At 42.9% G+C, this 72,089-nt stretch overlaps 1 protein-coding gene and 1 long non-coding RNA gene across 2 annotated transcripts; one reads left to right on the top strand and one right to left on the bottom strand.

The window, feature by feature from the left end:
- Positions 1-24,192: 24,192 nt before the first annotated feature.
- On the bottom strand, positions 24,193-44,834 carry KCNA3 (potassium voltage-gated channel subfamily A member 3). The gene is given in 3 exon segments (XM_047726916.1): positions 24,193-29,854; positions 41,391-43,219; positions 43,221-44,834. Coding segments are annotated over 2 exon segments (1,734 nt in total). The 5' UTR covers positions 44,715-44,834; the 3' UTR covers positions 24,193-29,854; positions 41,391-42,979.
- Positions 44,835-45,128: 294 nt separating this feature from the next.
- Positions 45,129-47,197, top strand: LOC125098232 (uncharacterized). Its single transcript, XR_007126767.1, has 3 exons — positions 45,129-45,233; positions 46,578-46,749; positions 46,848-47,197. It is a non-coding gene; the product is annotated as an uncharacterized LOC125098232 (long non-coding RNA).
- Positions 47,198-72,089: the final 24,892 nt, after the last annotated feature.

Below are 72,089 nucleotides of genomic sequence, written 5' to 3'. Positions count from 1 at the left end.
AGGAGAAGGCAGTGTGCTGCGGGAATGTTAGCGGGCATGGGTTGTGCCAGGCCAAGAAGCAATCCCTAGCTCTGTCCTCCACCCTGGGCATGTCCTGAATCTAGCAAAATAGGCGAGGAGAAGTGAATTGCTTTCCACTTCTTCCATGTTCACCCTCAGAAATCCCACCCATTTTTAAAAAAAGATTTTATTTATTTATTTGACAGAGAGAGATCACAAGTAGGCAGAGAGGCAGGCAGAGAGAGAGGAGAAAGCAGACTCCCCGTGGAGCAGAGACCTCGATGTGGGGCTCCATCCCAGGACCTTGGAATCATGACCTGAGCTGAAGGCAGAGGCTTTAACTCACTGAGCCACCCAGGCGTCCCCGGCCCCACCCATCTTTTAAAGTTTGCCGCAAAGGATCCTTCAAGATGTCGGAGCTGACCTGGCCATCCTCCGTGTTCCACAGCATGTTTTTCTACTCTGTGACCGGGTTTACCCCAAACTGTTTCCTGTGAGAGGAATGAGAGAGAAAGACTTTTTTCTCTCTCGTCTGTGAACACTTTGAGGGGAGGAATCTATCTTCTTCATCCTTGTACTGCCTCAGGGACCTCATCCCCTGCCTGGCATCCCCTGTATATTTGTATGGGCCAAGTTCTCTCTGTAGAGGGCTGGAAAATAGCAGATGATGTAAAGGACAGGGAGCCCAGATTAGATGTCCCACCATAGTATCCCTGTGGCACCCTGGACATCTTTTCAGCAATCATACAAGATTCTCTTGTTTGTTTTAGACCCATGTCCCCACACCAGATCCTTGAGAGCAGAGATGGACTGGCTTGGGCTCAAAGCAGGCACCAAGTGAGTGCAGAATGACCGTTCAATGATTGTTCAATGGTGGACATCCAATGACTTAGAGCCCAGCAGAGCCATTTCCTCTGGGAGTCATGGTCTTGCCCTTCAAACCCAGGAGCGAGTCCCTGGCGCAGGACCTCACTTGCTCTCCTCAAACTCCCATCTCATTTCATCCACCTTCCAGGCCAGATCCATGTCGACCTGCAAGAGTGGTTCCCAAACTTGTGCACTAGAACCTCCTGGGGGAGTTTTAAAAATTCCTGGTATTCCAGCCGCATTTCAGATCAACTAAATAAGAATGTTTGGGATGGGGATGCCTGGGTGGCTCAGTGGGTTAAGCCTCTGCCTTTGGCTCAGATCATGATCTCAGGGTCCTGGGATCAAGCCCCACGTTGGGCTCTCTGCTCAACAGGATGCCTGCTTCCTCCTCTCTCTGCCTGCCTCTCTGCCTACTTGGGATCTCTGTCAAATAAATAAATAAAATCTTAAAAAAAAAAAAGAATGTTTGGGATGGGTAAGAGCCTGGCATGAGTGATTTTTAAAGATTCCAGGTGATCGCAAGTGCCTCTCAATTTTGGAACCACTTGTTTGGGAGGTATTCCAATAAAGTAGAAAGTTAAATTAAGAAGGACACCCAGATCTCTGGCACAACATAAATGGGGTAACCATCCTAGGACATTTATCAAAGAGCAAAGCATCTGCTGTGACAGGCAGAAATTACAGATCACTGGAGAAGGCTCAGGCACCTCGGCTGCTCTCTTTTTCCTGCGTTCTTATTTAGTCCTGTGATTGATTGTTTCTTGCCATGTTTTTGCCTTCACTCGATCATGAACAACTCAAGAGCAGTACCCATGTCTTTATAAGCACACCAGGCGCCTGACCCATGTTGGACGAGTGAAACGTGTTTGTGCAATCATCATGTCCTTGAGTTCATTCATTAATTCATTGACTAATTCATTCATTTATGCAGGCACGCCGTCACCAAATGGTAATAATGGCAGACAGAAGGTAAAGCATGCGCAGAGAAGTGGATTTAATTAGGAAGGGAGAGAGAAAAAACAATACAGATTCCACGAGGAGTAGGGGAGTAAGAGCCAAAGAGGAAAAGAGAAAAGAGCATTCATTCATGCAGTGCAGCAGCATGCAAGCCAGGCGGGAAGAAACTTACATTTTTTAATCAAATAGACTCAAAAGTTAGTTACCATCTGAAAGTACTCTGTACTTTTTCTCCTTTTTAGTCTATTAATCACAGTAACATCTATTAATTACTACGGTGCTATTTGCATAATGTCTTTTTCCTCCTCCACGCTGTTAACTTCAGGAAGGCAGACCTTACACATGGCATTCAACCCCGTGTCCCCAGTGCCTGGCTCAGTATGACATACGGCGGTGCTCAGTAAATATTTACCAAGTGACTCAGCAGATTGGTCATGGCTTCAGTTCTTTCTTGTATTAAAAAAATCATAATATACTCATCTCAGGGTTGTTAAAAGGAATAATTAAGATCATAATATATCTAAGTCCCTGGTGCATGGTAGCATTCCATAATTGTTCATTCATAATTATTATTAAGAAATAGGAAATGCCTACTCTGCGCCAGCCACTGTGCTAAATAATGGCCAGAAAGAGACAACTCAAAGAGCAAAGCAATTGCACCTTTTAGAAAGAGTAAGGATTTCAGGACCCCTATGTCACCACCTTCACAGCTCAAAGAACCTCAGCAAACTGCAGCATCAACACCCTCCCTGGCCACCACCCCTCCCTGCCCCACCCCGCCCCAGCAGTGACTCCAGGAACCACGGAGACTGTTCTTCCACTCCACCACCACCAGATGGCAGCACAAAGCCCACTGACTGCTGGGCCCAAGACAGGCCAGGGATGGGTCCACGCCTGCACGTGGTCTCCTTCTGAAACCCGGGAGAAGGAAGGGACTAACCCTTGCCCCTCTGTTCTTGATGTGCTGTTTGGAAGTTACAATCGAGGCTGTGGTATTGGCCTCTTCCTTTCAATTTTCAATCTCCAGATCCCAGCCTATTGCCCTGAGGTCACCTTGTATCTGTAGGATCTTTATTCAGAATTCTCCCCAGAAGGCATTCCTTTCACCTTCATTCCACTACAGGCCCACATAGTGATTTTCATGAAGGCTCAGAAAACCCTTTTTGGCCCTTAAGATGTGTCCCTGTCAAAGTTCACCATCTTATGCCTATCGCTCCTCAATATGGCTCGTGAGGCCTCTCCCATCCTCTCTGTACTTAGCTCACATCGTTCCTTGTCTGTTAATACGCACCCGTCATGCTCATATTTGCTGCCCCTCTTTTTCTCTCACCTCCTTGAAGACCCAGCCAAAAGCTCTGAGTCCTTTTCTCTGCCTTCTCATAGCCTGGCCCACGGCCGAGGCCTCTGCCCCACACAGTCCCACTGAAACCACCACCTCTGTGTTGCTGTCTCCAAATGACTTAGCTCTCTTAGCTAACTCTTAGTTCACTCCTCTAGGAAGTCCTCCAGTCTGATACCAGATGAAGGCCTACTCTGTTGACTTTCCCATCATCATTTCCTTTCTTGGTAAGTGCCCTCTGGGTTTCAGGTTTCGTGGTTTGACCTGGTTGCATGATATTTTACCAACAATTTCCAGGTGTTTCCTGTCACCCCAGTAGGGGAGGGTAAGAATAAGTCGTTCCCCTCAAAGGAAAACAAGTCCTTTTCCCCTCCTCTGGCCTGTGCCCTGCATTCATCAAGCCCTTAATCATCACAGATGAGCTGATGAGAGAAAGAAGGAGGTCTGTGAATGATGTGTGGGGGATGAGAGCAGAGGGTACCCTGGAAAGAAGCTTTGGGGAAACCATCTGGATCCCCATGGGAGCCCAAGGGTCCTTAGTGAACAGGATGGGAAGGACACTATAGAAGCCAAAAGTCCCAGGGAAACTGGATTTTTATTCTTCTTGGAAATCTAGTGCCTTCTGAGGCTCACTGAGAAAATGCCATCTCCTCGTTCATTGATTCATTTATTCAGAGCAACGTGTTGCACACTGACTGGGCTGTAGGTACTAGGAACACAGGGATAAGACCCAGTGACTGTCCTCAAAACCCTCAAAGCCTAAGGGGAACACAGGTTAGTGAACAGCCAATTATTGTGGAGCAGAAGTGCCATGAGGGAAGGAAGTGCAGGGTGCTGTGGAAGCACAGAAAGGGAGGGGCTGGGTGAGGCCATGGAAGGTTCAGTGACTAGGAGTTGAGCACCAAAGGGCCAGTAAGAGCTAGTTAGCCATGGGAAGAATCAGGAAGAGGAATCAGCACTTGGGAAACCATGAGGGGAGACAATACGGAAGGGCCAGGGATCTATAAGCAATTCATTATGACCAGAGTATCCTACGCAGGAAATCACAGAGAGGCGCATGGAGAGGGTAGCAGGAGCCAGATCTCACTGTGTCTGTCCAGAAGGCTCTGCAAAGGCCATTTGGACTTTTTGTTGGAGGTAGATAGCCTGGAGGGATTTTAAGCGGAGGGGCGACATGGTTGGATTTTCCTGTTAAGGACATTCACTCTGGCTGCAGAGAGACAGACGGGAAGGAGTGGTGCAGGGGTGGGGAGGTCAGTGGGGAAGCTACTGCTTGTCCCCGCAGACACCATGTGGGCATGAACTGACAGGTGCAGAGGTGGGTCATAGGCTCAGTGACCTGGGTGGACCTTGCAGAGTCTGAGGGGTCCATGGCAGGCCTGAGTGGGGTATGCAGTGGGATTTAGAGGTTGGCTGGAGCTCAGGGGCCGGATCCCCAGGGAGATCTGGAGTCTTCACGGATGAGGCCTCCAATATGGATGAGATAACACTAGGAGCAGTGGTGCCCTAGAGAGGGAAGAAGGGACATTCAGAGACCTAGAAGAAGAGCTGCCAGGGGAATGGAGAAGGCAGGTCCAGAGGTTAGGAAGGTAAGTTGGGAGCAGTGATGATGGAGAAGTCCCAATAGGGGCAGACGGCAAAGTCAAAAGTGGCTGAGCTAAGTCATTTGGAGACAGCAACACAGAGGTGGTGGTTTCAGTGGGACTGTGTGGGGCAGAGGCCTCGGCCGTGGGCCAGGCTATGAGGAGGCAGAGAAAAGGACTCAGAGCTACCCTTGCAAGAAATCTGAATATAAAAGAAAAAATTTAAATGGCAGTGGTAGAAGGGGATGTCAGAGTCAAGAGGAGTCTTGTTTGTTTGAGGTTTTTTGGTTTGGGATGGAAGAAATGTATGGAGGGAAATGGCTACAGAATGAGCAGTTAGGGGTGCAGGAGAATAAGGAGGTAGAATTCCCAGGGGGAGGACAAGGGGAGGGAGAGCCATCAGGTGAGGCCGGGGGCACTTGTTGAGAGAGAGAGGGTGGTGGGCTTTGTTGAGAGCCGGGCTGGGTGGAGTCTGGGTCTGGAGCCTGGAGCAGAAAGCTGTTCACTGAGGCAGACTGAGCTCTGTCCAGAGCGAAGTGGGAGGGAAGTCCTCTACCCTCATGACTCTGCCATCTTTTAGTTTGGAGAAAGGAGTCAGGAAGCCACCATGGCCTCCATTCAGTTCCAGCGTGTGATTTGCTGGGGAGGGAGGGTGAGAGCAGTACAGTGAGGGTTCTTAGAGTTGACAGTTCAGCAGGAAAGTACTTAAAGCAATGATCAAGGGCTCTGGGTCACCTCTTGGTGGGAGTGAAGACAGGAGGAGGTGGGTAGGATGGGGGAAAAGAGAGTGATCAAAGGTGGGAGGTGTGGATAAGGTGTCCAAGCCAAGCAGAGGGAGTCGGGAGAGCTTGAGGCCAGGGTGAGATGGGGTGTGAGAGTTTAAAATTCCCAAGAAGTAGCAGGTCTCATCAAAGTCCTGGATGTGACCCTGGGTGGGAACCCAAGTGGAATCAGGATGTGGGATCTTGGACTGGAAGAGGGAGAGGAGCTGGATGGACAGAGCACAGAAGCCTGATGTCAATGTGATGCTGGACTTAAGGGGCAGCCTTCAGGCCAGGAGCCAAGGCCTTCCATGCCTGGAGAGGGGCTGGGTTCTTGACAGACACCAATGAGGAGGGGAAGCTGGTGCTACAGCCAGGTCCTAGGATCTTCATAGAGCAGGGATTTTATAGAAGGGCAGGGGGTAGTGGCTTTAAGAAGAGGGGCATGGGGGACAATGAACCATTGCTATCTGAAAGGGCTGCAGACTACGTGGCCACAGGGAAGAGTGAGGTTTCCTTCAGGTGAGGAGTGCAGGCAGTGCTGGATCTAGCTGCAGCCTCAGGCCAGCTGAGATGCAGTGGCTTGCCTGAGGACAGACAGCTAGAAAGTGGCAGAGACAAAATTAAAATGAACCTAATGTGTGTATTCGCTTACTTTTCCCACCCGCATGAGCGGTCCATTTGTACAGCTGTTTTGATTCACTGAAAGCGTGGTCTGGCTGAATTTGTAACATGGATCTACCATGTGACCTTGGGAAATGCATGATATGCTCTGTGGACCTCTGTACAATGAGGGCTTGAACCACAGGTTCTCAGCTATGTCATGTGGAGCCCTAGGGACTCAGTGGAGGAGGCTGAGGGGCCCCCAGGGACAGGATTACAGGGAGTTTGAGTGGGGATGGGCTCTACCCTGGTGTCCACCCACGAAGTTACCCTTGGATCTGCCTGAATACTGTGGTTCTGCATGAGATTTTGTTCAGAGTGAGGATTCAGCTGTCCAAAATCATGTTAAAATCCGGGGTCTCACTTGGGCCTTACCCTGCAGGAACCTTTCACAGTCTGGTGCCGTAGGGCGTGTCCTTGGTCACGTGCCCTTATCTTGGGGCCATTGTCAGTTTGAGTGGTGGGCAACTGGGCAGCTCCTGGACCTCTGCACCGAGCTCACTGAAAAACCAGTGCTCTTCTTCGGTGGTCGTGATACCCTTCCAGAAATCTGGTTTTACTAAAGTATTTGTGTTGGCCTGAGGGCTTGAGAGCTTCACAGTAAGCTCGATGATGAATTACATCCTGAGTCGAGCAAGTGGGACAGACAGGTCCTGTAGCCAAGGGACAAAGCCTGGACCTGTTCTTCGTCACCTAGCACCAGCTGGGATCCCTTGTCGCCAAGCTGGCAGCTGTGAGGGATCACTTGGCCACCAGGAAACCTTCCCAGCTGGGACCTTTGCGAGAGTCTGTGCCAGAGAAACGACATCTGTGAGTCATTGCTCGGGGGAGAGGGGGGAAACCCAGCTGCTCTATTCAGTTCCGGCCCCAGTGACCACGGGGAAGGGCCAGCAGGCAGAGCAAGAGTAGAAGATGGGCCCCTTTGTTGTCCTCAGTTTTCTCAGCAGATTGCCGGATTTGCATTTCCCTATCTCAGAAGGGAAGTTGGGAGGTGGGACTAGAAGCAAAGAGGCCCCCCACCCTGTGGCCGATGGGAAAGCCCACAGCTATTGAGGGAGGAGGGTTTGGGCAGAGCCATTGGAATTACTCCTCGGACCCACGGGCTTCTCACCGTGGACTCACCCGCTTTGTTTCAGACTGCATGTGGAATGTTCCGGACAGTGTCAGGAAATAGGGGTGCATCTTAGGGTGGGCATGCTGAGTCATGGAAAAGTCCCCCCAGATATCAGGGGAGAGGAACTGGGAAGGAGGAGGAGGTTTGCATCACAACACAGAGGGATGGATCCTTGGTGCCGTGCACAGATTTCTCTGAAAGGAAAGTCAGCCTGGTGTGGACCCGACAGCCAGAGGTGTTAGCTTGGCAACCCTGGAGCAGACCCTACAAAGACTGGGGTCTTGTTTAAGACTCGGTGGGAAGCGCTGCTGACAGGGGCTGTCACTCCCCGCAACAGTGACAATCACCTATCACTTGGGAGACTGAGAAGCCCTTCACAGGCGTGAAGACCTGAGTCTCTTCACTTGAGGCAAATCCTTAGCTCCCGACAAGCCGAGGGGCCTTGGGTTCCATTCTTGGACTTCGTGGGGTAGGGAGCCTGCCTTGCTCTACAGGGCACACGTAGACCTCAAACAGAGGGCTCGGTTCCAAGCAGTGGATCTGGGGAGTCGTGTGAGCGGGTGGGAATAGGCCTGGGGCATGCCTGGAGAAGCAGCCAGTGTGCAAAGATCCTGCAAACCGACCTGGAGGGGAATGCTTGAAGATTTGGGGGACGATTAGTCTAGAGAAGAGGACAGGAGAAGAGTGTTTTGGAACTCCTGTTGCTTCAGATGGCAGAACTGAGGCCAGCAGATGGAAATAACAGGAAGAAATGCTGTGAATCACCAGGAATAGACCAATTTAATCACTTTAACACAGTAAAGCCCAGGGGTTAAGACCCTGGGCTCAATGGGTATGGTCATGAACCTGCTCACAAATGTGGTTACAGGATCCATCCAGTGTTGACCTGCACCATGATTTTTTAAAAAGTTGCATTGGTAACCAATACAAAGTGGGAACTTATGCTTATATATCTACATTTGTAACCTCTCTTGAAAAAGCTGAAGGGCTAATCCCCCAGGTGCGTATTCTGTCCTGGAACAATAAACCTGAATAAGGCAGTTGCAACCCAGTGCCACCTGCTCCCACCTTCCTTACACCTGTACAGCTTCACTGATCCACAGGGGCCCAGCCCCTTGGAGGGACTTAACCCTGCTCTAGTTAAGAGCTCAGGGTTTGAATCCTGCCTTTGCCACTTTCAAGCATTCGTGATCTTAAACAAGTGAGCCGACCTCTCCAAGCCACCATTTCCTTTTCTGAATATGGGAGTCATAGAGATACTGACCTGGCAGAGTTAGAGACATGGACAGTGGCTAACACAGTGGGACCCTTGGTGAGAGCTCACCAACACTTAGCTGCCTGGGACCTCTCCAGCTGTGGAGGGGACAGTCTCATAAAGCCTTGGGGCTCCATCCCCAACACCAGGCCTGCAGAAACCAAGGACTGTGGGAGGGGAAAGCCACCAAAGATCTCTGGAATAAATGGGTCATGCGTCAGTTCTCTCCTTCGGCCCTCCCCAAAGACTGACTCAGAGGTATTGGTTTAAGGCTGCCTTTGATGCTCATTAAAATCAGATTTTGTCTGAAAGGAACTTCGAGGAGCAGGAAAGAATGTGTTACCTTGGGACGCCTGGGTGACTCAGTCGGTTAAGCGTCTGCCTTCGGCTCAGATCATGGTCCCAGGGTCCTGGGATCGGTCTCCTTGCTCGGCGGGGAGCCTGCTTCTCCCTCTGCCTGCCACTGCTCCTGCTCTTTCTCTCTCTCTCTGACAAATAAATAAATAAATTCTTAAAAAAAAAAATAGAATGTGCTACCTTGAGAAACTTGCACCTGCTTGGGCGGCTGCGGAATGCTCCGAGTGAGGCGGGGTTCCGGCCCTGGCGGCCACTTCCTTTTCTGCTGCAGAACGACTTTGTATTCACTGGCAGTATTTCCTCCTTCAGTAGCTGGCACAGGCTCACCAGTCAGCTCTGCAGACTGAGCGGTCCCAGGACAGCCAAACCCATCCATATCCCTTAGCTCTGTCACGGAGCCTTCAGGACATCAGGAACTGCCTGGGATCTGGGTCTCCCCCTGGGTGGGGCCTAAACACTACAGTTGAGGAGCACAGAAGTACAAGGGAGACATCCCACGTGTAACCCATATGTCTGGGCAGAAGCTTGGGAGAGATGGGGAGGGACCTCCAGGTCTGGAGGACACAGGAAGTCAGCCTGTCAGGATTAGAAGATGGCGGCTGTAGACATGGGTGCCAAGGATGGCAGGTGAAGTGGGCTGAGTTGAAGGAGTGGGGCATTCAGTCTCTGAATCTCTTTCCTCCGTTGCTTCTCTGTTCTTCCATTCTTCTTCCCCTCTCCTCTTTGGCACTCACGGTGGCCCCAAAACCTACAGATGGTTACAGCCAGAGGGCAGCCATCAGGAACCTGCCAACTTGCCTCAGCCCTTGGGGGCACTTCCTGTGCTTGGATCTCCCTTCTGGCTGGCCTGAAGGGCAGGAAGCAGCAGGAGGCTAATGCTGGTCCAGAGCCTGGCCACCTGCAGAATCTTTAGGCCAAGCCCTGACCTGCAGCCTGACTTATCCCGATGTCAGGATTCAGGCTCTGGTTCCTGTGCTTGAGCTAATCCATCTGGTTGGAGAAACATTTCAGACTCTGCCCTCTGGGCACGCAGGGAAGCTGCCCCTCATTCCACCTTGGCCTTTGGCTGGGCCTCCATAGCTGCTGAGTTATGATTCTAAGTCACATCTGATGGCCTCTGGCTTGACTCTGGAAAGCTGAAAATTTGTTCAGACAGTAGAGTCTAAATTAAGTATTAGATCTGAGAGGGTTTCACATATTTCATAGCATGACCTCATTGGGGTATTCGTTTGCTGTTCTCCTGGTTCTCCCAAAGTAATAATTGTGTAAACTCCTGTTTGGACATTCAGAGCTGGTTTGGTTGCATTCTGCTGAACGGCACCTGCTCTGTTGAGAGGGTGTGTGTCAGGAGGCTGGGAGAAATGAGGGCAGACAACAGAAGCTTTAACAGAAATGCATGGCATGAGCATTTGATATCTAAAAATAAAATTTGATCCTAAAATTGTGGGTCACCTACTATATGACAAACCCTGGATTAGACTCCAGTGGCAGAATAAAGTCACAGATGGGACTGTCTTCTCTTAGAAAGTTTGTGCTGGACATATAATAGCAAATACACAGGCATCAGCTGAAAGCAGAATACGAGGACAAACATAGCCCTCCTTCCAGTGCACACACACTCACAATCAGCTACACATCTGTACATACTGGGCCACACATGGGAAGACCTCCCCAGGCTGTGGATTTTGAGATTTTGACCATCAAAACCTACAAGCAAAATCTACCCTTTTTGAAACTGCATTTCATTATAGGGTTGTGGTCTGAGATGGGCTCTGGAGACAGAGGGTCTGGGTGAGAATCTGGCTCCCTCCATGCTAGCTGTTTGAATTTAGACACACCACACAACCTCTCTGTGCTTCAGGTTCCTCGTCTGTAAAATAGAGATTCCAGTGTCTACTTCACAGGGCTGCTCAGAGGTTTAAAGGAGGGAAAACAGGCGCATGCTTAGAAAAGCACGAGACACATGAGCAGTGCTCAGGCCATGGTGGGGAAAAGGAGGTTCATTTCTAGGATGGGGACAACGCAGAGGATATTTGCCTCGTTTTAGGAGAGTTCTGGCAACTTGGTGCTTTCCACATAGCCACTGAGTCCCAACTCAGTTCCACTCATCCAACCTATATGGGAACCTCCCATGCATACGTTATGTAGGGTTGTGGGAACACAGAGATAGTTGAGGCGTGGACTCCACAGTCTACTTTAGGAGGTGAAACAGACAGGTTAAAACAAAGAGTGGGCCATGAAAAATGCCACAAAAACTTAGGAAGACTCCTTAAGTGGTGGGGAGGGAGGTCAGGAAAGACTTGTATGTATTGGAGAAAGCTGCTGCAGGTGTTAAGAACAGCAGAGATCAGAGGAGGCAGGGAAGTTTGACATGTATTTGAGAACAGGGCAGAATTGAATTTAGTTCTGGAATAAGAAGGGTTGGTTTGGGCTACCCATGGAGAGAGGAAATGCAAAGCCAAGGTTGAGACTTGGCACTTTGTCAACAGGCAACAGAGGGCCATTCGACGGGGCAGTAATAAGAGATATTGGAGGTCGAGTCTTTCTATATTTTGAAACTAATAGCATATAGTGGGTCAGGAAGATGAAAGAATCAAAGATTACAACATAATTTTCTACCCGGGTGACTGAGGGCATGGCGATATATGCTAGAAATGGGGAAGTCAGAAGAAGGCTCTGGTTCAGTAAAAGGCAGAAATGGCTCTGCTTAGACAGTTTAGGTTGAAAGTGCTGGTGAGTCATCCCAGTGGCAGTGACCTCCAGACCCCTGGAAACGGAGGCACTGAAGAGAGAGCCTAAGGATAGGGAGACGGATTTGGGAGCTAGCTCCAAAGAGAGTCACACCATGGGAATGAATTATGGCCCAGGAAGGGACTATAGGACAAGGAAAGAGGACTAAGGCTGGACGTTGGTGACAGAACACTGACGGGACAGGAGGATGAAGAGGAGCCATGAGGAAGACTGCAGAGGAATAATACTAATGAGGAGGAGCAAAGCGGTTCAGTGTCATGGAAACAAACAAACAAACAAAAATGGAGAAGTCAAGGGGGTAAGATGGGAGAAAAGGCTCATTGGAGGCTGCTGCTGACCTCTGAGAGCCATCTACATACAGTTCTGGGATGGGGCCATATAGACAGGGTCCAAATAATTGTTGGTTATTGAAAAAGAACAGACTCTGTGAGGACCAAACGTTTAAGAGTAAGGGAAAGTGAGGAGTGAGAGAATAAGGTAGTGCAAGGAAGAGTCAGTTCAGAGCGTTGTGGGAAACCCGAGAGGCTTTGTAGACTCAAGGAAGAAATGCACTGCTGCGCTCACCCTGTCCCGCCTACCTTCCTAATGCAGGAAATTAAGATTAGGAAAGAGAAAAAGAGAAGATGGCTGTATGGTTGCTGGACACCAGACTATGAAGAAATTGATGTGACTGGCAGAAATGGAGAGTGGGAGACTGCATTTACAAACTCATCATTGTGAAAACAGAGATTACTTACAAAATAGAATTGCCCAATTATGAACTGAATATTGAATCAGTTAGAATACTTTAATGTAAACACTTATTCTTAAGGAACACAACTTAGATGATATCAAATATATTTAGAATGCTGGACAGGCAAAGGGGAAGCATTTCATGTTTCTCCAACGCTGTCCTTGACCAGCAGTTGTGATTTTGGGCTACCTATGGAGAGAGGAAATGCAAAGCCAAGGTTGAAACAGATTTTCATCTGTATAATAGGGAAGGTAACATTCCCCAAGGTCGTTGCATTGTTGTAAGGATTGGATGAGATATTCAGGAATCCGAATGTGTGAGAGCTATTACCCCCGTGCTTTCCATGATGTGAGCAGGTGCTCCATAAATACCGGTTATCATTACTGTAAGCTTTCCTTGGCAGTCTTGTAGGGAATAGTTGGGCAGTCAGGATCCTGGGGTTTAGCTGGGCAGATGCTAACACTTGCCCTGGGTAGATAATTGCAGCTGATGTAGAGGGGAAAGATTGCGTGTGACTTCACAAAAGGAAGAGAAGGGGGAGATTGGGGAAATAACAGAAGTACACGTGTGTGTGTGTGTGTGTGTGTGTGTGTGTGTGTGTGTTTAGGGAGAGATGACAAAACTAGGGGCAGGCAGCATTTCATGACTGGTAGAAATGGATTCCACTGCACCACTGCATGGCTGACTTTAGTACAGGAAGCCCCACCGAGTGGGGCTTCCCAGTTAGCACTTGTGAATATTGGTGCCCCTTTTCAACTCCCCAGCCAAGCCTGCAAATTTATGGTCCAGAGCCACAGGGTTCTCTCATTTTGACTTTTTAGCAATGCTGTTCTTATCAATGATTATCTATTCCCCTCCTCCCCAGTCCCTACCTTAAGAAATGAAAGGACTACTGAGAGTATCAGACCCAAAGATTTGGGTTTCCTCTCTGATGATGACCTACTCTGCACCATTTTGAATGTCTATGGACTTAACAACACTTAAGTCTCCAAGTATTTGGTACTGGTGGGTGCTCTTCTAAGATATGGTGCTCAAGTGTGTATTGATGTCACCTAGAACCTTCACTCTCGTGCATCATTTTTTCCAGTCCGAGGACCCCTTACTCTGCCTGGGGAGACAGCTTTACCGTCCGGCAACCTTCCTCCCTTCAGTCACAATATTGGAGTTCCTGAGCCCTGGCCCATGTGTGCGCGGGCTGACCAGTGAGAAGGCGGTAGAATGAATACTGTACCCCAGCGGTATGTGGCATGGCTCGCTGCTCTGTAAGGCAATCTGTGGGTACCCAGCTTTTAATCCCAGACTACCCTCCCCTTAACCAGCTTCCTCTTGCGATCTCTTTCAGAGTGCCTGAAACGGGGGTGGGGCGGAATGCAATCTCACAAATTAACTCAAACATCTGCAGTGGCCTCCACTACAATATATTTCAAGCGTTTTGAAGTCTTAAAAACGACTTTTGGACAATCTTTTGTTTACCTCCAGCATTGCTCCTCTCCAGGAGCTGCTTGTATGTATCTACATGGACATCTCTCTCTCTCTCCGCTGACCCATTCCAGCCCCAACCCCACCATCCTCCAAAGCGGAAGTGTTAATTAGTGGGGATAGTGCATGGTTCAAGCTGTCACAATGTGAGATGAAGATAGATGATGATGTAAGCCATCAGCATTAATGCCATTCTCCTGGAGAGATGGGAAATTCTTGCATGCAAGAGAGTGTAACCACTTTACTTCAGCCTGTGCTGCACACCGAATTCCATGAGCTACTGTAGGGTTGAGGAATCCCAGATTGCTGGGGTTGCTCTCCCATGCATCAAACGAATGTGGGAGTACTTGATAACTTGTGCAGTGCTGAATCAAAGTTATTCTTTTATTCTAGTCTCCTGCAATAATATATTTTGGATGCATTATAAGTGAATTTATCCAATGTCTAATGAATGTGTGGAATCCTGGGCAGTCCTGATCTGCCTGGAGTTGATCAGTGATCTAGGACTAAGTGGTGGGGATGAGGCATGGTGGTTCCAGAGCCAGTATCTGAAAGTATGCACAGAATTCATGGGGGATAGTTCTCTGAAGGATGGCAGGAGAATTCCTGCTTCTTTGGGAGATCTATTCGCTTATCCATAAACCATCTATCTAGGGCTATGTTGCTTGCTGACCTGTGTGGCTGAGCCGTGTGGTAAAGCTAATAACACAGATATACCTCTGCTAGCCTCCTTGTACATCAAGGAAGGGGATCCCCTTGTGAGGCTCACCCTTTGCTTCCCAGCTCACCTCTCAGTCTGAAACTCGTCTTTGTCTCTCCCGATCTGTCTCATTCCATTTGTGATCACGTGCCCCCCAGACTTCCTCTAGCTCCTTTTCTCTATTTACTATTTCTTAGTCTTCCCTGCTCGTTGAAAACTGAGGGAGGGTTGAGTTGCCGTGGCAACCCCTTACCCCCACCTCTTTTCTGTTTCTCAACAACTTTGCCACATTTTAATAAAGTCACTATTTATAGTGCGCAAATCTTCATTCCCCTCCACTGCTGCTCTGCAAGTGAGGTCTCCTGTCTGAACAGAATACTAATGACTAAAACATGGCTTTCTAGTGAGGCAGCGAAGGGGCCCTCCAGGGCAAGCACTTTGGTAGATATAAGCGTTCTGGACCAGGGTTTGACCTGTATACAGGAAGAACCACAGGTGGGACAGGGCTGAACACCCAGGCTTGTGAAATATACCATGCTAGATGCATATAAAATATACACATTGTTACACTGACAGAGGGAACTGAAGTCTTGGGGTCTGATTGCACCAAGCTGACACAGAGCCAGCCTGTTTAGGAATGCTTGGGATTTGCAGAATGAAAGGTGGTTCAAAGCTAGCGTGGAAACATGAGGGAGGGGAACACAGAGACTTTATCATTTACCAGCTCTAAAACCTCAGTGTTCTCAACTGCATACTATCTACCTTGTAGGACAGCTATGAGGGGCAGAGATATCATACCCCAGGCATTTGGTGATTATAGGGCTGTGTGGTTAAGCATCAGGGCTCTGGAGTGGGCTTCAGATTCCAGCTCTGCCAATCTCTCACTTTATGACATGAGGCAAGTTACTTACCCTGTCCATCAATCAACTTCCTTATCTCTCATATAGGGACACTAATCATAGAATCTGTCTTTTAGGGTTGTTTTGAGAATTCACTAAGTTAATACGGTAAAGACTTGGAATGCTGCCTGGTAAAGTGTCTACCGTTGATTATAGGCATTTGATACACAAGAACTACTGTTTTACCAGTTTATCAACACTCATGAAACACAGGACTTTACCAAGGGTAAACCCTTTACCTATCTGTTGAGGGATAGGTTTGGCAGAGGGCCATTTCGTTATGAAATGAAACATGTAGACTGCATTAAGAAGTAGAATCTGATCGTAAGTGGAAAAATATGGTAGCTTTTCTACTCCTAGTATTCACAAATGAAAATATCATTCTTCACCCTGGTGTTTCTGGACTTGATAAAAACAAATTTATATAGAAGCAAGGTGGATTATTTTAGCTTAAATCTGATTTGAATTTAGGATATTGTTCAGCCTCTCTGATGGCTCACAGGTGGAAAGTCTCCGAGCGAGGTGTTGTAGAAGCACTCTGAGAACAGTGCTTCTTAAACTCTCAGGTGCCTATGATTTTATTAAAATTCTAATTCTAATTCAGTAGGTTTGGGGTGGAGTCTGAGATTCTGCATTTCCAACAAGCTCTTCGATGATGCTGATGCCACTGGTCCTCAGGGACCATCTAGTACCGAGATGATGAGGTTTTTGAGTCCAGCTCTTCCCAAAGATGACTTTTTAAAAAAATTTTTTCCCAAAGATGACTTTAAACAGAGGTGTAGGTTTAAAGGAAGGGATTCCTCCCATTTCTTATCTAACATACAAAGCTGAAATCATCCCATATTACTAGGGCTGGGTCCTCATGAAGGGATGAGATTAAGAATGACCAGTAGAAGCTAGAAGTCTCTTTTTAAACTGAGATCTTTTTGACAAAAGAGGTCAAGTAAAGCTGTATTCAATTATCTGGTTTTTGGCCAGAAAGCTCAGAGGTGCCCTGGACTGCATTCTTTAAGTGCTTTCCTCTTGCTTTACAAGTGTGATGAGTCCCTTTGTTTTGTTCTTGAAGTCTTTTCAGAATCCAATAAAGCCCATCATTTTTAGGGTGACATTTTAGGAGGGAGGGGGGCATTGCTTGATTTTTTAGATTTTATTTTATTTTTTATTTTTTTCTATTTCTTTTCAGTGTTCCAGAATTCATTAAGCACCATACCCAGTGCTCCATGCAATACGTGCTCTCCATAATACCCACCACCAGCTTGATTCAGAATATTTTGAAGAGATGATTGTTGGACTGGAACCCAAGTGAAATTGAGCCAAATAAAAACATAATTATCAAAACATTAGCTTGAAATTTCAACTCCTGCTTAAAAGCACGGCTTTCCTACTATAAATCTCTAGCAATCTGTTATTTCAGTTTAAGCTTCATTTAAAAAAAACACCTCAAAACAAAACTCTTGACATGCTTGTAACAAGTGAAAATAATGGTGATATATAACAGCTGCAGGCTGGCTTCTGAATTACCAGTGGAGGATTTAAAGGTCCGTGGTATAAGATGAGAGGTTTAGCTACTTTATAAGATGAATCAGCCAGTGACTCACAATTACCAGTTGTGTGATTTAAAAATCCCAGTAGCTGTGAGCTTCACTTTGGAGATGGGCAATCTTTGAAGAGATACGTGACATTAGGGAAAGAAATGTGAAGTATACTTTAAATTCAAGATTGACCATAATTCAAAAGATCATGGTAAGACTACATATGCTCCTTTCATTAAAAAGTTCATCTCAACTGGATGTAGGCTTTTAGCCATGTTATCTACCCCTACTAGGTTATTAAACAAGATCTGCCTCATCTCTCCAAAGAGCCCACAGATTGGGGCACCTGGTGATGCAGTTGGTTGAGTGCCAGACTCTTGGTTTTGGCTCAGGTCATGATCTCAGGGTGGTGAGATTGAGCCCTGCATCAGGCTCTGCACTCAGCAGGGAGTCTGCTTGAGTTTCTCTCTCCCTCTTCCTCTGCCTCTCTCCACTTAACTATCCCTCTCTAAGACAAATAAATAAATCTTAAAAAAAAAATCACACAGATCAAGAGATGTTGATGCCAACCAAGGACGAATTGTTCCTTTAATGTCAGATGTAACCCTTGCAAGTGCCAACCTGGTCAGGAGATGGGCAAATATGGCAGAGATGGACCATAATATATATTTCAAAATACAAAGGGTTTTATTTTTTCAGCATTAGATGTTAAAAGTCTTTTCAAATGGAAACCACACAAATAGGGATTCCAGATTAAAGTCTCCTCAGTTCGCATATAACCACCGGTAAAAATGAAATGAGATTTATCTGAGAATTGCTATTATGACCCATCTTTAAAACAGAAGAGCTTTGTTCCTTCTGAGCTAGAGGGAACCTGTTACTGTAGCAGCCTTATAATTTGTCAGTGAATAAATCACCAACACCAAGTAACATTAATTATATCTTACTCTTTGGTTTCCTAAATTCCTCTTTAATAGGCCTGAAGGAGTTGCAATGAATAATATGGATTGCGACCCATTTGTAACATTTAGAGTTAGTTTTTCCTTTCCAGTAAATCTATAGCCTTTCTCTTTTATTGCAAGCAGGAAAATCCATATTTAAAGTTTTGTTAAGAAGTTTGTTTGGGATTATCAGTAACTAAACTCTTGCTTTAAGTGAATGGTGCTTAGTGATTGTAATGATCTGAAGTTTGGTGCCTTCTGTAGGCTTGTTTCCAGCAGATTCCACATGAATAAGAGAATGTGTATATATTTTTGAACTGGGAATCATTCTGACTGAGGGTTTATAGAGATATCAACAGGCAAATTCTGTACAGTTTAAACACAAGAGCTCTTGTCCAAGTGGAATACTTCAAAGGCTCGGAGATTGAAGTAGCCCTCTCATGAAGTCTAGAAACTACTGGAAATATTTAAGTGTTAAGGTTAAAATTAGAGATACTAGAGATAACTAGAAAACTAGAGATAAAATCTGATTTCCTGTTTCTTAGTCTAAAAGCTTACAATAAGGACCTTGAAGGTTCCTGGAATAATAAACAGATCTTCTAAAACAGCAACGGGATGAGGTAAGTGTGGCTGACTTGAAAGTACAGATTAAGTTCCTCAACACGACTCATGTGTTTCAAAATTAAGAGGGAAAATTTCCAAGAGAGAGACATATTTGGAGTTACATTGAATCCAAAATATTTTTAAGTACTGAAAAAGTTTGACATGTTTTTTAAAGTTTTTTTTTCACTGCTAAGACAACGATCTCGTTTCCTCGGAGTGCATTTGTCTTACAAATCTAGAGTTGAGAGCCTCTCAACAGCGGTCTATAGATGTGTAGCAGCTTTTGCAATATGCACAGGACAAGTAGCCTGGCCAGGGCTGCAAGGAGCTGAACACACTTCCCCCTCTTCATTTGCTTCACTCAGTTCTTTCTACTTATTTATCACCCCCGAACTTCTGTTTACCAGAAAGCCTGGGAGCTGAGTTAATGGTCCTTTTCTTCTTTCTCCTAGTACCCAGAGCCTACCTGGTATAGAACTTGTCACCATGCCTTAATCGTAGGCTTTCTCATTTCCCACTAATACTGTGAGGTCTTTGAGGACAAAAATTCCATCTTCTCAACAAATGTTTATTAAGCAGTCACTGGATATACAGTGATGACTGGGACACAGAGTTGTCTTTCCAGCTGCTTGCAGTTTTGAGAAGGAGACAGAAGAGAGGACAGTTATAGTTTGTGTTAGGTTCTTTGATAGGGGTCAGTTGAAGGTACATCAGAAAGACACTTGCCCCAGGTCTTCCAGAGGAGATATCACTTAAAGTCAGCCTTGAAATGTAAGTAGCGTTAGCCCTGCTGAGGAAAACAGCATGGATGGGTGGCGTGGGGCAGAAAAGCATGTGGGCAGAGGGAGCAGCAGATATGAAGGTATATAAAAGAGAGGGCATATCGCACACAAGAAATTCACAGTAACTTGGGGTGACTGAAGCAGAGAGCACCTGTTACATAGTGAGAAAGGATGAGGTGAGAAAGGTCAACAGCAGCTAGATGATGAAGGGTCTTGGATACATACTAAAATGTTTGGGCTTTCTCCTGAGAAGCTAAAGGACAAGTCACTGCGTTTTAGCCAAGAGAGCTATCAGCATATTTTTGGTTTCCAGAGATCACTTAGGCTATAGTATGAAAAATTTACAAGGCTACGGGAACAAAATAAGAAGAAGAAGAAGAAATTACAAGACACAGAAGCAACTCAGAGATGGAGGGGTGGAGAAAGTTGTGGCAAGAATTTAGTGGCTGTAAAGAGTGAGTGAGAAGGAGAAGTCTGAGATTAGATGATCTCAGAGTTCTAAATAATAGCATTAAGGAGAAGTGGTTCCATTCCCTGGATTATGAAATGCAGTTAGGGTACAATGAGGTGCTGAGTGTGGGAAGTGAGTCACTCTGGGTTGGGCATGTTGACAGTGAGGTACCTTGGATAGCCTGGAGACCACCCAATAAGATATTTCTAGCAAAGAGATTGGTGTACAAAAGATAAATTGTGTGGGTCAGAAAACCCCATAAGGCTGGCAAACAAAATATTGTCTGTGGGAAGGTTGTAGACGAGTCTCATTGAACCCAGGGGCAGTGGCTAGAGTCGGGGCTCCCATAGACTGGAAATTTGTCTGTAGCTACTATGTATCTTTCCCTGAGACTGTCCAATCATTCTGCTTTATCTCCATTTCATTCTCTTTGCTTCTCTACTAGGCTTAGTACTGCTTCACTAGAACGTGGATTACATGGCTTTAGGGTTGTCAAGAGACTGACCTTGGCTCAACTTCACAAGACCTAGATCTCTGCTTAATTGTTTCTAAGTCTTTAAGACTCAATTACAAATTCCAGGGAGAGAAAATCTAGTGGCTCAGTGTGGGTTAGGTGACCACTGGTGGACAGAGAATGGGTTTAAGTGGGTTCCAGGGCTGTCCCTTGTAGACTGTGGGTGGTGGGTTCTCAAAGAAGGGAATTTGGACAGGGAGGAAATGACTGGGTGGGAAAGCAACCAATACCTGGATACAGTAGGGATAGGACTCGGGAGCTAGATCTGGGCTGGAGAGAAGGATTTGGGGAAGCAGTTAAAACTAAGGGATTGGTTGATATATCCTGGGGGAGAGTTTAGACTCTGATAGGTCAGGGCTGAGATCAGAACTTTGGGGAGTAGCAGGATTTAAGAAGTGACAAGATAAAGACTGGTCAGTGAACGTGACTAGGAAGAGATGGAAAGAGAAGTAAGGAGGAAGCCGGTGTCACAAAACTGAAGGAGGGAGGGGTCAAAGGCATCAAATTCTACAGGGATCCGGTAGGATGAGAACTAAACGGCGTCAAGGAAACTGGAGAGAGGGGCTATCCAGCGAGGAGGTGGAGACAGAAGCCAGATGACAGGGGATGACGTGCTAGTAGAATGTCAAAGAAATGAGGGGTGGGGAGCAGAGGCAAGTTCTGTCTAAAAAGATTGACTTTGAATGGAAAGGGGGCAAATAGAGCTGAGGATGGACACATGGCTGAGGAAGCATTTTCATAGTAATCCCACATCCCAGCGTGTGGAGATACTGAGTCCACGGCCAAGCCAGACAATATTTGATGCAGTCAAGTCTAGGACAAGGTTGAACGGGGGATAAGCCAGAGCTCCAGAGGTCGAGACACCATTTTCAATGAAGTGAGAGGGGAAAATGGCATAGAAGAGGCACTGAATAAACATGTCTGCATCATAAATGAACAGACTCATGGAGTGGTGGTCTAGCTGGTTTGCAAAGCTTAGGGTTCTCATTCCCTTGGGGGGTCTCACTTTTCAGGCAAGAGGACTGGGTCTGGAGAGCACGCTGGGCAGCATGAGGCTTGCCAGCTGGAATGCGTGTAGGACAAATATGGTGGAAAGCCTTCCTTCAGATACCCTGACGATGACTCCCTCAGCTGCCTCACTCTCAGGGAAGCCAGAATCTGAGCCAGGAGGGGTGACGAGGGATGGGGAATGTGGCTGTGCACGAAAACCCCTTGGATCAGGAGTCGGAAAACTTGAGATTCTAGTCACTTTCTGAAATGTACTGATCATGTGACTTTAGACAAATCGCATAACCATGCATCTAGTTTCCTCATTTGTAAGAAGTGCGATAGTACCTTCTCTCCTTATTTTACGGACTACGGATTTTATAGATTGCTTTTAAACATAAATCGACCTATATCTTCTTAAGATACTGTGAATATTGTAAAGCCCAGGACAGCAGGAAGGCCCCATTACTTTATACTCTAGGCACGCAGATGTGGGTTGCCTGTGCAGCGAGCTGTCTGACGGTAACTACACATACATGTGGAGCATGGCCTCGGAGTACATTTGCCATGTTCCTTCCGGGAGACTACACGTGTTGAGAGCTCGGCCAGAGTGCAGTGCCTTCCTCTCTATGGGTGTAGAGAGGCCTGGAGGGAGAAGCATATTAAAATCACAAACTCATTACTTTCTCAAGAGCAGACATAAAGTTCAAACAGCTCTATAAATTGCCTCCAGAGATTCTAAGGCAAAAATTAACACGGCCTCAAAAATTTGCATCTGCGTTATGAACGTCACTTTCTCCTCTCTCCTAATGATGTCCATCTCCATCACCAGAAACCAAAAGGCAGTACAAGCATTGTCCTCTGAGGAGCTCCTCAGCATCTCTGGAGAGACACATGAAAGCTAAAGACATTAGGTATGCTTATCATCGAGCGGGCTTCCAGATTCCTATTGGGCCCTCGGATTAACTTCCCTCTCACAGTCCCTGATTGCTTTCAGATTCAGGTCATGTGGAAATGATTGTTTTTGTAGCAGGCATAATAGGTATAAATTAAACCAGTAGTACCTGGCATCTATTTCTCACCAACATTGTAAAGGTTAATGAGATGTGCCTAGGAATCAACTCGTATTCTTCTTCATCGAAAAGCATTTATTTTGGCAAATTGGACCAGACATGGGTGAGAGACTATCTACATACACTCATTTCCTTGTCAGTGGTATGCTTTGAAATCAGATTTCTGGGTTACCTGCCTTGTTTCTCCTCTTGTGTCTTCATTTCCAAAACAGTGATTTCACTGACCTTAAATTTTAAAAGACAGTGTCGTTCCCAGAAGGTTTAGTTCTTCATTTGGCTTTTTCTCTTCTGCCATGACTCAGGTCATCAGGTACCAGTTAGAGAAAATGAAGGATTGAAAAAAAAAATAATGTGACCCATTTGGCTATGATGAATGAATTTATAAGTGCCTGATAAATGGGCCTAAGGGAGAGAAAGGCACAATATTGATAAAGATTATAATACAAAAGAAATACAGGAAGGGGAACCGAGAACTGAGTGGGCCCTAACCCATAGAAGGTACGCAGCCATAATAATTATGTAGTAATTTGCTCCTGCTAAGTCCAATAGAAAAGTGAGAATTCTCTTGGAGGAAGGCATAGTTCAAAGAGGGTATTTGTAATCCTGCATCTCTTAATTCACTCCGTAAATGTTGGCAAAGGATTTAAAGATTTAGTTCCTTAAGGGGCGCCTCGGTGGCTCAGTGGGTTAAAGCTGCTGCCTTCGGCCCAGGTCATGATCCCAGGGTCCTGGGATCAAGCCCCACATCGGGCTGTCTGCTCCGCAGGGAGCCTGCTTCATCTTCTCTCTCTCTCTCTCTCTCTCTCTCTCTCTCTCTCTCTCTCTCTGCCTGCCTCTCTGCCTACTTGTGATCTCTGTCTGTCAAATAAATAAATAAAATCTTTAAAAAAAAAAAAAAAAAAAAAAAAAAAAAAAAAAAAAGATTTAGTTCCTTAACATGAAATACAAATTATGGCTCATGGAGTCCACCACCAAAACTGCACGACCAGAAAGCTTAAAAACAGTTCTTTCTTGTATTAACCAGAGGCTTAGAAAAATATGCTTTGCTCTTTAATAGCTAATTACTACATGTGTAAGGCAGCCTAAATCTGCACTCTTTTCTTTTTTTTTTTTTTAAGACAAAGTAAGATTCCAGATGGAAACAAGAGGGCCTCTGTTTTGGTGATGTAGCATGTGTTGACATTCCGAAAGCACAAATACGTTTGAGTAACTAGCTGCTATTAGGAAAAAGAATTAAGATCCACATTGCTAAGCACAAAATAAGAACAATGGGTATGCACAGGCTGATTAGTAGAAATTATAGTCTGTCACGGTGCAAAAAAATACTGGACATAATAGTGAATGCACATCGCAAACAACATGTCCTTATTTAACACTTGACTGTTCTGGATCTAATAGTGAGAATCCTAATCTACAGGCTTAGAAATATGTCTGTATGTCACCTATTAGACTCGAAGCTGTCTGAGAGCAAGGGCACTGGTATATCTACCTTCATACATTTGCTTTGCTTCAATTTTCTCATATAACAGACACAAAGTATGAAGGTACAGGCTTATTACAAATACTTTTTTTCTTCCGTGAGATTCCTTTGGGCCCTCAACAATGTATATGATAGGAAGCAAGGGAAGAAACCCAGACAATGTTGGCATCCCCAAGACTCCGTAGGTGTAATGCCCAGAAGTCCTCCCAAGACTCACGTGGGAAGACAAAGAACAGTCCGCAGAGATTGGTGATGCTTACGCTACTGACAATAGTCCCCATTTTGATGTTTCCTCTTTTGCAAAAGTAAAACGGGAAAAGGCAGATAGGCAGACAGAGAGAGAAAAAAAAGAGTTTGGGACTAATTCATATGAGTGATGGGATTTTTTTTATTTTATTGAATTCTGCACATAATATTTGCAATGAAAACACTTTAAAGCCAATGACAAGTTTTTAAAATGGATCAGATAAAAATATCACATAATCAACTCACAGATATTTACTGTATTTACTTAACAGAAGGCTCAAATTTATTATGACAAGAACATTAGAGAATACGGCATAAGAACTTAAGCTTTACATTAATAAGTGATAAACTAACATAATTCAATATCGAAAGAATATAGAAAAAAGTGTTTGATTTTACATTTTATTCAGAATTCCATTATTTATTATGCCATTATTTGAAAATGACTATTATTTCATTCCATACAAAATAATACTTGTTTGACTTAGCTGTTTGATAAAGAGAACTAAATTTAAGGTGAGAAAATTGTAAATTCCGACATCATATAGCATATGCTCCACTTAATTATGCACAGTAACACTGCATTGCTAATCAGTAAGGGTACAGAACGTATCACAGACTGTTGATTTACAAGGGAAAGCAGTAACAGTGCCTCTCTGTTGTTTAAAAAAAAGAATTAAAGTGTGGTATTCTGTCACGACTTAACACATGAACCTTCTCCACGTTCAAACTGAGCAGTCATCAGATTTTAATTTTATCTGGGAAATTACCTAATTTTTAAATATGTGGATGAACTTTCCCGCATATTCGAATTATGGCTAAATGGTACTAATACAGTTATCTAATATTTGATAACCAATTCTTTTTTAATAGTTTTAAGAAATAAGGAGTTTATTTAAAATGAGGACAGTTTTTCTGCCCGCTCCCCCCACCTGTCCTCTGCTCACTACAGAACACATGGGATGGGCAACAACAAGCTGAGAGTCGGAGCCACTGGTCGGTCTGATAGTGTGTTTTCCCTGAATCAGAATGTCTGCTGTTTCTTGGGTTATTGCTTCTTTCAACTGTTCCATCATTAGGGTAGGTGACGAAGATAACTTTTCAGTCTAGCATTTGACATCACATGGCTTTGGTGTCTGTGGTCAGGGTATGCGGACTTAATATGTTCTAGATGGAAAATGTTTGGCTCTCACCCTGTCTTCTGGAAGTATCTAAGAAGGGCTGATAAGAGCAAAAAATACCTTGTCCTCCAAACCTGAAATTTCCCAAAATGTCATTTAGAATAGATTTTAATTAAAGTTTTAAAGATATGGCAGTTATGGGGGCAAAAGAATATGACAGAAGGAGAACAGGGTAAAAAAATGAGATTTGGAGCCATTTGTTGGCCATATGATCTTGGGCAGGTCACTTGATCTTTCTATCTGTTGTTTAATCTCTAAACTTCAGATTATATTATCACTTTATATGCATATTTAAAGATTAAATAAGATATGGAGGATTTTTACAAAGTCTGACATAATAAACAAATGTAAGACACGGCTATGAAAAAAACTGTATTTGGATATCTGCATAATTACTATCTAAGATTTCAAAAACGGACTACTGTTATTATTACATTAACATACGACCTAGAGATACTACATACACTGTTTGCTTTCCCTTGTAGGAGCTTATAACTGAAATTATACCATATCATGGGGTAGTTCCAAAAATGGCCTATACTGAAAAAAAAGAAGAGTATATTACTATTTGGTTTATAATCATACAATTTTATGGCATATAGGAAAAACACTTTGACAATTAGTTTTAAATAAACTAAATACTTAACCTTCCCACCCCAAACCCAGTATTAAGAGATCACATCATGGATACAATTTACTGGAAGAGATACTACTGTGGTTTGTTTCTGTATGGTCAGTTCACAAACTGTTGCAAGATACAATATTAACACAATTTGCTAGAATCACCGTTAAGCAAATTTCAACTTTAAAAAAATAGATAAAACTACTTTTCACAAATATCACTAACACGAATATATAAGAGACTCAATTACACCTAAACTGAATTCACAAAACCAAAAATCATCAGATTAAATGTTTTAATGAACTGCTCGGCTAGTTAAAATATACATTTCCTATTATGATAGAGGCCTTTAAAAACTGCCCCCTTTTCTGAATGGAAGGATATAAGACTAAAACCTCTGGACAAATAATCTCATTATGACAAAATATTTCTGTATTACTCAAATGGACTATCATTTTAACAATTTCCCTAGTGTCCATATTTTAGCATCTTTCTATCCTTATCTCTTTTTACCATAAAACCAGCAACCAGAATATACTCTTGTTTTTCAATGGGTATAGTTATCTCTTATCTATGTTGTACAAAAACTATAACCGTTCTTTTCCCAACTGTCCACAAAAGCCAAACAGAAGTGTTTGGGTTATCCCTGAATTTTGTTTCTCACTCCTGAGCAAAATTAATTACAATATGGCTCTATCAGGCCTCTTTTGTATTCATGAAAATTTACAAAATTTTGTGAATGTTATTTCAAATTATAGCCATTGATTCTGGGACTAAAACAGCATTACCTTCTTAATGCGACAAAAATGCACCTTGCAATCGGCTACAGTTCATTGGCAAGCCTAATATACTTAATTCTGGTTTGCTAAGTGTTTATTAAGCTACAAAAATTTAAACGGAAGTTTCACTGGAACAGAAATTTTGTTTCAATTAACTCAACATTCAAAGATGAAATGGTAAGTCATAATAGGTAAGCCACGGTCAAAATTAAAAGTTACTTTTTTTTATGTCTTGCTGAGGGTCCATTAGAAATAGGAACAGCTGGATTTGCAGTCTGTTCGGTCATGTGAGCAGAGATCTGTGGCATCTTAGTGCCAGGAGAGGAGCAACATGTCCACGTATATGTGTATCAGGACATTCTGAAAATGTAACAGAATTTTCAAAGATGTAGAGAAACAGACAAATTACTAAAGTCTTCATTGTACAGATAAAGAAACTGGGGATCAGAGATGTCAAAGGTACTTTCCCTAGGACACCTGAGTTATCAGCAGAGTGAGCACTAAGGCACAGGCACCTGCTTAAACTCTACCAAACTGCCTCTTGTGAAAAAAAAAAAAAATCAATCATAAGGTAAACACTCCCATCCCTCTAACCTTTCCCCATGCTTCTGCTCTGGGGTTATAATGTTGAGTGTGTAGTAAAGCTCTGGCACTGTTTTTAGTATTTCACATACAATTTCAAATCATATTGACATCTAATTAAAATCAACAAATAATCTCCCCTCCTTTCCAGCAATTTCATTAATCTGTTTCCATTCTGCAGAGTGGTCTTTCTACTTTTTCATGATCCCATTAGAGGCCAGTGACAATTCTCGGAGGAGGAAAAAAAAATCCTATTTCCCCTTCTCACACTCAATTTGAAGAATGGTGTATTTATGACATTTTCAAGGTTTAAATCTTATTTCAATGTAGTCTTTCCTTCTGAGATGCATAAGAAAATCTGAGTAAGTATTCTTCAAAGCCTTTTCAAATGTATATAAATGAGGATTTGGAGGCTGGGAACGGGCTTTGGGGATTATTTAACCCAGCACACCCACCTTGCAATTCAGGAAACTGTAGCCTAGCAAAGGTGAGTGACTTATCTAGCGTCCCACAGGTAGAAAGTGGGTAAGTACTCTGGTCTCATAATATCTAGACCAATGCTATATTTTTGCTACACATTCGGGTGAACCGTATTGGATATGACAGTCTACTCATCTGGTGCCATTCTGTGCTTTTATTGCAAAGTCCGGGCTTTGTCTTTGTTTGAAACTGTGGCCTGTAATAATAACAATGCAGACATGATATGAAGTATACATAATGCTTAAAGTTGTGTCATTGGTGTTTCCTGAAGGTGGTACTTATGTCTATATTTGTAATGCCTACTGATCCTTACTGAAACCTCTGTATGTCAAAGACCTCTATGGGACAGTTAATTGGTTTGTTTCAATCATGCCAATAGCTGATGTGAATTACTTTACTGTGGACCAGTCTGGGATCATCAGTTATGAGTATTAGGTGGCTAGAATGGATTGACAATTCCCTGGGCCAGTGTCTCTCGTTTGTGGGCTAACACAGAACAAAAACATGGTGGTGGCTTTGGCTATGTTTTCACTTGAATCACAAATCACCCAGATGGGAGGTTCACATAGCTCAAATCTGAGATACTTACCACTCTTTTACTTCACTTTTTCCTAGAGAGATCTGGTCTCAAAATTTTGACCACAGAAAAAATACCAGCAGATTTTACAGAATTCATTGTAGACATTGCCTCAAAGAAAGTTACCTGGATTATATCTCCTACCCATCTGTTGCTGCTAATAGCTATAAGACTGTTTCAGTTACCTATTCTTATGTATTAACAATGTAATTCATCACCGTATTTCCTTCTACATGGCATCAGAAAGTTTATAATCTTGGCTTTGCTACTGGAATACTTCAATAGTAATGGAAATTCTATAAGCCTTCTTATTATAACTTAGCATCGTTATGTACTTGAATAACAGGAAATTGGTTATTTATGCATTTGTTCAGGTATGTTTCAAAAATAAAATATGAAAATGAAAAAAAATCTTCAGTATACCAAATGTTCACAGTTTGACTTTCCATAAGGCTTATTAAATAATATACAAATAGCTACCATTCTGCTGAAATGTCACAGTAAATACATTAATAATGGCACAGAAGTGAAATATCCCCAAATGGGAAATCATCTTCATGACCTCCTAAATCTCTTTTCCAACTAAAACTTTGCTTTTTTTATTGAAAAAGTTCCATTTCTAAAGGAATAAAATACAAAAATAGAAAATGAGTCAAGAAACCTTTTACAGATATAATCTGAAGGAAATTCTATAAACATTAGATGAAATATTCTATCTTTAAGAATGTGCTTTGTCTCACCACACCAAACATCACATGAAAACTAACCTGAATGAGTATATTATACATGAACTGCTGAAAACTATAACTAAATATTAAAATTTCAGTTAAAATAGATAACTTAAAACATATAAGTACTAATGTATCTTTAAATTATGTTCAAGCTAAAAGCTACCTATGAGACTAATTGCAAATCTATCATTTTAAATCAAAAAATAAAAGGATGTTTAATCAAGCAAGGCACATTTCTTTTAGGCCAGTCTGTTTAATACCATTCATCTGGGCACAGTGTAGACTTCACTTATTTATGTGTAAAATGGGCCAGTCTATGTAGGAGAGCCTTTGGTACAAAACACACCTTCACAAATAAGGTTGCACATCACCCAGAACACAGAAGATAACATTGCTATATCTCAGGATTCAACACAGTCCAGTGATTAACTGAAAGAGGGAAACAGTACCAGTTGGCTTGTTACAAACAGACATTTAGGTTTTCTTTATCGGCAGTACTGATTAGTTTTTGAGTGATCTGATTTCATCAAGATGTCAAAAGGTTGAAATGATCCCTTCATATTTTTTGATGTTCTTCTTTATCTCTTTATCACTATCTTTAATACTGCATACAAGTTGAAGAGAATCCTCGAGCTTTAGAGCTGTTTCCTTTATATAAAGCATTTATCAGAGACAGGTTTAATGTCAGCTAAAACAAAACACGTGCGGGCAGACAGATCACTGCTCATCAGCAATAGAACCAACACTGCATTCTTGATGGAGGCAATCTAAAAATGAGAATCCTACTGGTCAGTGCAGCTCTATGGTTCTCTATGTGGGACTCCTCAGGTATCTGTTGGGCAAAGCACAGTAATTTACTATATATTTAGCATTTTAAAAAACTGTAGACTTCATGTCAATATAAAATATTCTAGTCACTATACTTTTCATAACTTTGTGTTGTTTTTTTTGTTTTTGTTTTTGTTTTTTTTTTACTGGTACCCTGAAAGTTCAACCAATTTAATTTTCTGAGCTTATCAACCACATATCAAAGCTCTTGTTTTATAAATTAGAAAAAGTTTCTGAGTATGCTTAAAGTATGAACTTTTTGTCCTTATTAATACCCACTTCCAAAGTTAGTCCAAACCAATGTCATTGTTTGCTTTTTGAACATAAAACTTTATCTTTACCTTTAGAACCATCTGAAACATTCTGAGTGTGTATTGTCTTTTAGATAAATATGTGTGTTAATTTTCTCAATGTATTTCCAAGGATTGGTTTCTTTCCTGGCAGTACATCTCACTGTGGTGACCTAAGATGAGAACTCTTGAAGTGAACAGAAATCCTATGCTCAGATAAGTGTAATGGAGAAGTGGAGAGGGAAGGAGTGGTGGGTGGGGCACCGGGGGGACGGGGAGTGAAGGAGAGGGGCAAAGAGAGAGAGATTGAGAAAGAGGGAGAAACAGTCTCACAATGAATATGGTGAAAACTGTGTTCTAGTTGTCATGCCTGTACTTTATCTTGTCATTACACAAATAACATTCAATTGGTTGGTCCTTTAAAATATAAACTCTGCATAGTTATGCACCACTTCAAGAAATCACAAATTAAGACAGTAACTGCTTAACCAGGGTCTGTGGAGAACCAAGAAATAAAAGTTCAAGGCTTGGTGCTTTCCTCTGCCAACTATGAGTATCTTGTTCACTACTATGTCTAGAGTCTAGAATGGTGGCTGGACAGAGTAGACAATCTGTACATTGAATGAACGAATACATCCCTGTCACTGTGCATAGTGCCTGACACATAGCAAGTACTCAGTAAATATCCACTGAGTGAATAAGGGGATATGTAAAAATCAGATTCATGTATTCTAGAGATTTACTAACAGTAGTAGAAAGGAGACTTCTAAATACACAAATAGAAAATGCTAAACTCAGTTCCAGGTTTCAAGATTGGAATACTATCCATCATAATACATAGAGAAGACTGATTCCTATATAGTTCTGGTTTTGGCAGGTATCTGAAATTCAGTGGTAAATGCCTACTGGTGGTGATCTGGAACTTGAATGTGCTTTTTGCAGAAGAATCATCCACTTACTAAAACTAAAATGTTGTATCCCTACTGTGTGCTGGGCAATCATGTAATAAAAAGTTTTCCTTATTGGCCTGGAGGATACTTGATCGTCCTTTATGAAAGATACAACTTCTTAACACTAATACAGCAGGGGTGTACTTTCGCATCACAGCGTTCTGAATTTTCATTATGAGAATTTGAAAGTTACAGTGGTCGAGTAGCTAGTAATGACTACTGATTACAAGAAATTACAAGTAACATGAATGATCTGGCACCCATTTCATTTCCTAAGTGCCTAGCTGCTGCTCAATGCTACTGTAGCTTTGGTTATCTTGAGATGGTTTTATTAAGCTGTCCTTCTCTTGCTACTATTACATCCTTCTTCTATAATAAGCTGAGCCTTTTTTTTAAACCTCGGTGTGTCAGTCCCTGCCTCAAGGCTCTTGGGACTATTAAATAAGTATGGTAGAGCTCAGCATCCTAATGGACTGTGGGTGTGGAGGGAGTTGCAGTTTAACAAAACAAGAAATCAAAGTGACATTTGAATGGTAATCATGTTTATATTAGCGGTTAGGAAAGAGCTGAAGGGCTTAGAAGAATGGACACTGACTTAAGTATGGAAATCAACTCTACAAAAACAGAGGGGTAAGTGTAATAGAAAATGGTGAGACCTAAAATGGAAGATATTTGACCAAATAAATTTTCTAACATATGAAGCAAGAAAAGAGCGCAAGAACGGTCAAATTTCTGTAATTATGAAGCTTGTGAAGAAGTAAGTGGCACCTCCACCAAGGCCTAAACAAAAGAGGTATAGACACCCAGCTTACTTAACTTCCTATTTGGTGAGGGAAGGGGTTACAATCATTCCACAACATGGAGTTTTATGGGAACTTTGTTTTGATGTGTCTGTACTTCGACATCTATTAAACAACTTAGAGTTGGCTGCACACCAACAACCTCTATCATTTCTGCCAACAAAATGGTAATGCATTAACCAAAGGACTAGAAAAATTTCTCACTCAATTATATACACTTTCCTGATTGGCCTCTTGGAAATTATATACTCTTGGCACCCCCCCAAAAAAAGTTTAAATTCACTCAGTAATTAAAGTTGGTAATGTGCTAAGATATGAGCTTTGTCAAAAATCTAGAAAGTCATGGAAAAATGAGCTTGAGTTGTAATCACTGCTACTTTGAGCAGTATTTAGGTCTAATAATAATAAAAATCCTTAATTCAGATCACAGTCTGATAAAACAAACTGATCTTTTGAAATAAGTTAAAATGTTGCAGGTAAAAGATTTTTAGAATATAGGTATAAGGCAATTCAAACACAGTTTTTACCTGGAGATATTATTCTGTCTGTGGTTTTTAGTCACCCACTACATCTTGAAATCCAGCATAGAGTCACTCTTGTTTAACATGCTTTTTATTATAATTTCTTATAGAGGTAATCTATTGGTGAATAACTGAAATTTTTTTGTCCTATAGTCATACATGAGGTAAATATAAAATGTAATGGCATGTGAGGCTGCCTGTTATAATTTCTAATACCTTGAATACTCCAGTTTATAACAGAAAATCCAGTAAAACCCACATTGGGTTAAATAACAAAAATAAACAATGTAATGATTCTTCATTCCAAATCAGAAAAAAAAACATGAAAAAATAAGAAATGAAAATTATTAATTTCAGTTCTCTATTTTGTGACATTCCTTTAAAAAGTCCTGACAATGTGTCCTCAGAAGAGAAATGATCTCTGTCCTATGTGGGCTTAACTGTATGAAGTGATGGAAGGCAAAAGTGTTTCTAACTTCTGTTGATCTATACATGTAATCTCAAGCACATGCTTCAGTTTTTTTTTTTTAAATTGGTGGCATGTTTCGTAAGGAAATTGTTCCACTTAGATGTACAGAGGTAACACCCAGTCAAGGTCTGGTCTGTTGTGCCTGAGAAACCAGGGAAAGGAGAAAATTCAGAAGGGGTATAGAAAAGGTTCCTTTCTGTTCATATGTGGAGTACCTGCATTTTCTGCTGCACTGTTACCATATTACCTAAAGTGCATCTATTATGATATTACCTAAAATCATAGCAGTATCTGCAGTCTTCTTTTATATCAATACTCCAGTTTAGTCTCAGTAGTTCCCATACTACACATGTCAGTTTTTCAAAGCTTCTGGAAACTTCCCTATACCAATATATACCAACATATGTTCCCTATACCAACATAGGTGCCCCTCACCTATTTTATTTAGAAGTGACCTAAGTTTTGCCATTATAAAAGTCACTCTGAGAATCTGCTCTTACTGCTTGTGGGTTCAATTCCCCCTCTTCTTTAATACATGAAAAAGTCACTTTAAAAAATTACCATTTTTTGTGATCTTCCCATATATCTTGATGATTACATAAACAATTAAGTTATTTTAGGGGTGCCTGGGCGGCTCAGTCGGTTAAGTAGCTGCCTTCAGCTCAGGTCATTATCTCAGTGTCCTGGGATTGAGCCCTGCCTCGGGTTCCCGGCTCAGCGGGGAGCCTGCTTCTCCCTCTTCCTCTGCCCTTCCACCCTGCTTGTGCTCTCTCTCTCTCTCAAATAAATAAACTCTTTTTAAAAATTAAGTTATTTTTGTAAAGGAAATCATTTTATTGGGTAAGGCTGTATATATAGCAATATAATTCTTTAAGGTGATTCACTGATTAAATATCTAATGCCTTATTCAATTAGCATCCATAGTAATGAAAACCCCATGGATATTTTAGGACTCACCATTAACTAAAACCAAGACTGTACTTATAGCAAAGTTCCTTAGAATGTCTGCTAGATAGGTAAATTCCCAGAGATATCACTTATTTGTTCTGATTTTTGCTGTACTACATAAGCCAATCAGTCAACAAGTGTATATTGAGTATCACTTACAAATAAATAGTGCTTATTAGCTGCTAGGTAGGAAACAGTTTTTGTGAAGCATTCTAACTCCAGGTAGCCATGGTGATTAGGAGTGATATATAATGTTATTTTTAAATTATTTATGTTAAGGAATTCCACCCCCATAATTGAATAGCACTTTGTGGGGGAAAACCTGCTGCAGCATGTTTTACCAAATGGAAACCTCCAGCGAACCAGGTATAGGAAATTTTACCCATAACAGCAATGATGAGGAGTATAAGCCTCACAGCGATAGAATGAAGCATAGATACATGACATGAAAATTTTGCTTATAGTTTAAAAACATCCAAATCGGAATTTCCTTCCTCTCATCCCTTCCTTGAATAAAGAGTTATAAAGCACCAACTTTACTCCAGGTCTTGAGGGATGTAATAGGAATGAATAGACAAAAATTCTTTATTCTCATGGAAGGGAAGGGAAGATGGACAATAAACAAAGTAAGGAAAATATTTCATGTTAGAGGAGAAAAGAAAGCAGAGACAGGATAAAGGAGAGTGCTGTGGGGCTGCTTGTTTAAACAGAGTAGCGAGGGAAGGCTTCAGTGAGATGGTGACACCTAAGGAGGTGATGGGGCGAGCCATGCAGGTAGCAGATGTTAGAGCATTCCAGGAAGGTGGAACAGCAAGTGCAAAGCCCTGAGGTAGTGCACGCTTGGTCTCTTTGAGGAAGAGCAAGGAAGCTGGCACAGCGGCTGTACAGGGTCACATGGGAGAGGAATCAGAAAGGAGGTCAGAAGGGTAAGGTGAGGTTGAGTAGGTAGGGCCTTGCAGGCCATGTGAGGCCTTTAGTGTGTAGCCTGTGTGAAATGGAGTGCCAAACAGGGGTTTTGCTGCAAAGAACTGACATGACCTGACAAGTGCTTTAAAGGGTTTTCTCTGGCTGTTATGTTGAGAATAGACTCAAGCAGGGGGAGGGATGGAAGTTGGTGGACCAGTCAGGAGGGTACTTTAATAATCCAGGTGAGAGATAATGATAGCTTAGAACTGGTGTTTGCAGAACTAAGACTGGAAACATTTTGAGGGAAGCCAACAGAAATTTGACAATAGCCTGGATAAGGGGTATGACAGAAAGAGAAGAATCTAGGAAAATTCCAAGGATTTTAGCTAGAGCAACCAGAAAATTGAAGTTACAGTGATAGAAAGTGGGAAAGGGGCAAGAGACATAGGTTTGGTGGCAAGGGTTGGAGAGGAGAGGGAAGCTCATATTAAGAGAGGGAAGACATATTAAGCTCAAGATACCCATCTGATACCTAAGTAGAGATGTCAAGTAGGTAGTTGGAAATTCAACCTGAATTTCAGGGGAGAAGTCCAGGTAGGAGAGAGAAATTTACATATAGATAGTCTAATGCTATGAGAATAAGACCTAATGCAGAAAGAAAAGAGGTCTAAGGACTAAGCTGTGGCCCATGGGGCTCTCAAACATTAAGACTCAGGGGAGATGAGAAAGACCCAGTAGAAGAGATTGAGAAGGAGGAGGAGCCAGGGAGGTAGTAAGAAAATACAGAGTGTCATGCCCTGAAGTCAAATGAAGAACTTCTTTCCAGGAGGGGAGGAAGTATGTCAAAGCACCAAATGCTTCTGATGGGTCAAATGAAATGACCACTGGGGTGAGCTATAGGAGGTCACCAGTGACCTTGAAAAGTATACACTTGGTGAAGTGATGGGGTAAAAGTCCGTTTGGAGCAGATTTAGGAGAAAATGGGAAGGAATTCAATGATGAACAAAGAGTGATAGAGTCCCTACTCTCATGGAAGAGACAGACATTAATCATATAACACAAATAAATATAAAACGACAGCTATGTCAAGAGCACATACTATATTCAGTTCATTCTAAGACATACTTTCTCAGACTTAAGCATCTATGAAATTGGGATGTACCTTAAAATCCCTGGTACTATCCCTTAAAATTGGCAGCTTTTCTTTTTTCAGTGGCACATAGAATAACAGTTTTCCTTATAATGGAAGGCTCCTTAAATTTGATGAAATGTACCGTAACAGGGAACTGATAAAACCAGTCATGGAGGGAATACTGAAGTAAAGTATAAGGTAACAAAGTGAAGAGGGGGCTGACAGGGGGAACATCTACAAGGATCCCCTACAGATTAAGGGTGAAGGGTAGCTTAACCCCTAACTAGAAGATCAGGGCCTAGACAGATCATGTAGGGCCATGAAGGCTGTGTTAAGCATTTGTGTCTCTATCAAAAAAAAAAAGGTAAAGACCTTAAAAGAATTTAAAGCAGGGGCAGGTGATGCAATTAGGTTTGAGTCTCAAAATGATGCTTTTGGTTATCAGGTGGAGAATGGGTCAAATCGGCCATAGCAAATGTAGCAAGGCCATTTGAAGAGACTTTCACACCTATTTTGGATAGAGATGATAGTAGCGTAGATTAAAGTGGTGATGGCAGTGATGCTGAAAAGTAGATTATTTTCAGGGATATTTAGAAGGTGAAATGACTATGCTCAGTGATAGATTGGATGTATTTACTACTTTATAAATCTATTACATTAATAAATACATTGATAACACTAGGCAATAAATCTGCATTTTAAGCAAGGTTATGAAAAAATAAAAATGCTTTGTAAATGTCTATGCACCACATATGAATGAAAACACATATTTTGGAAATTCACCAATTTTAGACTGTTTAGATCTGTAGACAGAAAGTAAATATATCTTAGGATAGAAAATAACAGGTGAGGGGTTTGTGTGTGTGTGTGTGTGTGTATGTGTAACAAATACCCTCATTGGTTTTTCTTCCAAATTAAGTCATATGTTTTAATTTAAGGAACATGTTTAAATGTATAAAAATAAGAACCTTAGGATTCAGAGAATTTCCATAAAGAACAGGAGTTTAAAATAAACTTTAACAAAAAAAACAGTGAAACAGAAGTGATGATTGACATATAATACGTAAGTGCAATGTTAGCGTTCATTCTAAAAAGTTAGTGGGAATCTCAATAAAGATTTCCAAGAGCCTTTGTACTCTGATGAAAGGGGTGGGGGTTATGTTGAGGGCTCACTGGAAAAGAAAAAGATTCTCTCCACTCTTTATCACCAGGCTGGGGGTATGATCCCTTTATCTGCAAAGTCAGAGCCCTATATGCACAAATTTATTCTTAATGTTCTTCAGATACAAGAAAACATAATTTTTTGCTCATTTAATGCTATCTTACTAACAACCAGAATCCCAGGAATTACTTTTCAGGCTAGAGCTCCTATTCTGCACTATTTAGATTGCAACAATAATAAAATGGCTTCCAAGAAAATGATGGAGCTGATTTTCCAGATCTCCTCTTTAATGTATTTGATAGTTAATGGTGCAAAATTTGAAATGCAAGGAAAAACACATTCAGTACAAAAAGGCGGGGGGGAGAACCACAAAAATGTTTCTTCGTAAAATGCTTTTTTCTTTATAATTCCAAAGACAGAATTAGTTTACAGCATCACTGAAAACAAAGACAAATATTTGAAAACTTTCTGTCTGAATCATTTAAATTAAATTTGTAAGGTGAATGTGAGCATATAAAGAATATTATTATCATATACTCTATAGCAATGGCCATTTTCTGGCAGGAGGTTAGGAGCTGAGTCATGATAGCACAGGGTTTGGGCTCTGCATGGCTTCCCTCCCTTCTTCCTGCCTCCTCTGATCTGCCCTCTCTCAAAGGTTTTCAACCATTCCCTGCAAGTTATAGAAAACAAATGACTATTAAAATACTGTCAAACGAAATACAGGAAATTAGTAGCATGGAAATAATAGTCTTATTCTCATTTAAAAGGTAAAATAAAAGACAGAAGGAAAAGCCCCACCCTAAAACTCAAGCCCTAAATATCCTCTGCCCCATTCTTCTGTTCCTCACCTCTATCTCAGTGTTTCCATAAGTCTTCAGACTGGGGGGAGGGAGGCACTTATGCTTCTTTGCATTTCTTAGTGGGAGGGGTTATCACTTCTATTCACAGCTGAGAGGTGGGAAGGACTTGGAACTGCTAGAGCAAATGTTGAAATTTTAAATGTATGGAAGTCTATTAAATTATAGTTATGGTTCTTAAAGGAAAAAACTATTGGTATTAGATACACTGAATTTATATACTTTGACCAGAGCAGTTGCTTGAGTACGTTTTATGCCAAAGAGGTAAATAACAAATTTTATGTCAACAAACCATAACTTTAAATTTCTTCATATTCTGCATTTAAAATTTCAATACCAGAAATTTTGTCTCAAAATTTAGAAATCACTGATATAATGCTGACTTTTATGAGTAGCTATTTGCGATTATGTCACCATAGTTGGTGGGTACTAAAATTTGGTATAATATCAGTTTAAAGCACCATAAAAGAAATAAATAACAACATTATTTTCATCTCTGGATTCACCAGCTCTAGGGTAAATACATTTTTCCCCAGGGTTTTGATAGACATGCACAGCACCAGTCACACCTCCTCCCATGAATCTTTTGTACCCACAGACATATGTATACCTTTCAACATCCAAGATGTACAGTTGAGCTCAACAGTGAAGTCTTTGTTTTGGCAAAGCTAAATCATATGTGTAAACTTAGGCTCATTTGCATTTTGCTGTAAGCCCAAATCACTATGCATTTTAGTTTTCTGAATGATTTAGGACCTTAGAGAAGGGGCTACAGCCATTATAAGGGACAGAAGTATATTCTAATGTGTTTTTGAGCACAGATGCTCTTCAAGATCCGTGGAGTGACTGGGTAAGGCAATAATGTCACAAATTTCAATGAGGTGGCAATCTCCTTCTGCTTTCAATCCTTTTGTTCTAAGTAATTTCTCCTTTCTTAATAAGGGGGAGTCAAAATATTTACACTATTTGCTGGCATGGTTACTGGGTAACCTAAGCAAAGTATAAAGAGATGGGAAAATAACAATTTGCATAATACTATCATCTACTGTAGATTAAACACATGAAAATAGGAAATTAATCTTAAAACTGAAAAATATCTATTGTCCTAGCAGGTATCACTACTATGACTGATTATGCTTTCTGAGTATAATATTAAATGCAGAAAAATCAATCATGTAGGAAAATAATCTTTTATTAGTAGGAAAGTTGATCTCTTTGCTCAACTTAAATACCTTATATTTAATCCCTATGGTTAAAAATCCCTGATGATTAAGAAAGGGTTAATTCTCAATATACTGCCTAAGGTAGGTTTCTGGAAATATATTCACTACAGGAATTCATTATTTAGTAACATGGGCTGAAGTCAAACCTTAAAGCATAAGAGATTTATTGTTTCAATCTCTTTCAAGTCACGCAATTAAAGGAACATGAGTTCGGGGGCCAGAATGACCTGGCTTTAAATCAGAACTGCGTTTCTTGCTAGCTGTGAAGTCTCTGGGAAATCACTTAACCAAAACTATCTATTTATTACCCTCCTGAAGTGGGTGAATACCACTTACCTTGCAGAGTTGAAACGTGTCCAGGACACGGTAATTACATGGTAATTGTTATAGTTACACAGACAGTAAATAGGAAGACACTGATTTCTTATGTATTTCATATCATTCACAAAGCTCCGTGTTAATTACACAATGCTTGTAAGTAAGGATCACAATAATAATGTAATCTCTTGGCAAAATCTCTGCTGCATAGCATGCAAGTGTTTTTTTCTAAGTATTATACCTGTAGCAACATTCAATATTCACCAAAACTCTATGAGATACTATTTATTATTCTCATTGTACCAATAAGGAAACTGAGGCACAGAGAGGGTAAGTAATTTGCTCATGGAGAAGAGTCTGGATTCAAACCCTGGCAGTATGACTGCAGAGCTAAAAACCCTGAAAATAACATTAATGTAAGATTATTGCCATTCATTCATCAAGTATTACTGAATACATACAAAGTGCCACATGTTGTGCTAGGCGCTAGTGTCCAAAATCTGTATTTGTCAAAATACAGAACCTACAACCTTTACGGAGCTTATAATTTGGCAACGGAGGCAATTACACCACCTCAAAGTGATGACTCAAAAAGCTGTATTTCTCTGGATTGAAAAAAAAAAAGGTCTTCTTCATATTACTATTAAGAACCATACAATTCTAAAAATTATGGTACCACCATAACTTACTTATAGAACTGAGCAGGATTTCTATATCTTCTAAATAAAAGTGAATAAAAGTGTCACTGTACTTTGTTCATCTTCCCATCAAGATCTTTTAGGAACAGATACAAAAATTATTCTTAACATTATTACTATAGTGTGTTTAACATATTACCACCAAAATGGGTTACAAAAAGAATGGTCATTAAGAATACCAAGAAATGGGGCGCCTGGGTGGCTCAGTGGGTTAAGCCGCTGCCTTCGGCTCAGGTCATGATCTCAGGGTCCTGGGATCGAGGCCCGCATCGGGCTCTCTGCTCAGCAGGGAGCCTGCTTCCCTCTCTCTCTTTCTCTGCCTGCCTCTCCATCTGCTTGTGATCTCTCTCTCTGTCAAATAAATAAATAAAATCTTTAAAAAAAAAAAAAAGAATACCAAGAAATGGTAAAAGTAACTCAAACAAGTAGCAAAGGACTACAGATAAAATAGTCCTATTTTGATGCACATAGAGATAAAAGCAGGGACCCCATGACCAGGTATACAGATCTCCTGCTTCTATTACTTTTTTGTCTTTTCTTTCCTCTCCCCTCACTAGAAGTCTTCAACATTCTTTTAAACTGTATTAACTACACAAATAATAAAATAAGTAGGCTTCTGATTACCTGAAAAAACTTGATGAGCTTTAGAATTAGGGTTACTCTCATTTCCTTTAGGACAGAATAGTTATACCCTATCAAAATCAAAAAACAGCTGTGCACAATGTATAACTGAAAAACATAGTATAATACCTATAATGTATTTAAAATAAAATGATTTCATTAAAATACAGAGTTACCCTTGTAAGTTTAACCATTTTTGTTTAAAACGACTGTACTACTGCATACTAGTAATTATGTAAATTAAAATTGGGCCAATAATCTAATAGCAGTAGGTTCTGCCTTTTATCCTTTTTTTCTTTTTTCTTTTTTTAAAGGGGAAACAGGTTGTTCAGAAGCCAAGAGGTTAGTAAAAGGAATGGAATCATTTTCAGTTCTGTTTTGGTGAAGGTTATTCTAAAGAGCAATGACTCCCCCCACACACCCACCCTTTTGTCATTAAACAATAGAAACCAAAGGTCAGTAAACAACATGGAAATCAAAAGGAAAAGATGTTGTAAGTGATCTTTAAAAGGCACCTGCTTGTAATTAATATAAAACTATTGGTTTTGCAAGTATTGCCAATCTAGACAGGAACAGGATTTTCCTAGTTCTGAGTCCAAAGAGGGAGAGCTAGAGCTCTCAGTACCCCCAAACAGTGCTCACCTGATTCTGTTTGTCTTCTGGCAACCCCTGGTATATGGCTGAAACTTGCAGGAATTTTCCCAAGATGTGGTTACTTCCCGTCCCTCCTTTTTATTGATTGTCTGCAATTCCCTCAGTTAAAAAACAGGCATCCTTCATATTTCTAAAGTTTATTTAGCTTTTCAAGTGCTGTTTGTGGGATCTGGAACTTTTTTAAGAGGAAGTCTGAAGGTTCCTTGTAGCAAAGTTTCAGGTACATCGACTGAATCTTTCATTTGCTTACGTACAGAACACTTTTACATTTGCTTTTAAATTTCACTGGTTGGCTTGAAACTTCTTGGAGGGAGAAAACAGTATCATTTGAAGTTATTGCCTAATTTTTGGCATTTAATTCAAATCATGCCTCACTGGAGTGTATTTCTAACATTCCAAAGGCATATTTCCTTCCCGATTCAGTCATTATGAGATGATATCAGTGACTTTCTGTAGTAAAAAATATACATTTTGTGATTCATTTCGCCACCTCAGATTCTCAGACATAACCTTATTTGTGCGGTTTATTCAAACAGTGGTTTTCCTTATGAAATTCTGTAAGGAGGAACCATCTGGAAAGGTTACTGTGGAAACCGCAGGGGCTAGGGGGTGGGGCTAGAGAGCAAGAGATGCCATGACAACCTTTTTCGGGTTTCCCAGGAAACAGGGGTTGCTATGGGAACTGCATCAGTCAGGTCCGAATTAGTAACTTCCGCTGGAAGGAGTGTCTGCCACTTTAATCTTCTTGTGATACTGCAGAAGCTTATCTCCCAGACGCATTAGGAATTTTGTTTGTTTGTTTCTCTCAGCAGCACTGAAAACATGTTTCTACACTTTGATAGATGTTGGCAGGAACACACACACAGAACTTCAGAGCAATCTGCCTGTCTGCCCCCCTTTCGAAATACTTAACAAGCCCTAAAGAGTTCAACTGATTTAGTCAGATCAGGACACCTTGGGCATTTCCCTTTGTTCAAAATGGTAGAAATGTCTAAAATTCCGGGAGGGGTTCTGAATAGAAATTCCAGTCAAAAAAACAAATAAACTTACAGTGGGTTTACAAGTCATTGTTCTAATTAGACTTCTCATACACGTATCCACAGCGAAGGCAACTGAACTAAATATTCAATAATGTTAATGGGTCCAGCAAACAGAAGCATCCTTTAAGTATGTGCCTTCTTTACTTAGTAAAGAAACAACTGTCTTTTCAATTCTGAGGTTAGGCAGTTATTCTAACTGTTCTTTAGTTTCATTTCCTCCCAGGATGTACTTTTTTTTTTTTTTTTTTTTAAAGAGGGTGTGTACTAGAAATGAAGTTTACAGTAAGTTTGTTCTTTGCGATATTACAGAAGGAGGGGAGAAAAAAAAATGGAGAGCTGAGAGAATGCAGCCCACTTGCAAAACTGACACCTGTTTCAGTATGAAGCAGTAGGGAGAGGGAAAATGAAGTGTGCTTTCCACTTCTTCACGTCCTTTCCTTGATGAATGGTCTGGAAATGTATAAAACAAGGGCATACACAGACCAAGGGGGCACGTTCCACACAATACTGAGCACAGCATGTCACTTGTAGCATATATTAAACATCAGTAAATATCTTTTTGATGTTGACACAGGAGTTGGGATTATTGTTCGTGGTGCAGGTGGCCGTGGAATTGCCCGTTTTGAAAGGGGTCTGGGGGAACGCGCTATGGTTCATGCCCCCCTCTTCGATCACCATATACTCCGACTTACTCAGAGTCGAGTTACTCCTTGCTTTTCGGAGCTCCTCGGCCGAAGAGGAGAGGTGCTGGCAACTTCCCACATGCATGTACTGGGCCTTGCTCTTCCCCTTCTGTCTCCCGGTGGTAGAAGTAATTGAAGTTGGAAACAATCACGGGGACTGGCAAAGCAATGGTCAAGACACCAGCGATGGCACAGAGTGACCCCACAATCTTGCCCCCTATGGTCACCGGGTGCATATCCCCATAACCTACGGTTGTCATGGTTACCACTGCCCACCAGAAGGCATCCGGGATACTGCTAAAACCAGAAGTGGGGTCGTCTGCCTCGGCAAAGTAGACCGCGCTGGAGAAGAGAATGACCCCAATGAAGAGGAAGAAGATGAGCAGCCCCAGCTCCCGCATGGAAGCCTTCAGCGTCTGGCCCAGGATCTGCAGCCCCTTGGAGTGCCGGGAGAGCTTGAAGATGCGGAAGACCCGCACCAGCCGGATGACCCTCAGGATGGCCAGGGACATGGCCTGCTGTCCATTGCCCTGTCGCTCAGCCAGCTCGGTGCCCAGAGTGATGAAATAAGGGATGATGGCCACGATGTCTATCAGGTTCATGATATTTCGCGAGAAGGTGGCTTTGCTGGGGCAAGCGAAGAACCGCACGAGCAGCTCAAAGGAGAACCAGATGATGCACAGGGTCTCCACTACGAAGAAGGGATCCGAGAAGCTGGAGGCTCCAGCTGGGGCCCCCGACGTGCTGTTGCTGGCCTCGAACTGCTCCTGCGACGACGAGGCGGGGTAGTCCTTCTCGTCGCGGAACTCGGGCAGCGTCTCCAGGCAGAAGATGACAATGGAGATGAGGATGACGAGCACGGACACGATGGCGATGCCCCGCGCCGGCCCGGAGCTCTCCGGGTACTCGAAGAGCAGCCACACCTGGCGCTGGAAGTCGCGGCGGGGCAGCGGCCGCTCTTCCTCCCGCAGGAAGCCCTCGTCCTCGCGGAACTTCTCCATGGCCTCCTCGCCCAGCTGGTAGAAGCGGATCTCCTCGGAGAAGATGTCGATGGGCACGTTGACCGGCCGGCGGATGCGGCCGCCCGACTGGTAGTAGTAGAGGATGGCGTCGAAGCTGGGCCGGTTGCGGTCGAAGAAGTACTCGTTGCGGAGCGGGTCGAAGTACCTCATGCGCCGCTTGGGGTCGCCCAGCAGCGTCTCCGGGAACTGGCACAGGGTCTTGAGCTGCGTCTCGAAGCGCAGCCCGGAGATGTTGATGACCACGCGCTCCCCGCAGCAGTCCTGCTCCCCGGCGGTCGGCAGCGCGGGCGGCAGCGGCTCGTAGCGGTCGCGGTCGCAGCCGCCGCCGCCGCCACAGCCGCCCTGAGGCGGCCCCCCGCCGCCGTCGGCCGCCTCCGGCTCCAGCAGGTGGTCCCCGGGCACCACCGTCATGTCGGGCGGCAGCGCTGGGCCTGCGGCGGGCTCGGCGTAGCCGGGGTTCACCAGGTTGTGGGCGCCGCCGCCGCTCGCGGGGCGCTGGGGAGGGTGGGCGCGGTGACGGGCGGAGGGCGGCGGCGGCGAGCGCAGCAGGCTGAGGTGCTCGTCCATGCGGCGGGAAGAGGCGGCGGCGCGGACCGCGTCGCTCCTCCTCGCGCTCCCCGCCCCTCTGCCGCCTCCGCCCTCCCTCCCCGAGCCCGGCCCGCCGCCTGTTGCTGCCGCGGCTGCCGGCGCCGCGGCCGCCGCGAGGCTCGGAGAGGATCTGGCGCCGTCCGCCGGGTTCCTCAGGGGCGACGCCTCCTCGCCCGCCCCCGCGCTGCCCCGCCCCCGCGCTGCCCCGCCCCTCCCCCGCGGAGCGCGCGCCCGCCCGCCCCTCCGCGGCCCCTCAGGATGCCCGCCCACCGCGCGGGCGCGCGCCAGGCTCTGCCGCCCGGCGGCTCACGGGGGCCGCGGTCCAAGGCCGCCGCGGTCCCGGGCCCCCGCCTCCCGATCCCCCGAGCCCCTCTTTCCGCCGCCGCGCCCCTCTGGGCCGCCCAGGCGCCCTCGCTTTGCACTTCGGTGTCCCCCGCGAGCCCCCGCCCGGCCGAGACGGCCCTCGTGGAATCCGGACCCGGACCCCCTCCACCGCTGGTCAGCCCCTCCCTCCCGGCCCGCGTTGCTGCGTCCCAGCCCCGGGGCTTCTGGCCGGGCCTGGGCCACCCCGCCGCCCGGCGAGCGCCGGCCGCCTCGCCCTGCACGCGCCACCCGGGCCCGCCCGGGGAGGAAGGCTCAGCGGGGGCCGGGGCGGGCGAGGAGAGAGGATGGGGATGCGCTCTGGGCAGGGAGCTTGGTCGAAGGAGGGAGCGACTGGCCGAGTGGGCGTCCTGGGGAAGGGACCCTGAGTTCCCTGAGGCTGGGCGACCCCCGGGGCGGGAGCGCTCTGAGCACTTCAGCTCCCGGGCGCTGGAGAAGCCCAACGCAGTAAGGGGTTCCAACGACTTTGGCACCCGGGGTCTGAAGAAGATGGGTCATGAAAGGCATTCAGGGACTTTGTTTCTGTAGCGAAGAGTTCTCACTAACGTTCGTGGCGGAGATTCGGGGCGCGTGGGGGTGGTGGGGGGCGAGAATCAAGGACCGAGTTTCTGGTTGGGATGGGCGAGGGCAGCCTGGTCTTTTCAGAAGAGCGAGGTTTCCCGTCGGTGGGAACAGGAGAGGGAAATGAGAAGGGAAATGCACATCTTGTCCCAAGTCTGTCGTGGGAGGGACTGGAGAGCGACTGGCACCCAGACCCTGAACGTTCCACTGCTAGCTTTGTGGTAAGGTTTGCCACGCTCCAGTTGTGAAACCGGGAGAACAATCAGCCGGCAACTTGTAACTCTCCTGCTTGACCTGGGCCTGGAGATAACATTATCCCCTTGGATTTGAAAATGGTTTCTTCAAATTGTGGTTATTTTGACCCCGATTTCTGTGTCTAGACATTTTAGCAACTCCAATTTAGAGCCTACCCTAGACTTTATAAGGCATTTCCTACTGTATCATTCAAATCATTCACAAAAGAGAAACTGTTGTCTGGGCTACTCCCTCACCCATCATCCCTTAGCTGACAATTCAACAGGCAAAGTAACTGCAATTTGTGGTCACATTCCCCCCCCCCCCCCCCCCAGCACTGGCAACCAAGGCTCTCTAGGGCAGAGTCCAGGTCTTACCCAATTTATATCCTGGAAAGTACCAAAGTGCCTGAGAAGTAGTAGGAACTCTGTATGTTTGTCGAATTGAGTTCCCCAACAAGGGAATCTTTGCATTTCTATCTGCTCTGGAGCGTCAGGCATTTCTCATTTCTGAACCTGGAACCACTGGGATTCCTGAGATAGAGTGAGAGGAAGCAGTTCACAATATGTACGTTACTCTTTGCTCGGTTATTCCACCTTGCCCTTTTGTGGGTACAACAAGCACGTACCTTCTTTAATGTCCTTTTATCTTTTACTTCGCCTCTAGGTCGGTGCCAGCCACTGCAGACGGTAACGTATTGTAAGATGGAAAAAGCAGACAACGATGTAAAACACTCTCACAAAACTGAACACTGTTTTTGAGCTGATGATTAGGGTAGCAGTATAATCCATCATTCATATATTTAAAGCTAAGAATAAGACCATTGGCTTGCTGCAAGGTTGGTGCATAGAAAGGCAAAGACCCTATTTTTAAAGACCAAATGTTTCGTGCACTTCTGTGACTGACCTAGAAAGTGATTTATTTCTCCATTTGCAGGAATTAGTACTGGAATTAATATTAATCAATGACAAGGAAGAGCAGAACAGAGGATGGTCCTGTGATGGATGGTCCTGTGAAGTATCTTTCCTTCAGAAATGACTCTTTCCATTACTTTCATGTATTTGCCTTGTCTGGAAGACTGATTATGAGCTTCTTAGGACAGCCTTCACTTTAGATTTGAGGCCCAGAGAAGTTTAGCAATTTTTTCAAGCCCACACAGCTGGTTGGTAGCAGAGCTGGGCCTAAAATCTTGGACCATTTCCAAATCCAATGTTTACTGTATCACACTGTGAAACTCTTATGTTGATCACTGTGAGTGCTTAATAAATATTAGATTTCTAACAGCAGCCCATTTGCTTCTGATTGCTGACTAGTTCACTTCAGTTCATATTTATTTTAACTGAAAATCATTGCCTTCTGACAGCTAGTCTATTGTTTATAAGAAATGAGTTGGTGGGCGAATTCCAGCCCTGTTGGACAGCAGAACCCATCACAACAAGTCAATGTCAAAAATGGTACTTCAGGAGGAACACATACCATTTATTTAGTACCCCCAGTGGAGTAGCTCAAAGTAATTTGAAAATATCTCATTAATCCTCATGACACCCCTGTGGGATAATAATAATATTATTATAATGTTTAAGCATAGAACTGTGGCAAAGCCAACAGCTTTTCTGAGTATGTGCAGATTTTATTCGTATTTCAAGTCTTCACTATTAGAGCGTAAGTCAAACCATCAGCTTTGCAAACAGCAAGGGTAAATCTTGGTTTGGGCATTCTGTGTTGCTCTGGACAATCACCTGAGTTTCTTACTGATCCCAAGAGACTTAGAAGTAGCTCGCCAATGACTTGCCAGATGCTTTGCAGCTCCTGGAATAGGTCCAGAAGTGTTTGAGAGTGGGACAAGGCAGGTCTAGAAGTTACCACTATTTATAACGATAGATAAATGAGTGAAAAAAACCCCACCTACTATGTGCAAAGTATTGCTCTAGGTGCTGTGGGAGTACAGAGTCTGAACATAGACTTACCCCTCAATAAACTTGCATGGAGCTGGGAAGACAGAATACAAGTCTGTGAAAATCTTTACCACACATTAGTTAACAAATCAGGGAATAGTTCCAGAAATGTCACAAGATGCCCCGTGACTCCTTGGTCTATTCTAGCCAAGTTGCTACCTGCTGTTTCTCAATCATACTAAACTGGTTCCTACCTCTGGGACTTGGTGCTTGTTCTTCCCTCTGCCTGAAACACACTTTCTCCAGAGTCTCACGTGGCTTTCTTCATCACTTTAGGTCTCTGTTTTTTTGTTTTGTTTTGCTTTAACATTTTATTTATTTATTTGACAGAGAGAGACACAACAAGAGAGGGAACACAACCAGAGGGAGTGGGAGAAGGAGAAGGAGAAGCAGGCTTCCAGCCGAGCAGGGAGCCTGATCTGGGGCTCAATCCCAGGACCCTGGGATCATGACATAAGCCAATGGCAGATGCTTAACGACTGAGCCACCCAGGTGCCCCTAGGTCTCTGTTTAAAATGTCCCATCATCAGAGATAACTTCCCAGACTGCAACCGCCTGATTTCAAAGAATTCCCCTTTCTCTCCCCCTTGGTAACTTTCTAACCTCTGACCTCCTTTATTTTTCCTTATTGTGTTTATTTACTTGAAATTAGATTTTCCATTTATTTGGTTACTTGCATACTATCTCCTGCATTAAAACATAAACTCCCCGATGGCAGGGTTTGACTTTTTTACTTGTATGTCACTAAAATCTAGACTAATATTTGGCACATAAGAGATGCTTAATCAGTATGTGGTGAATGGTGGAAAGGGAAGGTGTGGTGTGAACGTACATGGCATATTAAGGTACGGTGAGTGAACCAGTTTGCTGGTGCAGAGGGGTTATTCTGGAGAGGTCTTTGTCCAGTTCTGGTTCTGTCTCCTAGAACGAGCTAGGCTGTGCAGATAGGCATAAGTTGTTTTTTAAAGTGTCACTTCCTCTTTCTCTACTTGCGCTTCCCCCACCCTCCTGAATGGGTCTCTCCTACACTCCGGAATTTTACTCTCAACTGCCCACTGGGATATTCTTCCTCAAGAGACCCCAAACTTAATATTTATAGCACTGAACTCATTATCTTTCTCTCCAACGTTGCTTCTCTTCCTGTTTCTCCTATTTCATGCTAGAATACGAAGTCATCCCTGAATCACTCCTCTGCCCCCCACATCCAGTCAGTCACTAAGTGCTTTTTGCTCTCCCTTCAAGTCCTCTCAGTTCTGTCCTCATCACTTCATTCTTGCTGCCTCTGCCCCAGTTCAGGCTGTCATGACCATGTCATAACAGGCTCCCTGCTTTCAGACTCTCTTTTATGTATTGGATCCCCAGGAAGTAGCTGAGTTATTTCTGTAAAACATCGAGTTGATCACATTGCTCTCTGGTGCCGCCATGATGGTTGAACCCTGGTGCTGACCTGACCTTCTGGCAGGAGCTTCTGTGTTCTTCCCACACCACTTACTGGTTCCCACGCCATGCATTTGCAGACTGTTATGCCTCTGCTCGTGCTAGCCACTCATGCTCTAGCTCACTGAACACCCCTTCTACCTTCTTCCCACTGGAGAATTCAGTCTTCAAGGTCTAGCTTAGATGTCACCTCTTCTGAGACCTGCCCCCACTCCATGACTGTCAGCCATGATTACCACTGCAAAGAAAACTCAATAAAACTGATTGTAAATGATTTCATGATTCCCCCCCATCGGAAGTCCTATAGCATTTTGTTCAGAGCTCCATAAGAGGGCTTTACTGTACTATATTTAGCATGAATGATACGATCTATTTCCTTACGAGAGTGTGAACTACTTAATACTAAGAGCTAACATATTGAGCAGTGAACATGCTGTGCTCAGCCAGGACTGTGGTAAGTACTTCACATGCAGTAACCTCCAACCTACCTACCAACCTGTAGGTAGGTAATGTTACTACTATACTACTTCACACCTGGAGAAACATTGGAGGGCGGGAAAAGTCACTCCTGCAAGCACATAGGATTAGGACATGGCAGAAACAGGATTCCAACCAAGAAGTCCACATTCTCGAGTCCTTCCTTAGACTACTTTTGTGAGTGTCAGAGGGCTTGTCTCATTCATCTGTGTATTTCCAGTCTCCAATATCGTGTTGGTCAATGAGAAGTGATTTTTGAAGAGTATAACTGAAGAAAACCAATTATGAAGCATGAATTCATGGCTCACTAACAACTGATGGATAGCCCACAATGATGGTGTTGGTCCTGGACCTCAACACAAAGGTTATCCATGGGATTTCTTGAATATCTAAATTTCAAAATTCTTTCTTGAATTTCTTCTTGAATTTATTTCAGAAATAGATGCAGATACAGGTGCTGCCTGGGGTTAAGATGGTTCTCAGAATGAACCAGTAGTCCAGTCCGTGTTCTCATACGGCAGGGTGATTTCAAGAAAAAAAAAAAAATTCTATTCGGTAAAGATTGGAATTCTGTCAGCAAGGATGGCAGCCAAAGAGTTGAAAGTATTATGCTAGGTCAAGCATTTAAATAAGTCTCGTGTTTTTTCTTGAGCTTCTGTGTGAGAGAGTAGAGACACTGGAATACTTGTGTGGCCTTTTCTGGTTCTGGTTAATTTATTGAAAAATCAGGCACAATCCCACCTCTAATCATAGACGATATGTGCAATTAATGACAGGATGAGCAGTGGAGCCCTCTGGTATGTACCAATTATTTATTTGCAGATGGGAAACTTAACATCTGTGGAAACTGTTGGATGGTTTTAGATCAATACTACCAAGCACAGAAACTTTCTTTTAGCAAGATGTACAGTACAAATAATACTTTCACGGTGTTTTCCCTCTAAGTTGATCTGACGAAGAATATTTTAAAATATCTAGAAAGTTCCTTCTGTGTCCTCATGTTCCTTCGGTGGGGCACTTGTTGTGAGGCTATGGGTGAACCACAATAAAATTAATTTTAAGAGATAAAAGGAATTTATTTTAGTCACATGACTGCATTGAAATGAATACGAACTGTTGAACATAAATTAACACGAAACTGTAAAACCTTAGCAGACATTTGTGGGAATCTATTGAAATACTATAAGGCCAAGGATAAATTCCAATTGAGGTTTTTTGTATCGCAGTCTGGTGAAAACCAAAACATATTTTATTAATCTACAGACAAAATGTTACAGTCTTATTACTTTGTCACTAGGTTTTGCAATGACCTTGACATAGCAACTCAACATGTCTGTAGAATAGCATTACAACTTTATTGGGTTTTCATTACAATGGTAATAATGTTAATGAAAGTATGTAAAGGTCCACAATGATCCAATTAATACCGAGTAGTATAATGACAAAAGAATAGGAATGCAATTCTTTGGGGATTTCATCATACCAAAGATAAAATGCAACAGATACATTACTCGGGTTATAAAATGGATGCAAATAAAACTAAACCATGTTGTGATGTGTCAGTCCCTTGCCGACCCAAACACAGCTGTAAGAACTGAAAATCTTTATTTATAGCCTCCATTCAGGACAACTCCGTTCTTGAGCCAATTCTAAGCAAACTTATTCAGATATATTAGGAAATCTAATGGGACCAAGCCTCTACCTTAGCTTGCTACTGTTCTCTCCAGTTTAAGACTGTTTGGTGAGGCTGGTGGTGGGTATTAAGGAGGGCATGTATTACATGGAGCACTGGGTATGGTGCATAAACAATGAATCTTGAAACATTTTTAATTAAAAAATTAAATTAAAAAATATTAAATATAATATATGATGATAATACTAAAAGTGTAGTAACATGAAATATAATAAGATAAAATATTAAAAAAAAAAAAAGACTGAAGCCCTACCCTGAAATCCAACTGGCTTGTTTAGATTCTCTTTCTCTTTTTAGCCCTTAGTAGGCTCTGCCAAATCTGCAACCTGCCATAGGCTGGAGTTTTTACTTATGCCTTAAGGACCTCTTGGAGCTACATAGCTTCTCCCACCACCTGATTACCAGGATTGCCATCACCTATCCTGTGTCCCTGCATCTTCCTCTAGTTTGGGCCCCAGAATAATGAGGCCTTCCCAGCTTGCACTCAGATTTCATCCTTTCCCCTAGAACTTTATTATTGTAGAAGCTGACCACTTCTGGGACTTGTCTTAAAGCTGAATTTAGTCCCCTAGCTTTAAATCTCATCATTTCCAGCTTCCTTCTATATCCTTACCAACCTATTGAAGTCCTAGAATGCCTCAGGACTGAGTTACATAGGTTGATTTGCACAGCTGGAAATGCTAAAATAATTCCAGCTGAAGTACATTGTTTATATAGTCCTTTAGATGAACTGGTGTATAATCAGATATACTATATATCAGTTTATTCAAATATATGTTAAACATATATCAGTTCATGTAAATGTAAATTAGGGATATAGAATAGAATAGGAAAGAACAGAATAGAAGTGAATAGAATATAGGTAGATAAATTGTCCTGATTTCCCACCCCATCATGCTCCATTTGAATTTAGGAATCCACCTGTCGGATACCATCCTCAACATGCATGTCGACAGAACTTTCTGCCAAATGCTTTTATGTCAAAGATTAGCTTTTAGAAAAAGCCTACTATTTGACCATATTTATCAATTACGTTATTCAGAACCAGTTAATTTTTTAAAGATTTTATTCATTTATTTGAGGGAGAGAGAGAGAGAGATAGCAAGAGAGAGCACAAATGGGGAGGAGAGGAAGAAGCAGGCTCCCTGCCCAGCAGGGAGTCCCATGTGGGGCTCGATCCCAGGACCCTGAGATCATGATCTGATTTATCTGCCTAACCAACTGAGCCACCCAGGCCCCAGATGTGCTATACTGTAGCAGAAAATGTTCTAGTCTGGGATTCAGATGATTTGGAATTAAAGTACCCTTAATGAACCCACGTCACCTCTGTCTCAGTTTCTCACCTGGAAAATGTAAAAAATAATATCTGAACCACTTGCTAGGAGAGTTAAGCGAGATTCTATACATGAAAAGTACTAAATTACTGATCTTGCATAAAGTAGGTGCTCAGCTGTTTGTTCAGTCATACTTTCCACGCCACACAAATGCCTAAGGGGGAAGTGCCGTGAGATGTTCTAAACCGTTCATACTTCTGATTGCAAAAAGTCACATGTGACACAAGTCTTTTATCTGTTGTATCCCAGAATAGGACAGGCCTCTCACCTCTGGTTTTAACTAAATGTGGTCCAAGAGCACCCACTCATAGCAGGTCTTACCAAACTAGTCAGAGAACAGAGGGCTTCCTTTAGAATCAGAACAGTGGTATTTCCTGGCTACTAGTACTACCCCTCTGTTTCTTCAAAACTCAGTGCATGGCACTCAGTAGTCACTCAGAATATATTCCTTTAGGTGAACTTTTAAAAAAAGAGAATCTAACCGAGCACATTCACTTTACTGACAGAATGACGATGGCCTCAAGATATAAATAACTTTCATCTAAAGTCTGGCGTTTGGTTAGTGACAGAGTCAGAACAGAATCAAATGTTACTAATTTCCAGCCAAGTTCAATGGACTTCTTTTTTTTTTTCTTTCCCCAATTAGCTCATTCATTTTGTTCCTCTCTCCTTTCCTGTCCGTCATACCAATACTCACCATCCACCCGACACCGGACACGAACAGGACATGTACACTGCTCCTCACCCACCTCCGTGGACCCACCCTCCGTCCTGCCTGGACATATAGCACCTGCGGGACTCCTTTTTGTATTGCTGACTTCTCTGCCTAGATCTTGGGTTCCCTTTCCTTCCTTTCAGCTTCTTCACTCCTACAAATTTTGTGCAGCTTCCTGACCTATCAGTCAGCCCATAAAGCAGGATTTCTTTTTCTTTTTAAAGTTTTTATTTATTTATTTGACGGAGAAACAGTGAGAGAGGGAACACAAGCTGTGGGAGTGGGAGAGGGAGAAGCAGGCTTTGTGCTAAGCAGAGAGCCCGATGCGGGGCTCAATCCCAGGACCCTGGAATCATGACCTGAGCCAAAGGCAGATGCTTAAAGCCTGAGCCACCCAGGCACCCCCTAAAGTGGTATTTCCTATCTCGAACTCCTCTCCTTTGGACCCTAAATCCTGGGGCCCAGGATGGGCCCAGATGGAGCTTGAGATCCTGCCCTTTTGGTGACACCCCCCATCCCCACCACGCTGGGGAGAACATGCTAACTTCTGCTTTTAACCACCACACTGAAGAGCCTACACTTGACAAAATCTATGCTACATGATTTTTTAACTCATTCCCATTGGGGCAGCCACCTCAACAATACCAATTTCGTGGGACCTGGAGTAGGTCACAAACCCTAATTCTGATAGGCTGTTTGAGCCCTGAAGTGTCTGCATGTCTACCAAATTGCTGTCTGCCCCACCTGCTGTCCTACCCACCCAGTTCTTAAGACTGGAGCTCTGCCTCATTTTCCTTTTGTTACAACTAGACTCCTTCCCTATCAGTTCCTACCAGGCTTCTCCTTGAGAGACCAGCCCTGCTACTTGTGTCACCAACAGCTGCCTGAATCCTTCTCTCCAAGGGCCACCCTCCCCAAAGCCACGCCCCATTGCCTAGCCAAGGTCAAGCTGCTTGGATTTCCCCTGCTACGTCAGTCCCACTGTGAATATGGCTGGACACAGCTCTTCATGCCACGGATGTGGCTGAGCCCCCTTCCTCTGCAGCTGTGTTGAGGACCTGCCCTTAAAGGCCAGACCCTTACAGGGTGACAGGCTTCAGAGACAGGCCCACGGAACATTGCTTTCTTGCAACAAGGAGAATAAAGCTGCAAAATCTGAAAAGAAAGATTTAATTTCCAAATATCAATATCTGAGAGATGTAGGAAGTGGATGTGCTGTGGTAATACCTATTACTAATGGATATAAGTGCCCTTTTGTGCCCAGAAAACCCTGACTGCATAGATGATGCACACTGAGTACTCCTGACACCCTACTGTAAGCTTGATTTCTAAACAAATGGGCTGAAACTCAATTGCCCCAAATTCTGAGGCACAAGAGCTCTGGGCGCCCCCCTCAGCAGGGAGAATAGAATCAAAGGTGCCAACTAAAAAGAATTTTCCAGATGCTCACATTCAGCCATGGAATCTGAGAGGGTTACAAGTGCATCCAAGTACTTCAGTGCTTTGTAAATGGTCCAGTTACATTATCAACCCCAGATAATGAGAAAGCAAATAGCTCTTACTTTGTCTAATGCTGTGGGCCTGAGTCAGAGGAAAAGCTGAGGCCGATTAGAATACTGGAAGATTCCTTTTTGGATCAGTTGTTACTTTTAATACAGTTGTGACTGTATCCAGATAGACTTTGGAGATTTAAAAAAAACAACTTAACTGTATGTCATGCAAAATATATTGTAAATGGGGTCTTTCGAGTTTCTAAAGATAATAGACATGGTCACAGAAAATTGATGGCAAGGCCAAGAAATGCCAGGTTTTCTTAGTTCACCTGATGAATAATTTCTTGGTTCAGTTAAGTAACATGTTTAGGAAACTCCAAAATAGATTGGTTCTATCTAGATGACAGGAGCGGAAGCCATGTCTTCTTTATCATTACCTTTCTCAGTATCCAGTAGGGTGCTTTCTACATAGTAGACCTCCACAGATATTCCTCGAAAGAATTATTCATTTCCTATATGGACCAAAGGGACTCACTGATAACATTTTAACATCATTTTTTGCTGCCTAAATGGAGGCCCGGTCATCCGCAACCACTTATGTAATCTCCTCCCATCTTAACTGGCTTATTAATTTGTCCAGTTGCTAAGACAGACTGTGACATGCCAGGCTAATGCCTCTTTTACACCCACATAGAACCCTCAGGAGAATAAGGTAACAGATTTCAAGCCATACATTTCAATATGACGATAATATCGAGACAGGCTGATATATATTTTTAATCATTTTCCCTACAGCTTTATCCCCACCCACCCTTCCCCCAAGGCCTCATAGCAGCTTCAGGAAGATGTTTACTAATTTAGATGCCCCTTATGCACAGTATGGAATTTGCATAAATGCAACAAAATCCATAATACTCCTGTATAATACAGAACAGAGGAAAGCAGGGCCCTTCTGCTCCAGGGCTGGAATATAAAGCAGTTCCAGTTGCTAAGACAGATTAATTCTTTAGAGTCAGAAAACAGTCTTCAACCCCCATCAGCCCAGTTTCTGCCAAATGACCAGAAAGATAAATGCATCATTCTTTGAGGACAGAAGACATGTTGGAAATCAGGTAACTTAATTTCAAATATGAAATATATCTAATTGATTTGCAATACTGTCCCTGGTGTGCTGCCCATTGAGGATGTAATATTCTGAGGTTTCTGGACCTGTGACACTGGATAGGAAAAACATTGGCTGCCACTCCTGCTTAGGGGACAAGTAGACATAGAGGAAACATGAAGGACAATGATGCATGACCTCTAACTCCTGTCGGCTGCTGGCTTTTATCAACCACGGACTAGCAGCACACAAGTGTATGACGTAGCCAATTTTGTCCCCAACTCCATCATCAACTAGTGTATGTGAAATCGCCTGGCTCTTAATGGGAACCCTTCTATATAGTTAAGAACAGAATTTAGATTAGGATGTGAGCAGGCCAAAGGGGCTATCTCTGGCAGGAGATAAACGTGTCTTTTAGCCTGTCCTTATCTGGCTTAGGAAATAATATTACCAAGTAGTGATTTCTCTTCTTTTTGTGGTCTGACTTCAGTCATTTTTTTTTTCCTCCTAGAAACTGCATTAAGCTGAAGGAATGGAACTTCAATTAACATTATAATAATCCTCATTGCTGATAGTGCTTTCCAAGCTCATCGCCATTAAATTTCTGCATGATGTTTTAAAAGATGCTCAAGAGATTAAAAAACCTGATTAAATATTTCCAGTTCTTACTAATATAAATCTGTACAGCTTAAATGTATTAACGTGATAACTGCCAAGAATAGCAACATCATAATAAATATGTTGGATCACTGTAAATTGCTCTATTTATCGGATTTATTCTCCTAAATGTTGCTTCTGGCTCCAAAAACAAGACTATTGGAGAGTTCTGCTTGATATAAAGGCTGTCAGAAATAATTTTGGCTAGCTGCATGAGGACCAATTTATATGCCCATTACACATTGCCAAGTACTTAGCATAACAAATTCTATACAAAATAGAATGTGAGAAGAAGTGTATTGTTACAAAAGGAAAAACTAAGATCATACTTAAATTATTGGTTGATTAAAATGTGATCTTTGTTATGTTTCCTGAAAGTTGAACAATCAGCAAAAAATACGGATCCTTTTTAGGATTTACCATTTTGTTTTTGTTTTTGTTTTTTCCCACTTAAAAGCTGTGATGACGGCTTATTGGGATACTCGCTTTTTGAGAAAGGTTGAAGTTCTATCTTATGAATGGAGAAACTGACCTACCTTTTAGAGCTTCCTTTGGAAGAGGTTGGTTTGATCAAAATCCTCAGCTAGCTGTTTAAAATGTAAAAGATTAGAGATAATATGCTTGAAACATCAAAGCACGTAATACAATACAGGTTTATATCTATCTGAGTATCTATCTATCTACAGTATATATGCATGTGTATATACTTACATATAACACATTTACATGTCTATACATACTATATTTAAATATGTTTTTATGTATATATATATATATAGATACATATACGCTCTTTAAAAAAGATTATTACTAATAATATTAATACTGTTTTCTGGAGCTCTTAAATCATTTTTATACATGGTTCCTGTTAGCCAAGTGTAATTATAGTATTCTATTTGTGGCACAAAACTTTCCTAAAGATATAATAAGTGTCTGATTTTCCGAATTGACCCCGAAGCTGTGCAGAGTCTCAGTCCCCAGGCATGGAACAGGACATGGTAAGACACCCCAGTTTTAGAGACAATGGGCTTCTCTTTGATGTTTCTAAGTTTCCATGGTTGTTCCGGCCTCTCGGCTGGAGCACCACACTTATTTTTCTGCATATATGTTTTTGACATTTCTACTCCGGAAATAACTAATGCCATTCTGTTATTTTTTTTATGAAAAGGTGCAGAGTCTGGACTGAGAAGCCCATTTGTATGTGTTCTAGTACATTTCCTTACAGCTAAGTTCTAAAATGTTCTCAGGCCCTCTTTCTACTACAGCACTATTTATCCATCCTCAAATACACACTGGAGATTATGGGCTAGGGCATTATTTTAGCATTATCACTTGCAATTACATACTATGTTTGTTGGTTTTTTGGTGTTCTTTTTTTTTTTTTTTAACAAGCCCATGTTCACTAGGCAATTTAAAAACCATCTTCTTTCATAAAATCTTTTAAAAAATACTGTAAACTGTAAACAAAAGTATCTACAAACTTCATTGCTAATACCCATAACATACTCTCATTTTACTGCTGATATAAATTGCTTAAAACAAAAATAGAATTTTATATTCTCAGCTTTGCACACTGTGACGGAATAAGGTATTCCAATTCCAAGCTTTTATAGTCTGAAGCCTACTCAGTGTATGTGCAGGTAGAAGTCTGGAGGAACTCGTGGACAGTAGGAAATGCTAGGGACTCTAAGTCCAGAGACAAGGGTTTGAATCTTGGCTCCTGGGGTTCTAAATCTCTCCGAGCCTTTAATTTCCTCATCTGTTATAAGAGGATGATAACAACCAGTTTATATGGTGATTGTAAGGACTGAATGAACTAAGGGACCTTTAAAGTCCCTAGCATGATGCCTCTTACATATCTAACCTGACATGCTCTAAAAGTATTTGCCCATTTTTGCTAGAAGTAAAATCGCCTTTCACTGGAGAGAATGAACCAGCTGCTGGACAGAGATAGTGGTGTATCAACCTTTCAGCCCTGGGACAGTCTAATTCCCTAATAAGTGTCCACGCGTTACTATGTCCATTATCCACGCATGTATACAGTCCTCACTTCCATAGCAGCACACCGGACTCCTGAGTCCCTGGATTTGCCGAGCTACATAATTTCACCTATACCCTGTTCTGCCTGGGTTGAAGAGCCTCCCAACTGGCAGGAACTGATTGGGAAAACTTTTCATCCCATCTGAGGTCACTGCCATGCAAACGGTGCTGGCTGCTGAGAAGGATGCCATCAGAAGAACACGAAAAGTGATTTGACAGTTAGGGCTTGTCTGGAGAGAGGAGATCACAAATTCCCCAGCAAACCAGGTAAGGAAAATCATGAAGCCCAGAAATAAGATTGGAGCACCCTGGAGGATTGCTCTGTACCGACGGCCCACTTGAGTTGGTTAGTTCTGTTCTTTCCCAAAGATGATGTGCTCCGCAGACTCCCTAGCTGGATAATAAGAGCGAAGTTTGTCTTGCCTGCCTTTTCCCTTGTCATCAAAGCTGGTGGCCTCCTAAGAATGTGACACACAGTGGGGAAGAGAGGTAAAGGAGAAATCAAAGAGGTCTCGGGAGGACAGCTGACAGGGGCTGGGAGATGGGGCCAATTCTAGCATCACACCAGGTTGACTCATTGCCAAGGAACTCACAATTGACAAGTGTGAGATACTGCTGAGGTTCTGAGTGGCAACTGTTGCTGGTTTAGCAAAAGAGCAATGCTCTGGAAGCCAGATTTGGAGAGCAGATTTTGTGAAAAATCTAGGATTCTGCTGCCTCCCAGGACTTGGTTCTAATTTTGGTTTTGGGCTGTCCTCAATGCTCCCACCTCTCACGCATCTATTCTATTTGGGGGCTTATTGTGGAGGAAGCCAGCTAATGCTACGGCCAGAAAGAGAAAAAAAAAGTCCAAATATATATATATTTATATATATTTATATATGTATGTATATATATATGTGTGTGTGTGTGTATGTGTGTGTGTGTATATATATATGTGTGTGTGTGTATATATATATATATATAAAATTTTTTCTTTTTGAAACAGAAAAACAAACTCCAAATTATCTGGGTTTTCTAAGTATGTTTACAGCTGTCCTTAGTCACCAACAGAGCTCATCAATCTCCTCAGGTCTGCCTCCTGGGAGCAGAGATCTCACTGATGATTTTTTTTCTCCCTTGTAAAAAGTAAATCTCTCTATAGCCCAGCGCTGGTTCCCCACCTTTCACCCTCCTTGGACTCTGCTCTAATCCCCTGCCTTCCCAGGCTTCCTGGGGCTAATGTATGGACAAAGGAGGAATCCAGGAGTATAACAAGAGGCAGCTTCTGATATCCACAGATGTGCCTCAGTGGGAGGGATGGCAGTGGGGGACTGGTAGCGAGGCGGAGCACCACTACGCTCCCTGCAGGCATGGCTCCCCCCTTGAGCTTAGCATGCATCCCTCATGAGCCTGTGCTGGACCTTCCAGGGGCCCATCCCTTATTCTCAGAACCTCCTCAGCTGTTAGGACTCCTAAGATCTTTAGGAGTGAGGTCTAAGTCAAAGGTGAGCCTGAGATTCCCGATAGTAGATCACTTCTAGGTCCAATCTGGTCCTCAGGACAAGCTAGTGTGCAAGACAATAGGTTGATTTCCCCCCCCCCCACCCCCACCCCAAGACTTTGGAGGCTCTGGCTCCTTCAGCATATGGGTATGTGCTGGGTTAGGCTCCCAGGATTCCCTGCCTGCCCAGTGGAATGTATTCTATGTTAAGGTCAAGGAAGACCTTGCAAGGCACTACACATGACCTAATGGTGGCTGGTGGAATTGCCTGCAATAGCCTTTTACAGACCATGTGATTGCTCTGTGAATTAGAGTATCAAAGCAGATTAAGCATAGCTCTGCTCTGTGGGTCTAAAGTGATGTTCAGGGCTTCTCCCTGCTTGCTGAATTGCTTCCCACACCTCCTTTTCCCTCCGAACGCTTCACCTTCTCAAGGATCCAGGGACCCCTTTCCTAATCAGGACATCATCTAGGGATTCATTCTAGATTTCTCTCTGTCTTTATCTCTGGAGCCATGAGCATCTTGGCTTGGAGTGCCTGGGCAGTGGGCCTTGACTGGGCTTTCCCCAGGCCCTGCAGTGTGGAGCTGGCTTTGGCTGGGTCTGGAGGTTCTCCAGACAATTCCCACCCTCAGAGATGGTGCCATGGCTCCAGCCATTAGAGAGGCAGTTGGAAACTACAGTAACGGCAGAGTTCTCAGCCTCCACAGAAGACCAGGACAGGGGCAGGAAAAACAGAGAGAAGGAAAGGTCCTTGAGAGCTAGGATTGTCTCCTTTTCCAACAAGCATTCCCATCGTCTAGACCACATTCCCCCAATCTTGGTGTACCTACACAGCTGCTTTCGAGGCTCACATCTGATTTTGACCCATCGGGAAAAATGTCCGCTGGAATTATTTACCACTGCAGTCTCTTGATGTTGCTTCTATAGCCATTTGAGAATGAGAAACAAAGGCCATCATCTGGAGAGTGCCAGCTGGTTCTCATCCAGCCCTTGAAAGATAGCCTTGACCCATAGTTCTCAACCTTTGGCTTACATCAGAGTTAGCAGTGGACAGAGCTCTAAGAGATAGAGATTCCTAGGACTTAATATAGACCTCCCAAATCAAAGGCTCCAAAGATGGGTTTTAGAAACTCATATATTTTTTTAAAGATTTATTTATTTATTTATTTATTTATTTTTTGAGAGAGAGAGAGAGAGAGAGCAGGCAGGCACACACACACACACACACACACACACACACACACACACGTGGTGGGGGGAGGTGCAGGAGGGGGGAGCAAGCCTCAAGCGCACTCCAAATTGAACATGGAGCCCAATGAGGGGCTTGATCCCATAAGCCCGAGATCATGACCTGAACTGAAACCAAGAGTCTGAGGCTTAACTGACTACACCACCCAGGTCCTTCAGAAACTCAAATTAAGAAAAAAAAACCTCTCACTCAGATGATACTGTTGAGCAGCAAATTTGGGAACCTCAGTCTGGGGTTGATCTCTATTTTAGGTCTTAGATATAAAAGATACAATATACTTGATATTGTATATTGCCCTTTTCTAGTTAAAATCCAACCCAAATGCCCATAGCTAGCAAGAGTTTTAGAGAAACACGGTTTTCTACTTGGCTTATTACCAGGAAATTATTGATAATCTTTCTGGAGGACCTCTTAGCACCAAGTGTTAAGTAGCTACAAGGATGTTTCTTGGCACTATAAACGATACTTAAAAATTGGAAGCAAACTTGATGTCCAGTGGAGGTAAATAAACTCACTGTTACAGATGCACACATACAATGAAATGATATGTAGTTATGGTTTAGAATAATATTTAAATACATAAAAAATATTCATAATACATTAAGTGAAAAGCCATACTTACAAACAATAGGTACAAATTCTTGTGTATGTGAAAGAAGATACACTAAAATGTTAACATCATTTTCTCTGGATGCTTGGATTATAAATGATTTTTTTTTTTTACTTATCTACATGTTTGTATTTTACATTTACTACATTTTACTATCTATATATTTTTAAAATTTATCTTAAGAATATATATTGATTTTATTTTAAGAGGAATCAAATAAACATTATTATAAAAGTCACAGTCCAGGTGAGTCTGTCTGAGGTTGTATCAGGGAACCATAACTATATTACAAGTGGTCTTTAAATACAGATTTGGGGGTTGTGTTATTCCTATAAATGGAGACTGTTATCCATTACTGCTTGATCTGCCCTAATGCCATTCAAGGAGATAATCCTAATTTCAGTTTTAGTGTTTACAGCTCTCAACTCCTGTTCCTGTGTACACAATTAAGCCACTGTGATGAAAACATTCATCCAAACGTTTATTGAGGACTTTCTCTGGGCCAGACTTGAGGATATGGACTTGAATAACATATAGTTACTGCCTAAAGAGTCGGGTGGGGAGAGAAAGAAATGTGAAACAAATTATAAGTGATTTAATAGAGATGAGACTGTGAGAGCCCAGAGGAAGGAACATTTCATTTTCACTGGGAAAGTCAGGGAAGGCTTCATAGAGGAGGCAACTTTCAGGTTGGTCTTTAAGAATGAGTGGACATTTTCCAGGTGTAGAAGGAAAGGGAGATCATTTCCAGGCAGAGCAAGCAATTGACAGAGACACGAGGTTGAGAAAAGGCACAGTGGAGAATGTTGAGAAGCTTGGCTTGGCTAAGGCTTGGCGTATTAGGGAGAAAGGAAGGGAAAAGGGGCTGGAGTGCCAAAGCCCTATCTGATAGTAAAGGGTGTCATGGACTATGGTGCAGAAATTTAATTTGATCTTTCAGGCAATGGAAATTGACAGAGGTTCATAAGCAGGAAAGTGACATATTTTTCAGGACAAAACTCTGGGGACTATCTGAAAGATGGACTATCATGGGGGAGAGGCTGGCAGTAGGTGGTTGTTGAGAAGCTATTGCCCACTAAAGGAGAAGGATGATAGGGTCTGGTCTGAGGCAGTAGCTGTGGGAATAGAGAGGGAAGGCTTGATGGTGGGGCACCTGGGTGGCTCACTTAGCTAAGCGGCTACTTTTGGCTCAGGTCCTGATCCCAGGGTCTTGGGATTGAGTCCCACATCAGGCTTCTTGCTCAGTGGGCAGTCTTCTTTTCCCTCTACCTCTGCCTGCCACTCTGCCTGCTTATTCTCTCTCCCTCTCTGTCAAATATATAAAATCTTTTAAAAAGGAGGGCCTCTGGTCAATAGGCAGAAAATTCCCCCATTCTCCTGTTGTATATTTTTCATGCATTCTAGAGATGTGAACCTCCATATTGAACATGACCTTGCCAACCCAGACATGAATCAGTGCATAAGCACCTGTGTTTGACAAAGCTAAGAGGATCCAAATCCATTTTGCCTTGAGTGTTTCCCAAAAAATGAGTAACTGCTGCAGTTACAAAACAAAGCCTCCCCCAACTCACATGTGTTTCTGTGATTCTTTAAGATGCCGGAAGAAGATGAAAACAGTTACCAGTGTTGGTTTTTAAGAAAATGTCAGATCCAAAACATTCAACCATGTTCTCCCTCTGACTCAGCATGCCCGTAGTTTTCAGTGAGGCACCTTCGGAAATGATATACTTCTTTCACTTGAGAGCTCGTTGACTCATGAAAAGAATATAAACTTTGGGTCCAGAGAGATGTGAATCTGTAATAATTGTGTGACTTTGGGTAAGTTACTTAATTTCTTCCTTTACTCATTTTTGAAACGGCAGCGGTTATACCTACTTTTCTGGGTTGTTGTGAGCATTAGAGATAGTGTTTCTAGAACATCTTTCCCATTTGTGGTCCACAAAAAAAAAATACTCAGGAAATTGCTATTTATTTAAGACCAATTTCCTTTTTCATAAGCCTATTCTAAGAAAACTGTATCCAAAAGGTTACATTAATTTCTGTTTATGCAGTTCAGGGAAGACAACATGAGCTAGAATGCTTTTAGAGAAAGATGATGAGAATGGTGAAGAGTCTAGATCAGCTTTTGTATGTTTTTCTCGCTCTGATACTGAGAACTATGCAAACTCATCCTATTTCCCTTTTTGTCTTGCACACCAGGAAACTCAGAGCCATGTTTTATATCCAAAACCAGCAACTGTGTTAACTCTTTGGATTAGTGTACTCATTTTTTGTCTGCCACCCTAACTCTTTTTGGGAAGGAGGTAGTGCATAAATAAATCAAGAAAATAAAGTAAAATGTGACATAACGACTTAGAGAAGTCAAGTGGCTTTAACATGCAAAATGGAAGTCTAAAAATGGAGTCAATGATTGTCTTCAAGTATTTGAAAAACTGTCATACAAAAAAGAAGGTAGGCTTACTTGCACTATTCTAAACATCAAACACCTAAACAGTAGATGGAAAAGACAAGAGAATTATTTAAGTCAAATATAGGAAATACTTTTTTTTTAAAATAACTACACTAATTGAATGGAATTTCTGTTGGGAAGATGAGCCCTCCATCACTGTAAGCACTCCACTTACCATATATGTTCATGAACTTGACCTCTCAAAATTTGTCTGACCCCAAATCCCATGATGCTATTTCCAAACAACCACTTTAGAGCACTTTGTAAAGATCACCCTCCATCGGTGGCCTAGGAAACTCTCCCCCAGGACTCTTCTGAATCTGTTGATCAGCTTTTTGGCAACCGTCAGAGAAAATCAATGTTAAGTCTAACATGCCTTAAGGGAGGAGATCCCATTTTTAACTCTGGCAGCCCCATTGATTAGTTGGCAAATGTCTGTTGTGTCCCACAACAGTTAGGCACCCTGCGGAAGCTGTTGGGCTCACCAAGAAAGAAGACTTCCTTGTAGCCCCATCATGTAGCCCTGGAGACTTCTCCACAGGGTGAGCCCACCTTGCATTAAACAAATGCCATTCGAACTGAGTGGCTCCTGCACCCAGAAGAGGACAAAATGACTTAGGGAATGATATTACACAATCCTCAAAGTATAATACACGATACTCAAAGTAACTTATTATTTTGAAGCAAGTTCAACTCTGGGATTTCACTTTGTCTTCTTTCGAGGTGGTTCGCTGTATTGGGGCTGTATGAGAAAGCTGGGTCATAGAAAGACTGTCTGTAGTAATTACTACTGCTGGCTGGAACAGACCAACTGCAATATATCAGTGACATAACATAATAAAAGCTTATTTTTCATGTCATGGGTAGACATGACTCAGTGGTCTTCCTCCATCTTGTAGTCATGCCATCTAGAACTTGAGGTCTCCAAGGTCATGGCAGAGAGAGACTGAGTTTGCACACTTGTTCTGAACTACCTCAGCCTGCAAGTGACATAGGCCACTTCAATTCACATTTCATTGGTGAATGCTAGTCACATGATACTAACCTGTGAGCGGGGCTGGGGAAGTTAGAGGAGCCCATGGTCTATGGTGAGCACTACTCTGACATGGTGACTAAGGCCACTTAGCTAGGTTATGGCTTAACTAGAACTAGAAATCAGATCTGCTGACTTCCAATCTTTCATTCTCTGCACTGAGCCCTACTGTCTGATTGTCCTGTTCAAATGGTATACGGTATTTAGGGATCAACCTAGAGTATTTTGTGGGCTGGAAACCTTGGAGCCAAATCTTTGAGTACAGAGTCGTGGAGCCATGCTGTGGCATCTTATGGAGTTTTCAAATGTGACTGTAGACTGACTGGATCAAGATTACCAAACCAAAAGGAGGGGAGGTGAACACCCAGAACCGTAGGGACCCAGAACCACAGGGACCCATTGTGGTGGAAGGTGCTGAGTGGGAGGCAGAGAAAGATAATAAACCTAGAAAACTCCCTGCCTCGAGGCATGCATGGGACCAACCAGACTGCAGGCTAATAATGGGACTATTCTTCAAACCTATATTTGTTGAGTATTTGCTCATCATTTATTTAGAGGAGAGGATGAATGCCCCATGGAGAGAGGCGGAGAAAGAAGGTGTCTGATGGTGGACAGCATATATTCTCAATCGTCCGGAACAATTTAGCTCTGGCCCAAATTGGCTCATCCTTCTTGTAGAGCAAAAGCCCTGCAGCTACATGGACTGCCACTTACAAAGCAGTTAGCAAATGAGCACGACTCTTGAGACTCACTCCCTCGACTCCAAGGGAATTTACAGAGTGTTACAATTCCAGAAATCCATCTTACTACCTTCCCATAGATGATTTTGTGTCCTTTATTGTCTGGTGCTCTAAGTGTACTCTCTGTACACCAGCTCAGGATCCCGAGAGGCATTAGGGGAAAGGTCTGGGAGTAGACACCCATTGCTTTTTTCTATTTGGGACACCTATGTCCAATCCCTCTGACCTGGTGAGTATCATCTACAGTGAAGGGCAGCTTGAACATTGGCCTATTTGCTTTTGACCATCTAAATTCTGCACATTCAGGGACAGCTATGTGCCTCTGTCGGTTAAATGTCTGACTCTTGGTTTCAGCTCAGGTCACGATCGCAGGTTCCTCAGATCTAGCGTCATGTTGGGCTCCACACTTAGTATGGGGTCTGCTGGAGATTCCCTGCCTCCCCTTTGCTCCTCCTCCCCTCTGCTCATGCTCCCTCTAAAATAAATAAAATCTAAAATCTGCACTTTCAAGTGGGCACAACTACCATTTCTACAATGTTTCAAGACACTCTGTTCTCAAATGGAGTCATCCTTAGACATCCAAGAAATGAAATATGGGAACCTGCAGCGATGAGGCTCAGAGTGGGAAATGTTTATGCAAAAAGAGAAGTTAATACGGTTAGGAGAACTTTGATTTTTGCATTTCTTGACTTACTCAAAGAACCCTACTCAGCAATACAGTCATAATTCTTATATGGGAGTCATTTACTCACACACACATAGCCGTTTGTCTTGGTTACCAGTAAAGAAGGCAAGACAAAATACAGAATATTGTCTTTCACTTGTGTGTGTCAAAGAACCCTAAGCAAAAATATGTGCATTTAAGTGGGTTCTTTTCTGGTATAGGCTCTGCAATTGGAATTTGGTTTACTCAGGAAAAAATCAGCTACTTGTTTTTATCTCACACAGCTGTGAGAAAATGAGCCTACCAGACTATACAGAATGATTGAGAACATTTGTTTCTCAGCATTTCAGGCTGGCTGGTGGCAATGCAGAGTGAAATGGCCTTTAGACAGTACTTTTCCAAGCCTTCGTTTTCCTTAGGAGGCCCTAAGTAGATGGTGTAAATGTCTGAGATGCACTTACTCCATTTATTCACAGAGAAATGAATTTAGAGATGTCTCAGAGGGGAAAATAGTAAAATATGCTGCTAGAGAACAGGGTACTTGCTCCACCATAGGACAGAACAAATCCCCACAAATAGATGAGTTTTTAATTCCCTTATTAATTAAATTAATTCATTCATGAATTCCCTCTTTCATTATTCAAATAGCTATTGAATTTCTACAATATGTTCTACCATTGCCTTGCTTTTTTAGTCCTGATACCCAAAGGTAAGACATGGGGGAGAGTCACCATTAAACAATATACCCTCACCTTTTTTTTTCTTCCCTGTTAGCATAGCCTCCTCACACTATTCACTGTAAAAATGGCAAGCACTGTGTTCAAAAACACACTTGATCCGTACTTTGTGAATGCATATGAGAGGCAGGGTGAGGAGAAGGAAGGGAAAGAGAGAGAGAGACACAGAGAGAGAGAGATTCAAGAAACCCCTACAATCAGTTGGGGGGAAGACACAAATGAGCCCTCACATTATACAAGGATCTGGTCACAGGTTTGCAGCATTAAACAGATTCTTTCAGGGATCATTCTCTCTCTTTAGTCCATTGGTATATCTTCTGGGCTCTGATTCTTGTGGCTGGGGAAATTTGGGCATACTAGCCTATTTTGCCTGCCTCTTGGAGGCTGGGTTATTGTTTTCTCTTTCTTTCTTATCATTGTCGCCCCTTCCACCAAATCTACCAAATCTGTCTACACCGCTCTTGCCTCACTCCCCAGACCACCCAGCTTTCTTTCATGCACCATTTTGCATATCTGTTTCCCTATCACTAATCTTGGTCAGAGCCCTGGCGGGTTCTCAGATCTCTTGGACTCAAGATAAGCTGCCTTGGTGATGAGCTTGAGGAACCATTTTCCTAATGTTCTTGCCCAGCAAGACAGAAGGCAGTAGAGGAGGCAGAGTGGAGAAAGAGAAAGGTGGGAACACCAGCAAGTGCCTAAGTACCATTCACTGATATTGACACTCAGAGAGTCAAGGCCACTGGGATCTTGGAGGTCCTCTGGCACGGCCATTTTGTTTCACAGAAAAGAAAACTGAAGACCATAGAGTCGAGAGACTGACTCAAGTACTTACAGCTGGCAAGCACCTCAGTAGTCCCCATCTCTTGGCTCCCGACTCAGGGCTCCTCCGCCACTCATAGGTACCTCAGTACCCCCTTGCCATTTTGCGGCCCAAACCTGAGACTGACTGAGAACTCTCCTATTTCTACCAGGAGCAGAGCAGGCATAACCTTCTACTCAGATCTGCTGACTTGAGACTAATTCATCATCTGTGTAACTCTGAAGCTGAGTGAAACCCCTCCAAAGTCAGGGAATTGGGAAGGGTCAGCACTGGAATTTCTAGGCTATACATCAAGATTTCCTCTGAGCCCAAGTGATTGCCCCGGCATTCCCAAGAATGCCAGCAAGTCCTCAACATTTTCAGAAGCTTGGTTTTTGGACTTGTACCTGCTGATTAATTAATTGAAAAAAGTTATTGGAGCACAAACATAATCTCACTCCACATTAGTCACCCCTGGATGGGGGAAGAGGGAATCACGTTAATGTTGGCAATTTCTATTCTGCTCATGACTCCAGAGCCCATCACTCTGGCCCACAGAGCATGAGCTCATGAGCTCATGGTTTAATTGGGTTAGAAATTAAATGAATGCTTTTTTTCTTCTTAAGGGGAAGGAGAGCCGCCCCATACCAAGACTAGCAATTAAAACTGCAATAAGATACTTAGCAGGAGTGTCAGCAGCTGAGGCACACACTAAGTGGAGAGCAACAAAAGCTCTCACCTCCAGAAAGAGCCAGAAAGTTCGAAACGAGACAATTCTCAGTGTTGCTAGGGATGGGGTGGGGGGTGAGATGGATTTAGAGCAACCTGGATAAATTTGAATACATATGCCTGAGAGAAACAAGGGACTAAATGATGCTGAACTCATGCATTTTGTTCTTGCATGAAAATGGGTGGAATAGCTGGTAGAGATGGTTCTACAGCTCTTTCCAAATCTGAATTCTGAGATGCCATATAAACTCAAACCAGCCTCACCAGCCCCTGGATGCTGATGGGCTACCTGGTCCGTTTCCTTCAAAGCACCCCCGTTATTTCCAGGACTTTCCAAGTGGGTGTTTCATGTGTGTCCTCAACCCACAACCTAATTTGTGCAGGATCCCCATGAAGAAACATGACCACGAAACAGCTTCCAAAGATGCCAGGCCTGTAGGCAGATGTGGGGGAATCTGTTGCTCAGCATCTCAAAAAGTTCCCAAGAAACAAATCTGACTTTAGGTCATGATCCTTCCAGCTCTGTGTATTCAGACTCAGACCAAGGGGCTGCATGAGCAGTTCAACAAACCAATCCTTACTGATTGCCTCTCTGTGCCTGGCCCTTCCAGAGCTGGGGGTACAGTCATGAACACAGACGGGGTACAATCATGAACACAGACGTGGTCCCTGTCTTTATCATGGTCCCCTTCTTTCCCCTCCTCTGGCCCTCGTTCCCATCCCTCCAAACCCAATTATTCCACCTTCCCTAGGTGGAAAACAAAAGTTCTCATAGATGTGGATAAATGAAAAAGATGTCATTTCAGTTATGGAATAAGTAATTCACAGGGACGAAAATAATAGCACAGGGAATTGGAATAGCAAAAAGAAAAAGATCTCAGATCTCCACTCAAGAAGGGCTGTTGGGGAGAAAGGAGCTCTGCGTAGTAGCAGTGTTAGAGCCTAGGCCTGACCAGCTCAGACGCCCCATACATCTGAAAAATTCACTTACCTATATCGCATAGACAATCACGTTCTATCATGTGCAAGCAGTCAAATGTTAACTCAATTTACCTGACAGAGTTAGTATGTGGACGGAAGGAAGGAATTTGGAAAAACAGTTTAATAATCACAGTGAATATGTGAGTTTTGTGTATATTGTTGATTTGCAGAATATGGTATGTTTGCAGCAAAACATGCTTCCTCCTCCCACGCCAACTCATTATTTCAGAAAGTACTTACTGGGCACCTATTACACATCAATATATCAAACATTGGTCTAGTTGATTGGGATGTGGCAAAGGACAAGATGGACAAAAATGCCTGCTTTTGGAGAGACTACACTGTAAGAAATAGTCAATATAAACTATAAATAAGTGAAAACAAAGAGTTTGTCAGTTAAACATGGGCAGGAGAAAAATAAAACCAGAAAGTTGAGGGAGGGGGTAGCAGGTATGCAGGGAAGGCCTTCCCAAGAAGGGGACATTTGACCCCTGAAGTTGATGAGGGAACAAGCCATGAAGATATTTGAAGAAAGAGTGCTCCAGGCTTCGAGAATAGTAAATGCGAAGACCCCAAGATGAAAAAGCACCTTGAATATTGAAGGAAGTACAGACCAGACCAGTGTGGCCCTGGGGCAGAGTGAGGGAGGGGAAGAGCACTAGGAGAGAAGGCCAGAGACCTCACGGGCCAGATCCTGGAGGGCCTCGCATACCCCAGGCTGGTCCTTGACATTGACTCTGAGTGAGATGGGGACGTCATTGGAGGGTTTGGGGCAGAGAGTGACTCTTGTTAGAAGGATACTCCTAACCACTTATTAAGAAATAGATAGAAGCGGGGCAAGGGTGGAAACAGGGAGTCTAATTAGAGGAAAGTACTGAAATATTGGAGGTGAGAGGAATGTAAGTCCTGCACCAGGGTGGTAGCTGAGGCAGTGAGGAGAAGGCACATGTCTTGTTCTTTCATAAAGCAAAATATTATTTTCACGACACCATATTATAGCATTTGGCTTCTCTGGCAGTGTAAACATTTGGGGTGTTGGTGATGAAATGAGTTAATACATGTAAAGGGCAAAAATGGCTCCTGGCAAATAGCAAGCATTTGATTTGTCCTGCTCACTGCTTGTTTCTTATATTTTCCATCAGAGCTTTTTTCCCCCTAAGATTTATCTATTTAGGGGTGCCTGGGTGGCTCATCATTAAGCGTCTGCCTTAGGCTAAGGTCATGATCCCAGGGTCCTGGGATCGAGTCCTGCATCGGGCTCCCTGTTCGACAGGAAGCCTGCTTCTCCCTCTCCCACTCCCCCTGCTTGTGTTCCCCCCCGCCCTCTGTCAAATAAATAAATAAAATCTTAAAGAAAAAGATTTATCTACTTATTTTAGAGGGGGGAAAGGGAGAGGGGGAGAGAGAGAGAATCCTCAGCAGACTCCTTACTTAGCAAGGAGCCTAACGTGGGGTTTGATCCCATGACCCTGATAGCATGACCCAAACTGAAACCAAGAGTTGGACACTTAACTGACTGCGCCCCGCTCAAGTGCCCCCCCTCCATAGCTACTTTTAAAAGGATTTTCTACAGCCAATAATCAAAACTGTGCCTCCATATACATGATTAGTTAAAATAAAAACAAAGATCAGGAATCACGTATAGGAGCAGAAGATTGTAATTGGACCAGAAATTAGATTATTACTATAATTAAGCACTAATCCCATTTCTGTACTTCCTGACAGCCAAGACAAGAAGTGAAATCCCATAATTTATAAGGTTCTGTCTGATAAGAGGAAACAGCAATTTTCAGGAGACC

The sequence above is a fragment of the Lutra lutra genome, chromosome 4 (assembly GCF_902655055.1).
Source record: "Lutra lutra chromosome 4, mLutLut1.2, whole genome shotgun sequence".
NCBI classification, from domain to species: Eukaryota; Metazoa; Chordata; class Mammalia; order Carnivora; family Mustelidae; genus Lutra; species Lutra lutra.
The sequence above is the reverse complement of the archived record's forward strand: the minus strand, read 5'-3'. Positions and strand labels throughout refer to the sequence as shown.